The sequence below is a fragment of the Oryza glaberrima genome, chromosome 11 (genome assembly GCF_000147395.1).
Source record: "Oryza glaberrima chromosome 11, OglaRS2, whole genome shotgun sequence".
Lineage (NCBI taxonomy): Eukaryota > Viridiplantae > Streptophyta > Magnoliopsida > Poales > Poaceae > Oryza > Oryza glaberrima.
Window position 1 is genome coordinate 3,039,546 of NC_068336.1, and position 69,406 is coordinate 3,108,951.

Sequence of the window (69,406 nt, forward strand, 5' to 3'; positions counted from 1 at the left end):
ATGAGATCATGACATATGCAGTTTATTTGTAGACGAATGGTAGTCAAGATAAATTGATATCATATTTATTTTTTGCTAGAGAAAAATTTTTTTTCCTATATAGTAAAAAGAGGCATTGTTGCTAAAACTCGAATGGTTCTTTCACTGCATTAGAAATTTAGAATACCATATTGCATATAGACTCGATATCTTGTAGTTACAATGCCTTATAGACTTGGATCCGGTGCATATACAATAGGACAAATTTCTTATGTGCCCATGAGCGCTCGCTCAATTCCTTTTATGTTTTTGAATTTTGTTTGATCCACTACATGCCCATGAGTTTTTATTTTGACCTCTATACCAATTAATTTCATCAGTTGACTGTTAGTTGTAGGAACCGTAACATAAATATCAATGTGAAAAAAATATTTATAATAACATTAAATATGATAGACTTATTTAACGGAAAAAAAGAATTTAGGTTTTCATACTGAATTATTTTTTTAATACATACATGAGTTTCACCCATGAACTGAAAATCAAAATTAGTTTTTACTCAGGTTTAAATTTTGGTGAAAATATTGTATAAATTCCATCAAATTTAATTTTAATTTTAATTAAAACTTTTAAATTCTAGTTTCCAAATTTGTGGTCAAATAATTTATCCCGTTCATTTTTCTTACAAATGAATATTTTCATACTAGGAATTTTTTTTATCAGCAAGCTAGCACATGAGTATAAGAGAGGGCAATATAGTTATTTTAAAGAAAAAGTTAACGATCAACTAGCAGAATGTGTATAGAAAAGATCAAAATGAAAACTCAGGGACATGTAAGGGATGGGACAAAACTCAGGGATATAGAAAGAATTGAGGGGAAATTTATGGTCATATGAGGAATTTTCTCTATACAATAGATAGTGTGACCAGTCAAACTAACTTAGTTCACTGATTCATTTGAAAAAAAAGAGTTTTGTTAGTGCTCATCTTAATTTCATTCAGAGGTAATAGCCAATGAAAAAAAATCTTAGCTATTGATTTTTATTTTTCATCTATTGATAAATATAATTTTCAAGTCCTTATTGGTAAATCACATGAAAACAAAGAATTAATTTGCCAGAAATATAAGCATAAACTTATATTAATTAGTTGCTCCAAAAAAGGTGACCAGAAATGACTTTTCTTAATTTGCCATTGATTCTCTGTTCCATCCATGTTAGTATTCTGTTTTTGGGGAAACTCAATTCATTCCTTAAGGGAATATCCCATTATTATTTTTCATGCCGCTTAAAAAGTAAAAAAAAAATTGAATAGATTTAGTAACATAGATCAATATATGATATATATGTTATTCCGCCAATATGCATGTTCAAATTCGACTTATAAAATTCGAAATAAAAATAATAAATTTGACCGAGAATTACATTGTTCTATTCATAGTTAAATTTGCTATTTTTGTTTCTACTTGTATTTTTTTTATTTGTATAACTTATATGTTTGTGGAAAGATATATCATATATTAATCTATCTTGACTTATTTTTTAAAATTTTTTGATGATATTTTAAATGTATGCACGAAACGAGGAATGCCCTCTCAGGTAAAAAAATATAATTTCCCTTTTTGCAGTGTGCTCCACAGGAAATGGAATTTTGGGAGGGATGCATCGTCATAAAGAGACGGATGTGATGGTTGTGTAATTGAATAACTGATAATTAGAAAATCATATCATGTATGAACGGGACCAATGTACCATGCGATGCAACTAAACAGCCACATGCAGTGTCGATAGTTGATTAGGGAAATACACGAGCCTTGTTTGCTAAAGCAAACATAGAGTATTTAATTAGGGCCACATGCATGATGCATCCACATTTGCAAGTTTTGTGAGCACGGGATATGGATCATGAGTTAATTTACACTATATTTATTCTAACAGGACATATATCAAGTAAAAAAAAAGATAAAAGTCTCAAAAAAGATAAAATACATATACTTGTTTGATAATGGGATAGGAAAATAAATAAATGGCCAGAATATTTCTCCCCTTATAGAGAAAGAGAAGCACCGGTGCTGTAGAAGTGTAGTTATAGGCGTATAACTTCACTCACTAAAGTTTAAATCATGATGACAGAATGTTAATTACGTACATACTAATGCACTTTTATTTAAAAAAAATAGTGAGATTAGGAAGTTGCCGATAGCCTCCGCTTCTTTGAGTGGATATATATGTAAGTGCGCATGTGTCTTATCGAAAAATAAATCTTTTTTTTCCTTTCCTATAATCCATTTGACCACCAAGAAGATAACTAGATAAATACTCTCGGGAGACCTCTTTTCAGAATCCGCCGCTTCAAGCCTAAGCTAGGTGTCCCATGTATTCTTGCTAATGACTACTCCTTCCACTCCCGAATACAAGCACTTTTACGATTCAAACTTTAAATATACATTATAAGTATTTTTAGGAATTTGGGCTCATCGGTATTGCTAGCTATAGTAGCGCGGCAGCAGCCAACCAACTCTAATACATACTTCCTCCATTTCATAATATAAGGCACAATCATTTTTCTTAAATGTTTCATAATATAAGACATGCATATAAGCATGTAATTAACTATGACATCTTCTCCATTAAATTATTATCTTTTTTAAATTCTCCACTCTCATGTTATCTAATCCTATTGGATGCATGCATTATATTTATTAGGATGATCCAAACTACAAGATAATAATAATTATTTATTGGTTTTTGGGTTAAGAGTGGTTGTGCCTTATACTCCCTCCATTCCATAATATAAGGCACAACCACATTTTTTAGATGTTCCATAATATAAGGCATGCATGCATATAGGCCATTAACTATGATCTCTTCTCCATTAAATTATTACTTTTTTAAAACCTCCACTCTCATGTTCTCTAATTCTATTGGATGCATGTATTATATTTATTAGGATGATCCAAACTACAAGATAATAATTATTATTTTCTTGGTCTTTGGGTTAGGGGTGGTTATGCCTTATATTTTGGAATGGAGGGAGTATTTTGGAATGAAGGGAGTATTAAACTAGCTGGGTGGCCCGCGCAATTGCGCAGCTAGTATCCATACAAAACTACCTTCTTTTACATATGAGTTTACTTAAATTTTGTTAAATAGCTATCTCGTCATCTTAGGCCTTTAAAAGACCAAACCTTATCATTTTCATGTTTCTAATTTTATAGTTTTTAAAAGTCACGACAATCGCTACCTCTTACTCCTTTGTCACCCTTTTTTTGCTTGCTTGATCTACTACTGCTTCTATTCATCCTCATTTGAACTTTAAAATTGACCTTATAAGTTAATTATCTCGTTGGCTTTCATTTTTATAATTTTTAGAAGTAACACCAAACGCTGCCGCTCTACTCCTCTGCGGGCCATCCGCTACCTCATCTTTATTGTCATTGGGATTTTAAAAAGTTATCGTCAGTGTTCATTTTTAACTTTCTAAAAGTCCCGCCAAACCGTCAGCGGCATCGCTATTATACTTCTCTACGGCACACTTGATGCCTTTCCTTTTAATTATCATTGAGATTTTAAAAATCGAACATGGTTTCCATTATGGATTTTTTTTTACTTTCTATAAGTCTTGCCAACCATCGTGATTGTGCAGCTTAATGGATTGCCCGTCATCTCTCCTCTTAATTTTTGTTTATAGTTTTTATGCCCGCTGCCTTCCCTCTTTATTATCGTTGAGATTTTACAAATCGAACATAATTATCGATGGTTTTCATTTTTATAATTTTTAGAAGTCACGCCAAACACTGCCACTCTACTTCTCCACGGCTCGTCCGCTGCCTACTCTCTTTATTGTCATTGGGATTTTAAAAATCGAACGTAGTTATCATCAGTGTTCATTTTTAACTTTCTAGAAGTCCCGCCAAACCGTCAGCGGCATCACCATTATACTACTCTACGGCCCGCTTGATGCCTTTCCTTTTAATTATCATTGAGATTTTAAAAATCGAATGTGATTACATTTGTGGTTTATTTTTTTACTTTCTAGAAGTCTTGCCAACCATTGTGATTGTGCAGCTTAACGGGTTGCCCGTCATCTCTCCTCTTAATTGTCATTGGGATTCTATTTGTGGTTTGTTTATAGTTTTTATGCCCGCTATTTTCCCTGTTTATTATCGTTGAGATTTTACAAATCGAACGTGATTATCGTTGGAGTTTATTTTTTTACTTTCTAGAAGTCCCGCTAACCACTGTGATCATGATGTTTCAATGGCCTGTCCGTCGTCCCTTCTCTGAATCATAAACACATTGTTTTTAATATATACTCAATTAATTGTATGTTCAGCACTGAGAAAAAAAATGATCCAGTGACATGCCTTACTACTGTACTTCTTTAATTGGTATGTTGATTTTCTGTGTGCACGTATGCTGCATGCATGAGACTATACTAGAACTTACGGCGCGCTTCGCGGCGCCCTAGCGTTCGCTTTGAAAGAAGAAAATAACTAAGGAGAATGGTGGGAGCATATTTTAGTTGAGCTGATAGTGTAGGGTTTGTTTCAGAAGACAGGTTGACAATAAAATGCATATTGGAGCTATAACAGGCAGAGAAACATTAATCAATTGTTCACATATTCGGTAAGCATTGAAAGAATATAGTTGGAAAGACTTAAGTGTCACAACATTTACATCATTTACACCGTTTATATTACATATAGTTCTTCTGAAGGTCTTCGTTCCAACATAGGCTAATACAACTTGAATTCTGAAGTTTGTGACCATCACAGAACCTGAAATCTTACATCTATGTGACGATAAAAAAAAAAGTGGTTGAATTCTGCGAGATAAAATCAGCTAAGTGTAAATCCAGAAGCCATGAGAACTTATTATGCTTCATAGAGCAATTAACAGCATATATATATAGAAAGAAACTAAATGATCAGCCAAGATACAGGTGTAGAGAAAGAAACATCCCTGCTATTTGCCCGGCTACCATATAGAAGTTCAATTCTTTGATGAACTATAAAATGTCATTGAAATTGGTAAACCACCTGTGATTTCTTCCTCCTGTCAATTAATTTATAGGGAAAGCCTGACAATAAACAAAATAAAAGGATGAGATAATCTAATTCGTGCACCAAGTTCTTATGTCAGTTGATTTGTTATTATGTTGGCAACTATGTAGCGATACCCGCACTATATTTACAAACATGCATTTGTCATGGAATTCAAAGAAAACTTAAAGCTAACTGGCAATTCTCACATTTCCAAAGATTGATTAACCTCACTTGTCAACGCACAACACTAAAGCATTACTTCATATCAACCAACTACATGCTCTCCTTCTTGCTAGAATAGTTCATATGAAATCACATATAATTTAGCTAGGTTACTGTAGACGTGTTTGTTAGGACTGTACTTCATATCAATAAGTTAGATGGAGAAAGGAGTAAGTTTCTTTCAACCATCACACATAAAACATAATCTCATTTTATGTTGATTCAACTGGATAAGCATACTTCACCATTATCTAGGTCACAAAGATTTGAATCTGGGAAACATACACCTATATTTATATAGACTGAATCGCTACCCTGATTTAGTTTGCAGGTGGTGCGATGGCAGCATCATTTTTTCACTAAATAAGAACATGATTAGATAGTATTGGAGTAATCACCAACAAACAGTGGAAAATGAAACTTTGCCAAACCCAGATCCAACAGTGCTAGAAAATTAGAATAGGAGTTTCCATCATTTGACAAAATTATAGAAGGGCACAAATTTTAATTGCTAGCTAGATAACCTAACAAAATAGCAAGGAATAAATGGTAGAATGATTGAGGACAGAAAACCTGAAGAGATCAAATAGTGTTGCTTGGGCAACGAAGTGAATTCGTCAACCCAAAATCCAATATCTCCTGTTCTCTGCACAAACAGAGTTGCAAAATTTCCCTTATGCAGAACTTAGCACGCCACAACCAGTGTCTAACTCTCAAAGCTGCTCAACCAGGCTAGCACCTTGTGAGCTGGGTTTTCAAGCACAACCTAGTACTCAATGCAGCCATTTATTCATGAGATTGAATGAAATGACCAGCATAATTCCAAAGCACTTAGCAAGATAGCAGTTCAGTAGTGTCCAAAAATCAGGGATGAAATGATCCACTAAATGAAGTGGCGATTAATCCAAAGCACCTTACAGTCCAGTAAGGTCCAAGAAGTCCTAATACCAGTTCTGAAAGATAGCTTTTAGATAATGAGTTCTGAAACATAGTTGATCGCTTTAATAATGCAGATACTGCAACTTCAAATGTTGTCTATCAGAAAATGGTCGGTACCAAAAAATAAATTCAGTTGTGCACCTCCCGCGGCACAGCCGTGGTGCAGTCTTTGGTCGAATTAGAATGAATTATCAAGTTAGTCAAATCAATTCAAGAACATTTATTCTAGAAAGGTTCATCCAGAAAATGGGCTTAGATAAGCGGTAAAATTTTCTATTCCAAAATTGCGTCAGAAAAGTTGGAAGATTAACAGACAGATATATGAGTAGGGAAAACCAAATCGAAGAGAAGGAAGGGTAAATACCTGCACGACTGCACAATGGACACCATATGCTCGCATCCATCGATCACTCTTATCGATCATGGCATGACTGCTCGGGAAGTGGCTCCTTCGCAGCCGCTGTGGCGGTCATCCCAAGCCTCCTCGCATTGCAGGCAGAACATGCGTGACAGCATAGGAATACAGGGGAAAAGGAGATCTAGCAGCTTAGGCTCAAGAACTGATGGCTTACATGGGATTCTTCGTAATCAGCATTGGAGCTTAGCACTGATGGCTCATGCCCTTCCAATGGAAGCGTCGGCGGTCCATGGGTACCAGAGCTCGACGGTCGTAGGCGTCGCCGCCGCAGGTCCATGAACCATCTCCCGCCTCCATCGCCACTCCAGCTAGGCTATCACCACCAACTACGGCGGCGCAATGGTAGAGTCACCTCCCCAGGTAGAGAGAAATAGGGGAAAAAGAGAAAACAATAAGAACGGAGGCGGCGACTGGTTCGTGAGTCTATGAGGCGTGGGTTCTCTCTCCTCTGCTTGACTCGGAAGAGGGTGAAGGGGAGAGGGGTGGGCAGGAGATGGGGGACGGTAGGGAGACCGCGAGGGGAAGCCGTCGGCGGCGAGGAGAAGTAGGGGAAGGGATGACGATGCGGCGCCGTCGCGCAAGGGAGGGGAGAGAGCGAGAGAACGGTGGGGAACAGTGGCGGCTAGGGTTTTTGGGAAGGGAGGGGATAGTAGTGGTTTCTTTTTCATAAAACCCCCTTACTTTCTCTTTTTCAGAGCGCGCTCCTATATTTAGAATTTCACCTCCTTCACATAGAATATATCAGGATGTCGAGGGCCTTTACGTAAGAATACACAACACACAGCCTATATAATGAGGATCTAACAGCTATTACCAAATAAATGGAGGACTTTTTTGCAAAAACGCCACTTCCAGCGCCAGGTGACGTGGACATCACGGGAAGCGAACACGCCAGCCAAAAAACCGCAGAATCGCTGTGGTGCGAGCATTCTGCGGTCCTCTTTAATCTCTACGATACGATGAGTCAGGACAACACATAGCAGCTAGCACCTACTACTGAATTACAATAGCACCTACTATATGAGTCTAGCATGGATTGTTTCACTCGGGAGGCAGGATTCCGATTCCTCTTTTTTTTTTCTTTTCTAGCCAAAATTGACCGGTCTATTTCCTATTAGATTCTTTCTCTATCTCTAAATACTTTTATGTCTCGTATGATTTATGATATCAATCTACACCGTTGTAATTTTGACCAATCATGATCTAGCGGTTTATATTTTTCTTCTTTTCTTCAATTAATGTGGGAATTTCTAGTTCCCACAGTGAACGTGGTGCCTCCTTTTAAGACTGTTTTAATAATATAATAGATAGATGTAGTTGCAACTGCAATGCGAGCTGTAGCCAGCACAACCGATCAAGGCCATTGATTCTAATGCTTAGTTTCAACCAATTATTAGTTAGAGAATCTAAGCAATTCAAAATTCAAATTCTCATAAGGTGAGTTGAAAAAACAACTTTTCCCTTAACTTAATACCAAATAATTATTGCTAGGGGGAGAGGGAGCACATGGTTAGCCGGAGAGGCTTGGTTGCCGATGCTGTCAGACTTGTGAGAGACAAGTGATCTCCTGATGATGACACACACTATGCAAAAAAATGGCATCTCTCCGGTGCCTGTGCGACAAAGAAATGCATACGTGCAGCCAAAGGCTCGTCCGTACACACCATAGGTGCCGCTGTCTCCCTCGTCGTCTTCCTCAATTTCCACTTCTATATATAGTACATATACGCGCGCACATCTGACACCGCCCGCGCCGCCGTCTCTAGTTCTGCATTCTGCAATGAGGTGGTGGCTGCGGCGGCGGCCGTGGAGCGCGGCGACGAGGTCCGGCGACGGCGACGGCCACGACCACCACCTCGACGTCGAGCAGCACCAGCACGTGGACGACGTCGAGACCGGGTCGGCGTCGTCGGAGCACCACTGGTGGGCGCCGGGGCTGCCCGTGGAGGAGCCGGTCCACGTCGAGGATTCCGCGGCGGAAATGGCGGTGGCGCAGCATCATCCTGTTGTGTCGTCGTCGTCGGAGGAGGAGAAGGAGCTAGGTAGCGGCAGCAGCGGGAGTGATGGTAGCGCCGCCGAGACAGCCGACGGCGGCAGGAGGAGGTCGCGGCAGGGGAGGAGGAGACGGCCGCCGCGGCGGCGGCGACGGGGAAGCCGGCCGTGGCCGTCGCCGTTCATGGTCCTCGCTCCCGCCGTGATCCTGCTCGCTGTCATGGCGCTCGTGTGGCGCCGTGGAAGCAGAAGCCGCCGCTCCGGCGGCGGCGCCGGCGGCGCCGGGAGCTTGGCGGATGACGACGCCGCACGCGCGCTGCCGCCGGGGGCTTCGCCGCAGTAACAATATTTTTGTATACGTATACGTACGTATGCCTAGGAATGTACCAGTTGTGTGTATAAATATACGTATGAATCCTTATCCCAAACTGTGTACGCCTCGCGCCTACACGTACGCTTGCCAATAATGGGCCGGCTTCACTTCAGGCCCATCTACCCTCCAGAAAAAAAAAGAGAAAAGAAAAAGAAAAGAAAATAAAGAGAACGAATGCTAAGCCGCCGCCGCCGCCTCATCGGCGTTGCCTCGCCGGCGGCGACCGAGCTACGGCGAGCCTTCCGCTCGGAGGCGGCCCTCGAGGCCATCCGCGCGCACTCCAAGGACGCCGACGGCCCCGCGCACCTCGCGCTCTACAACTACCCCACCTTCGCCGGCGGCTACGCCGCGCTCGCCGCCGACCTCTTCCACCGCCGCCTCCGCCGACGCCTCCTCGTGCTCCCCTTCTCCTTCGTCGAGCCCTTCAGGTTTCCCCCCTCGCTTGTTCTTCCCCCCATTTTAATCGGCTCTTGCATACGTCTTTCCTTTCTTGATGTTGGTGTGTGTGTTCTTGAAATGGAAATTTCAAAATTGATCGATCGATCGATCGAGTAGAGCTGGAGACTTCGAGGGTGCGGGGTTCCAGACGTGCTACCTGTTGGATTTCATTGGGCCAAACAACTTCGCTTTGGAGCTCTCTCGATTCATCCCTAGGTGCGTGGACTAATTCCTTGCAGGAACAAGTTTGTGAGTTACAGAAGAAAACGAGATGATGAACAACTAAACAGTATTTTCTTTGATTTTCAGTGGTTGATGAAACATAAATAATCTGTTTTAGATTTTTGTTTGCCGACAAATATGCTTTATGGGATGATTCGAGTATGAAAAAGCAAGTAGCTTTTGTATGGAGGAAAGAAAAGGAAGGAACAAAATCTAGTGTATCCTTACTACAATCTTTGCACACACAAATGGCACAATGATGAGAACATTTCATGAAGTCTGTTGATTATGTTTTGAGTTTTTTAGTGCCTATGTAACTGAGAAGTTGCTTTAGGCACCCTTTGACCATTATACCTGTGTATGTTAGTAGTAGTATTTACTGGAGTTACTAACTAATTTTACACACCAAAGTTACTTATATATGATAATATTTCCAGTCATGACAATGTCCCCCTGAAATTTCTTTTTTTCTTACACTGAAATTCTTTTGTTGAAGAAACTTTTGATGATCAGAAGTATAATTTATGAGAGCTTATGAACAATCCAGTGCTTGAATATATCCTTCTGACATTGCAATTAATGCAGTGTAATCGCATTTGATCACCGGCGAAGTACACTAGCAAGAATCCCCCATTTGGGTCGTTGCCCAAGTAATCTTGAGCTTAACATTGACACAACAAAGAGCAGTGCTCGAGCTACATTTGATTATTTCTCCAGGAACCTTGCAGAGATAAAATCCGATTCTGTGAGTTGGGAATATTTTATATTCCAGTTCATTATCTGGTGTCATTTGAGGGAAAAAGGAAAATGGGTCTGTTCTCTTTTCCACAGGATATGTGTGAGAAGCTGTTGGACCAAGAAGATGAGGAGAGGGTTTTTAATGTTCTCAAATACATAGAAGATGCTGACCTGCGCCAGTGGAAGCTGCCCAATGCTAAGGAATTTCAGACAGCACTCAGGGATGAGCGCGCTAAGTTGAACTGTATCACAAATCCTCTTGTATTTGAACAGGTAAAGATCTAAACGTTGCTGTCATACTTACCATTCCTTAACTTTACCCCTTACATGGTGAATGACTGCATTAATGGTACCTCGAACAGCTGCAGCAACTTGATGTTTGCAATCTGCTTTCTAGGGGGAAGTCACTTGCTCACGATCACTTCGAAGCTGCAGGGAAGTTAATACACAAGCCATTTAGGATTCATCTCGGAAGAGGATTGCACGGTGAATGCCTTGTAAGTTAACAGGATGCTCTTGCACTCATACTGCTTTCAATCATTTGTGTATTATATAACATTTGGTAGCTTCATAGCACCCTCCTTTTTGTTTGCTGAAGCCTTCTGATTGGGCTACTTTAGAAAAAGCATGCAGTCTGCAGCAAGAAATGCTCTTGCAGTAATGATTTTAGTTACTGGACATAAGCATCTGTTGTTCAAAGTCGAATGCTGTAACTCATTCTTTTCTTCTTTGTTTAGTTGACTGCAGCACCTATCAATAGTTCAAATGGACTGATGAACAGCCTATTTTCCTAGCTGATATCAGTCATGAATCCTGAGTAGCCATTCTATGTTCAAATTACATATGTTCATGCTTAAATGGTTAACAATATGTGTTAATGGATTCTCATGTTCCTGAAGTATTATTGTAACCTTGTTTTGATTCTTGAACACGACCAAGCATCAGTCTTGCTCTAAATCATTTGGCTAGTAAAGCAATATCCATAGTGTTTTGGTGGCCATGTACAATTTTACTCTGAATGTTATTTTGTGGAACAATATATAATTCGCACAAAAAGATGCATCATTATCTGTATTAAAAAAAATTTCCATGCTATTAGGCGATCAGAGCAGACGGGAATTCAAAATTAAGCCATGAAATTGGCTTGGAGTTGAGCAAGATGAGTACTGCTGCTGGATTAAGGTATAAGCTTTGTTCAAGTTTCAAAGCACATGAACCCATATGCATACTTCACTTTGATCCTTTAATTGTATCGAAGAACTCTCCTTTTCTTTCATAGACCTATCGGAGCAGTGGTCTTCATGCAACGTGGTCTCCTGAAGATCTGCTTGAGGACAACAGACAGTAGTACCAATACGGCAGAGATTGCTAAGGTATGCTGTCTTTAATGATTGTTTGATTATTTCATAATCCTGAATTGCCTTAAAGTTTGATTGTATTTTAATTGTTCATATATTGCTTTCATCATTAAAAAAAATTATGTTAGGCATATGGTGGTGGTGGAAAACCAAGCTCAAGTTCGTTTGCGCTAAGAATGGACGAATTCAACGCTTGGATCTCTGTGAACTCATGACTGGCCTGGAGGCTGGAAGGGAGTTCTAAAAGAGTCATACAGAATTACAGGTAGGCACTGGGCTAGATACAATTCCCTTGGTTGCGAGGAAGAGGCGAAAAGGGAGATGTTGGGAGTATCCCAGGATGGCCAGAGAATGGTCCAGAGCTAAAATGCTTGAGCTTTTGAGGGTGCTCTGGTTGCTTGGTTTGTGCTGCCATTATGAACCTTTGGTAATACCTAGGGGATTCTGGCGATGTCAAATTTAAACACTCTATTTGGCATCAAGTAAGCATCCCGTTTTATCAAAAAAAAAAAAGTACTCTTGCTTTGCCCAGTAGATACTCTCTCCGTCCTAAAATATAATAATTTTTGTTATATTTTGGGACGGAGGTAGTACAAAGTCAAGTGTCCTTTCAAAAATTTCTTTTGAAAGGAACCGTCTTTTAAATTTGACTCGATGTGATATGTGCATTCTGTTCTGTAGTTAGTTTCAAAGATTTGGTACCAGTTTCTTGTTTCTAGCCGATCACTGCATGCCAGTATAAACAGAATTCGTTTTATTTTTCTTTTTCTTTTTGAAATCTGAGAAAGTGGCATCACCAGATGGAGACAAGCAAGACAATTAGATGTGTATTCCAAAGGGAATACTGCGATCTGGCACTCAAAGTTTTGTTTTGTTTTTATTCGAGACAGTTCCACAAATGCTACTTCCATTTTCAGCAATTTGTGAAACATAACCTCAAAGGCCCAGATATCAACCAAATCTGTTCGCATGCAAGCGGACCTAAAGAGTCTCACTTTTTTGTTAGAATAGCTCAAACATTTGACGTGTTCGTCTCTCTAGGTACAGAAAAACAATTACAGAAGCACATATCTAACGGTAGGCAAAGTCAGATCGACATATACCCTAATACCCCTACCAATTTCCGGTAATTAAGGATGCCCAGTACTAATTAACTACACCAGCACAAACCTTAGCATCTCAAAAGAATATGAGGATTCCTCTCCAACAAAATAAAAAATAAACAGAACATTCTACTGTAACGTGATCTTCATAAATCTAACTGAGCTTGGAAGATGTTTCTAAAGCATCCTCAAGCTGCTCCACGCCTCCACCTAGCCCAGAATGGCAGAAAGATCAAATTATCACATGATGGTATGGAACCAAATTGATTACAGAAGAGTTCATGGGGTTAGTATGACTGCATACATCATTTCAACCGGGCAAACTTGAGTTCTTTGCATTCTGCAGACTGCCCAAGACACTGTTGAATAACTTCTCTTCATCTGAATCTGAGGTCATATAAGAATGTTTTGATAAGCTTGTAGCCTTTTCTGCATTTTCTGTGATCGAATTGTCACCACCATTACCTCTGTTGATTCTAGAGCAGTCCACTATACCACCAATGCCGTGCTGTTTCTTGCTAGAACAAATAGTCTTACTAGTGTTCCACGAATCAATAATTTTGAAGAGTGAACTTTGTGCTGCATCTCTCCCAGCCTCTTGGACCACCTCATGATTTTCATCATCAGAAAATTCATCATCTGAACAGGTAGGAGGATGATGCCGGACTGCTTTATCATTTTGTCGATATGGTTTACCACTGTCAGATACTGGACCAAGCTCTTTCTCCAAAAAGTCATCACTCTTACTTTGATTCTCATTGCTCTTGCAGCTGGCCTGACCCTTCCCATTTTTTGTAGGTAAAACATGGACCGACGTTCTAGACAGAGTTGGGCTTCTGTCATCGACATGTTTACGCTGGTCTGATGGCCTTCCATTCGTAAAAAATGATAGTGGAGAACAAGCTCTTCTCTGGGGGAGGGCAAGTCGAAAAGGAGACGTTTGTGATGAAGATTCTTTGATCCATTGCTTTTCTGAGATAAGCAAATCTACTAATTGGTGGTGGTGTTTCCCACCAAGGCATTTTAGAGGCCAATGGCCTTGCTTCTGTAGTCCATGCGCTAACTCCTCCCTGGCAAAAACAAGCAGCTAGGTTGAGTGAAGCTTTACTCAGACATGATTCTAGTTATATTTGAGGTGAGACATTTGGGTCCATGTCCACCTAAGAACAAGAATTATAAAAGATGAAATTATTTGAGTCATCATTTATTTTAAGACTGCATTTATTTCGTATCTTCTGTGATAAGATTTGCATTGGTAACAAAATATAGAATTAAATCAGGAACTTGAAGAGGAAAGTGCAATTATAAAGTAAAATATAAGAACTACAATTATTGAATATGATCACAGCCAGCAGCCATTATCACCCCGCATGCTTGCATATTCAGTTCTTACCATTTTGATTATCTCTTGGTGTGCTGCAAGAGATTAGTTTCTGCTTGCTGTTAGCATAGTAAAAGAGCAGCTTGCAATCAGAACCATGGACTTGTAGTTAGGATATGGCATTTTTGTTCAATGTCAACTACAGTTACTATCTGTGCATGTTGGAATCTGCTAAAGATAGAATTGCAGGCAAAGTAGAAACATTTATATATGTAGATAAAAGTAATTTGAGAAGCAGAATACCTTGTCTTTGCTTTTGAAACAAGATCTGATCCATGAGGGGTAGACAAATATTGCTGTAGTGCATCCCAGAAGTAAGGTTTCATGAACAGTTCAACTCCTACTTGCTGTTCACTTGCAGTAGCAGCTGTCTTTACAAATGCAGATTCTTTTTCTGATTCTTCCCTTGTTCCATCATTGATATGTACTGAACTTAAATTGTCATCTGTGTCTGGTTTTCCAGACGCCCACCACTTTGCAGCCCAGCTAAATATTCCTTTGCTTTTTTCTATAAACCCAACTTTATGTTCAGCGTTGCTCGTGTCAACTGATCTACTAGAATGGATGATCGTATTCCCTACATTCTCCTTGACATTTAATTTGTCAGAATGGTCATTGGCAGACATATTTGAGAAACTGCTGCTAATTGCTGAAGTGCTGTCAACATTGTCTCCATCTGAATTGTCAGTTGTGGAAAAGATCTTCAAGGTCCTTGTCAAAAGACTGTTATGTTCGTTACTATTGGCATACTGAGTTAGTAAATCATTGGAGCCTTTAGAATGGGTATCATCTTGAGACGGAGAAAGCATAGGCTTAACAGGCTCTGTATCATTCCATAGTACACAAATCCTTTCAAATAGCCCCTTTTTGTCAACAGTAATTTGCTCTCCTGTAAAGGCAGAAGCTCCAGCAACACTCTCCACATCAGCTTCCATACAGCTTGCAGGTGTTTCAGGTTGTGTAGTCAAATCAACAGGGGGAGCTTTCTCTTGGCTCCTAGATAACAAGTCAGATTGGGAAGATGGGGCATCAACTGCTAGAACTTTCTTGCGGTCCGCAGATAAAATATCTGATGAAGAAGATGGGACATGTGATGATGGTGGTTTCTCATTAAGAGTCTGAACGAGGCGTTTGAACTCACCACTGCTTTGAGCAGAACTCTTTCCCTTGTAAATTTGCTCAGCAGGCTCCATTGATCTCTTGGAAACCCCAACCACAGCAGGCTGGTTTCTTTCACCTGGTAGAGGATCTATAAACTTCACAACATCAGGCATGGCTTGGAGAAGAGAAGAGAAGTTTTTGAAGCCAAATAATCCTTTATCCATGAACACATGATTCTTTCTAAGCTCTGCTCGAAGATTTGGAAGACTGATACCTTCAGGAAAGGAGTACAGTACTTGCCTAACCCCATTGGCCACAGATTTGGGTAAAATAGGTGGTTTCACTGACTTGGTATGTGGTTGAAAAGCCTTGGAGTCCCTTGACTCTGCCAGGGAGTCCTCTGACTCTGCCATAGAGTCATCTGACTCTGAGTTCAAGAACAAGTCATCAAGGGGTCCCCTATAGTGACCGTACCAAGAAAAGGATATACCATCAGGTGGTTGGTTAAAATGTTTTGGTGAGAAATCCAACCCTTTAACTAAAGCATCCCATGGCCACATAATCGTTGCTGCACTGCACAATACACTAGAGTCAGCACTGGGGCAGGCAAGCAGTACATTATAATTGCTCATCCGGAGGCGATGCAGGATGTTTGCAAGGCCTTTGTTGCCAGATATAAGGAAGAAATGGGCCGGTGGAGGATTCTGAGCAATCCAATAGGTCAGATCAGCCATGAACAATTGGTCGGGACCGCCCTTTCCACCTACAATATCAAACTATTTATTAATATCATGCAACGAAGTAGCAGCATCAGATAAGTGAAATATAAGCTGCTCTAAATTTCCTCGTTAAACATGAAAGTCACAACATTTAAAGCATGCCAGTGGTTAATTTGCAAGTTTCAACAATCCAAAGCACTGCAAATTTGTCTGAAAATGAAAAATTATGATTCATTGCTAACAGTTGGAGAAATACTTACACATTTAGCACAAACTCAATACCATATTGGAAATCATATAGAGCAGAGTATCATTAAGAAGAATTCAGGATGTTTCTTCCAATCCCACCCCACAAACCCAATCCAACACCGGATATAACCCCAACGCAATCAATTAGAATCAGTAAAAAGGGTGACCATTTTGACATATATAGCCTAATCAGTGTCAGTCATAAATTGAAAAGCATTAAAACTAGTGTTCTTCTATGATATGTACTCTCTACATCATGAAGTAATATCACTCCTTAATTCCATTAACACAAGAGATATTAATTAATTCCACAATGGCACTTCGATGAGTAACGAAATTGGGATGGGTTTGGAAGACGAAACTGGAAGGGACGTGCGAGAAGGCGACGCCGGTGGCGGCGAGAGCCTCCTGGACGGCGCGGGGGAGCATGTAGGCGTCGCCGAAGGCGGTGATGTCGACGGGGCCGCGGATGCCGGCGTCCCGCAGCGCCGCCGTGACGCGCGTGGCGACGCGGCACGGGTTGGCGCCCTGCGGGAGGTGGCAGCTCTGGAAGTCCCACCACACCGACACCTTCACCGCCCTGCTCCTCCCCTCCCCCTCCCCCTGCCGGAGTTGCCCCCGCCACGTCTCGCCGCCGTCAACTGCCGCCGCCGCCCCAATCGCGAAGCATCGGTGGGGTGTGGACGGGACTCGCGGTCGAAGGACGAGTAGAATGCTGCTGCGCGGGAGGAGAGACCGCGACATGGCTGCGGCGCTCGCCGCCGTGGGCTCGCCGCTCCGGCGATCGAGGGGAAGGCGGTGGCGGCGACGGCGCCGGTGGAGGGGGTTCTCGAGGGTTTATTATGGCCTCCAGTGTTGGGCCCCCAAGCGCGGCCCATTACGCGGATGGTTTGGTTTACGGTTGGGAGAATGTTCATTTTACCTCCCTCAAAGATAGCTACAGTTTGATTGTAATACAGGGAGGAAGGGGAAACGAGGAGTTTCACTGATGTGTGGAGTTCACTGCATTTATTAATTTTATTTTACTGTAATTTAATACCATATAAGCGTCACATCGGACCGAACCACTCTGAAAACCTCCTGGGAAGTTGAATTGGACAGTTTTAAGGGTTGAGGGGAGTCTTCATATCTGGTCTTGACAACAATCAAACTAGGGTATTGACTGTGTAAATCCAATTATGGATATAGAGATCGGATTTCTACCCGTTATATCTCTATCTCTATTATTATAAAATATGAAAATGTTTTTTCGGTATTTTGGTACATTATCCGTGTTTGAGTCGGTTTTAAGTTCATTTGCTTTTGGAAATATAGATCCATGTTTGAGTTGCATTTTAAGCTCGTGTGCTTTTGGAAATACAAAAGAAGTCATATAAGAAATCTCTTTAAAAAAAACTCGAATGCTAACATGAGATGAAATGTGACCTCCTAATTACAACTTATGATTTTTCTTAAAAAAAATATCCAAACGAATTCCCATAATAAATTTTACCCTAACTAAACCGTATAATAATAATTAAATTAAAATAGCATCCACGGGTATTTTTTTAGTCTTAAAAAATCAAACTAGGGTATAGTTCAAGAGAACCAAAAGAAAAAAGTACACTGAAGGTCCCTCAACTTGTCATCGGGATAAAAAATATCCTCAAAATGCAAAACCAAATATGCGGGGTCCCTTAACTATACAAAACTGGTCACCCGAGGTCATTCGGTGGTTTTGACCTCGGTTTTGATCTATGTGGCGGCTGAGTCAGCAAGAGACCCACGTGGAACCCACATATCAGGTGTCCACGTCACCCTCTCTCTTTCCCCTTTCTTTTTTTTTTTCTGTTCTTTTTCTTCTCCTCTTTGCGGGGCTGAGCGGCGGCCGGCGAGGCGGCTTGCGAGCGGAGAGCGGAGAAGGAGGCGGGAAAGGAGGAGGACGGCGCCGCGACGGCGGCCGCCAGCGGCGGCGGCAGTGGGGAGGCGGTCGTGCGGGCAGCGCTGTTGTCGTCCCCCTCGTCTCCTCTCCTCTTCGTTGGCGTCGTTGTCCCTCTCGTCCCCGCCGGATCACGCCGCGGCGCGGTGGCCGGCGTCCTCCTCCTCTTCTACGTGGCGGCGGCCGTTCCATGGAGGCCGACGCTCCAGTCTAAGCCGGCCCGGCCTTCTCCTCGGCTTCGCCGGAGTCGAGCTCTACCGGCAAGGCGCTAGCCCGGTGGCCGTCTTTCGGTCGGCCCTGGTGGGCCCTCGCCACGACCGCCTCCAGATCCGAGCCATCCAAGCGAAGCACGGCCTCCATGCGCTCTTCGCCTTCAAGCCCGAGGCCTCCTCCGGCGGTCTGCGCTCCTTACCTTGAACCTCCCGTCGCTGTTCCCCCTGCGCCGAGCAGCCTCGCCGACTGCACGACGGCGACCATCGGCGCGCCCAACGCCTCGTAGCGCCGCGACGGGTCACGCACGTGGATGGCCGCTACCAATGTGATGCAGGCGCCGCCCTCCTCCACGCCTCTGCTCGCAAGCCGCCTCTTGCACTAAGCACACGCTGACACGCATAAGTTAACAGTTTAGGACTTGGCAACATCAGCTAGCAATAGAGCACACGATCAGATGGCAATCACAAGCAGATTAAGCATATACATGGACGAACGACTTAATCATTACAGTTTTTTTGGTTGTCACATACCACGAAGCATACCATATATACTAATACATGATGATGCCATTTTCTTTCTTACCATGATTTTCTAGCTAGCTAGCTAATCGATCAGCTGCTTGATTTATCAGTAGGCAGCAGCTGCGGCGGCGGCGCACTCGATGTCGCCGGCCTTGTCGTCGACGACCTTGCCGCCGGCCATGACGGTCTTGTACGAGTATCTGGTGGCGACGACCACGTAGAAGACGAGGTTGGCGATGCCGATGCATGCGAGAAGCCAGTAGAAGAGGTCCAGCCTGCTGTTGTTCAGGTCCTTGCCGAACCAGCCGGCGGCGCGGTCGCCGTGCGAGGTGACGCGGACGAGCGGCGTGAGTGGGCTGCCCTCGGGGACCCTGTACCGGTAGTGGCGCCAGCCGGCGAGGAAGACGGCGAGGGAGACGGCCACGACGGCGGCAGCGCCCCAGCCGACCTTCTCCTGGAGGTAGACGATGACGGTGACGCCGAGCAGGATGCCGGCGCAGAGCCCTCCTCCTTTCCCGCCTCCTCCTCCGCGCCTCCGCTCGCAAGCCACCTCGCCAGCCGCCACGCGCTCGCAAGCCGGCCGCCGCTCAGCCCAGCAAAGAGGAGAGGAAAAAGAAGAGAAAAAAAAAAGAAAGGGAAAGAGAGAGAGGGTGACGTGGACAACTGATTTGTGGGTCCCCCGCTGACTCAGCCGTCACGTAGACTAAAACCGGGGTCAAAACCACCAAAGGACTTTGGGTGACCGATTTTGTATAGTTAAGGGACCCCGTATATCTGGTTTTACGGTTCGATGACGTTTTTTTATCCCGATGACAAGTTGAGGGACCTTTGGTGTTCTTTTTCCGAACCAAAATGGACTTCTTCCTTACGGTTACGGACTCCAGTATTGGGCCTTCGGGCGCGGCCCAATACGCGAATGGGTTGTTGGGCCTTGACGCGCGCGGTGCGGCCCATTGTTGGAAGACAAGAATAGGGAGAGGGGAAGGTGGTAAATGGGTGGCCGCGCGGAGGCGCGGAGGCGCGGCAGGGAGAGGTGGGAGGTGGCCGATCTCGCCGGCGTTGGTGGAGCGGAGCGGGGTAGGCGAAGCTTCTCCGGCCGCGGGTCGCCGGCGGGGTGGGTGGGAGGCCGTGATGGAGACGGCGCACGAGGTGGCCATTTACATCGACCGCTTCCACAACCTCGACCTGTTCCAGCAAGGGTAAGGAACGAACGGCAGAAATTTTACCTTTCTTGCTGATGATTCTACCAGGATGAATTTGGGCTTTGGAAATTTAGACTTGAACCTAATTATTCTGTACGATTTTGATTGTTCTGTCTGTTTATGAATCTGATAAAAATCTATCTCTGAATTGCAATTTTGATTCAGTTTCATCGAGGTGTATGTGATTGTGTTTGCTATTTGGGTGCAGATGGTACCGGCTGAAGATTAGTGCGGCGTGGGAGGAGGATGAGTATAGGGCGCCCGTATCTCCTGCCAGGGTCGTGCAATATGAAGGTTTGTGCATTTCTTGCACCTATTCTGTGATGGCAATATGTGATATGTGTTATATAGTTTGCACGTTTGCTCATCAATCATGTACTTGTACCTATAATTTAAGATCTGTTGTTGATTAGTTTGGTTTGAACTAAAACCAATTCAAGATGCATCAGAGCTGTCTTGTTGGCAATTACAATCAATTGTGTTAGGTTGGATTTTTCATGTTCTTGTTTTTCTTTCTTTTTCTGTTGTATAGTATCATCTTGAACCGTCAATCTTTGGCTAATACATAATGACATGCTAGGTGGATTGTGCAGTTCCTGATATTGGTTCGAAGGGAGCATTTGGCCTTTGGAAAATAGATGACGTTGACAATAGCTTCTATACACAACCATTCCAGATTAAATATTCTAGACAAGATATTTATCTATCAGTTATGGTGTCTTTCTACATACCCAACACCGAAGATGAGGTTAGCTTAACTTTATTTTCCTAACTGAATTATGTTTACAATGGCTGGTCTGAACTTCTGCTTTCTCCATTCCAGGGCCCAGCAACCTCGTCTGTAATATTAAAATTTGAGCTCATCTATGTTCCAACATTGGAAGACAGGTATGTTCTTTGCTTTCCCTTTCCATCTTATTTTGGTGTTCACATTATATTGTTCGTTTTGGGGAGTACTTGTGTGCCTACAAAATCAACATCCATTCATCAGTACTGAAGCTGCTTCCATTTTTTTAAAAAAAATTATTGTAGGACTGAGATTGAAGATCCAAGTGACATATATGTCCCAGTGCATGAATTTAGAATCCCATACAAAGCACTCCTGGGTTTACACGCATATTTTCCTGTCCATTTTGATGCTTTCCACCCTGTGCTTGTTGATCTAACAATGCATATCGTGTACCTAAAAGCTGGTGTGACCAAATCATCTCAGAAGGTACACAGGTTTGTGATACTTTAGCTTTAATATTCTTTTAGACACTGCCATACTGGTGACCTTACAAAAAAGCTTGTCTGAGAGACTGAGATTGCTAGAACATTTGATAAATTTGGCAACATTATAGGGTGCTGAGCATATACTACCTCCTTTTTTAATATATGATGCCGTTGACTTTTTGGCAAATATTTGACCATTCGTCTTATTCAATTTTTTTGTGCGAATATGAAAAAAAAAGTCATCCTTAAAGAACATTTGATAATAAATAAAATCACAATAAAATATATGATAATTACATAAATTTTTTGAATAAGACGAATGGTCAAACTTATCTAAAAAGTCAACGACTTCATATATTAAAAAATAATGACCTGAACATGTTGCCTTCATTTATTATCCCTAAAAGCTGCCAATATGCAGGCATCTGAGCAAGGTTTATGCTCAAAATCATGTTATATTATAAAAGCACTATTAAGTTCTAGAGAAATTTTGCTTGAGGAAGTGATGAAGATGAGTGCTGGCATTGGTAAAACTCTTGAAGATTTAGATGATGCTGATTTAACTCTTGGTAAACATGAGCCGATCGATTCATCAAAAGCAGGCTTGCCTAAATATAGCAAAGGGCTCTATATACCCACGAAGTGCATTGGCCATCTTACTGGTGTTTTACATGATCTAATAGAGGTACACTTGATTTGGTCTCTCAAAAGTGACAATTTTTGTCGCATATGATACTTTTACTAACTGTTTACGATTCTTTTTACAACTAATTCCAGAGATCTGATAATGTGGTTCGGAGCACTAATGACATTCTGCTGTACACCCTTTCCAAGGAAGATTTGTTAGAATTATTTCAAGCTGTGAGCGATCAAGTTTCATTTTTATGGAATGCATTCTTGAAATTTCATAGGTGAGGTTATCTGTGGTTTTTTGATTTTGTCTTAGAATCAAGATAGCCATTGGCTACTTCTCTAATGTGTTGGTGTAATGATTTGTTAATTACTGTTCTTATTCTTTCATTTTATTTTCTGTCCGACCAAAGTCTTGAGATTTACTGCAGGGCAAACAAAATCAAGATATTGGATCACTTGCGCAATATTTGGGATGCTGACCGAAAATCAGAATGGTCAATATGGATTGTTCATTCAAAAGTTGACATGCCACATCGTTATTTGTGCAGTTTGAGTGGCAAGTCTTCTCCTCGCCATTCACTTCTGAGGAGTTCCAGTTCAAGAAAGTTGCATCCTGATGTAATTGTCTTTTCTTGATGCTTACAGTGAACTATCTGCCCTTTTCTTACCATCTCTTTTATTAATTAGTAGCATTTTCCTGTCAAGTTTTGATGGTTCCATATATTTGTAGCCTGTACAGAATTCTTCTTCACGGGCAGAACTCCATAGGAGAAGTATTGCACAAATGAAGGTCGGTAGTCAGTCAATGTTGAAAACTGAAACAATTTGCATTACTCCAAAGAAAAGGATACTGACACAAATCATTCTGCAGATTAATGCACGGTTCATTCAAGATATGCAAATTTATGCTAATCCTTCAGAAATTCCTGTTGTTCACATAGAACAACATGTCATGGTTGTTCCACAACATGGTTCTAGCAAGCGTTTGGTGAGAAGTGCTTCAGAGGCAAACAGTACTACTCTACAGCATAAGCTAAATGGTAAACATGTGGCAAGAATGCCTAGCTGTGATGGAAATATTGGGCATATATTACGAGCAGTCGTTTTTGTGCATGGATTTCAGGCAAGTGTCTTCAGACTTGTAGCGATGGTTTTCATCTCATATATTATGTTGATGAAACACTGAAAACTTCTTCTATTGACTCGAATGAAAGCAGGGACATCATCTGGATTTACGGCTTATTAGAAACCAATGGATACTGCGTGATCCTGGAGCTGAGTGCCTACTGTCTCAGACAAATGAAGACAGAACATGTGGAGATTTTAAGGAAATGGGCAGAAGGCTATCAAATGAGGTAGTTGCATTCCTCAAAAGGAAAATTGATAGGTATTCAAGAAATGGAGGCTGCAAAGATTTGAAGCTTAGCTTTGTTGGTCATTCCATTGGAAACATTATTATCAGAAGTGCCCTAGCAGGTAGTTTTTCCAACTTTACTTCCAAATATGTAGCTGGCTCTGTCTGACTAACTAACCAGTTCTTTTCCATTCAACAGACCCCAAGATGCAACCATTTCTGAAGAACCTCTACACATACATGTCAATATCTGGACCTCACTTAGGTTACTGGTACAGCTCAAATTCTCTGTTCAACTCTGGTCTGTGGCTTATGAAAAGGCTCAAGGGAGTCCAATGCATGCACCAGCTCACTTTCAGCGATGAACAAGATCCCCAGAACACATTTTTTTACAAGCTATGCAAGGTAGATCTACTCTATGTCCCTTCAGTAACAAAACTCAACTATAAGAATTAATTTCCCCAAAATTAGAGCTGAACTAGGAATCACAGAGTAATTAACCTGTATGAACTCAATTTCTTATATATATTTTTTAATCTTCGCAGCTGAATACATTAGATAACTTCAAAAACATCATCTTGGTATCATCGCCACAGGTACCTTCTTGCTCAAAATATTCCTTTCAAATGTATGCTGATTATCTGACATGTATATTTTCCTAATCAAATAACTCTGCTTAACTAACTGTAGGATGGGTATGTTCCATATCATTCAGCAAGAATCGATTCCTGCCCTGCCTCATCGTCGGATAACTCGAAGAAAGGGCAGGTGTTCACCGAGATGCTCAACAACTGCCTGGACCAGCTCCGAGCCCCATCGTCGGAGACGCGGGTGTTCATGCGCTGCGACGTGAGCTTCGACCAGTCCTCCCATGGCCGTCGCCGGAGCCTCAACACCATGATCGGGAGAGCTGCTCACATCGAGTTCCTGGAGAATGATTTGTACGCCAGGTTCATCATGTGGTCCTTCCCTGATTTCTTCAGATGATTCATGGAGGCATGGAGCTACGTATGATACATTATATATGTATGTATGTATATATATAACACACACACACACGGAAACCTCCCCGACCCAATTCAGTGAACAAGATAAAAGTAAAGCCCTGGCATGCAGCCGTTTCAGACTAGTGAAGATGTGGTCATGCAAATTCGTTGTATTATGTGTATGCATTGTGTAATTTGACCCATATATCAAGTCAATTACTCAAGAGTGGTTTCGCAGTCTTTAAGAAAATATTAAGAGATGTTAGATGCCATTGAGAAATGTTGGTTGATTTCAGGCAAATTAGGAAGTAAGCTGAGAGGAAATTCATGAAATGCGAGCAGTCTAGCTGCTTGTTTTCTCCGGAAAAAGCACATCATATAGTTCTGGAGGACTTAAATTTTATTCATCATGTGTTTGCTTGTATTGAATAATGTGGGTCGTATGACGAAAAATATTTTTACTATGGTTATTTGGTCTATTTATTGTATAGAGGTTTAAAGCCAACCTTGACCAATACAGTGAGGATCTGGTATTACGCTAAGTAAAAGGCCGAGATTTGGCACACGGGCATTGCATGAAAGAATTAATGTGATGGGTACGTAAATCCATATATGTATAAGTGCTAAAAATCACAAAAAAAAAAGAAGTGGAGAGAACATCCAATCGAAATCATAGATGATACCGTGAAAATTTTTTTTTTTGGTCACACACGCATGATGAAGTTGCATGATTCAGGGCAATAGTCCCATCCAGCGAAGCTGCGAAGGTGGCCCCGTAGACATGACGAGCGAGACAATCGGTGCCTAACTGAATGAAGACACGTGGACAGGGGCAGATTCACAATGGGGGCGGGGTCTTGAGACCCCACTACCGCCTCCGGGACAGTGGAGACCTAAGCCCCCACTAAATTTTTTTTCTATAGATTCATAGGATGTGGGGACTGGAGGTTCAATTTATACTGATGTAGTTTATTCAGCATCCACTACTAACTTTTTTTTCTAGATCCGCCCCCTGCATGTGAACAATATGTGAGGAGGCAGGTGGACGCGTAAAGCGTGTGCATCTTCATGCGACCGTGTAGGGTATGAGACCGACTCGATCACGGAGGCGATAGACAAAAAAATGATAGAAATATACCGAAGAAAAATAGTACGTATCAAAAACTGAGCGATGTAAAAAAGAATTCAATAGAAACATTTTCAATCTATTAACTTAATAAAGTAACAGAAAAAAAAGCCTCCACGTTCACTCTTACGGTCTAGAAAATCCCACGTTAATCGAAAGAAAATAAGAAAAAATAAAAATAGAAGGGTATTAGGATTAGGTTTTGTGTAAACGGACAAAAAAAAAAAAGAAGGGTATTAGATTGGGTGTAGTGTAAACGGATAAAAAAATTGAAACGGACAAAAAAAATGGAAACGGACAATAAAGATAGAAAAAAAAGTGAAAACGGACAAGAAAAATAGAAATTCCAATGTTAATCAAGACAAAGAGAAAAAATTAAATAACCATCGCGTCATAGTAGATCCAGATTATAACAGTTTAGATTTAATATAATAGTTATATAACTAATAGAAATTTTTTTTTTACGGAAGCTTAAAGAAAGGTATAGGAATCGGAGTAAAAAAGTTTGAGATGGAAACGACCAAACAAACCACATGCACAAAGTTTATTTCTAATTCAACCAATGCAGAGCAAGTGTAATTGGATTAAGAACTAATCCATTAACTTATTTAAGTAATAGGAAAATTAAACTCCACGTTCGCTCTCATGGGCTACAAATTCATATTAATCAAAGTCCATATAGAAAAACAATTTAAAATAGATGAATTTGTAATTAAAAATAATGAATATTGGAAGAGAAGACTAGAGTTCATACTGGTATATAATTTATAACTAATTGAAATATGTAATCAGAGAAAAAGAAATAATAGAGTCCATATAGAAATACAATTTTAAATAGTTGAAATTCGAAATTAAATATGGAATTAAAAACTAGAATATTAAATTGCTAGAAGATTCATGCAGTTTTTTAAGTACATACTCGATATTCTCTGCTATATATCTTGTCTTCTAGAAAATATTTTTCAGAAACAATTGAGCACTCGAGTAGGATATGGTCGAGTACACTCCATTATCGAGAACGCTCTCAAAAAATGCTGAGTTGTCGCACCCAACCTACCAACGAAGGCCGACGACTTATCTCATGTACAACGCCGGCTACGGCTGGACTATTTGAGAAAAGGTTGTTAACAGATAATTCCTCGTGGACGTTGTCGGCTTGATCACCCAACATGATGAAATTTAAAAAAACAGAGGAAGAAGAGTCTAAAGTCAATATAGAAATACAATTTAGAAGTAACTGAAATTTGAAATTAAAAATTAAAGAAGTTCACATAAAAATACAATTAGAAATAATAAAAATTCAGAATTAAAAATAAATAATATTGGATGAAGAACCTAGAGTCTATATATAAATACAATTTACAGATAACGAAAATTCGGAATTAAAAAATAAGAAATATTAAAAGACGAGTCTAGAGTCCATATAGGAATATAATTTAGAAATAACTAAAATTTGATATTAAAAATAATTAATAACTAACATGTATATAAAATACAATATGAATATTACACATTAGTAGTTTCGTAAAGTTAGTATAAAATTTGAAATTGTGAGAGTTGTGATTGGATGAGTAGTGGAGGTAGGTGGAAAAAATGAATGGTGGAGGGTTGTGATTGGTTGGGAAGAGAATGTTGATGGAGAAGTTATATTTTGGGACAAATACTTAGGGTTAAAATTGTTATATTTTAGGACGGAGGGAGTATCTTCAAGGAATCCTGGGATCCACCCCTGAGAAAACCTGCTGCTCAATTGTTGTGATCATGCATACATGCAGTGCAATCTCACTGAACACAAGTGAGATGTTGACAGGCTAGGAGACTATTCTAAACTTTCAAGGGGATAACCCCTCCTTGTTTACATGTCACTCACTTAAAATAGTTATAAAATCTCTTTAACAAGATAGATTATTATGTGATAGAATCTAACCGAGATATAGAGATTCCAAAACGTCTTATAATGTAAATAGGGGAGAGTAACTTGTTTCTTTTTTTAAAAAAAATCCATCTCAATTACATTCATTAATTATTAATTTTAGAATTGAATAAATAAAATTTGAAAATGATATTTTAATATGGATACACTTCATATTTAAAACTCTAAGTTTTCTTTTTAAAAAATAAATAGTCTAATTTACAATGACATATTATATTTAACATGAGTTTTAGTATATTCTTGTAGATATAACTATCCATGATCATATTCGTTACTGTTGGTATTTACTTTGTATCTATATTCATTATAATTTCTGTATCTGAGATTTCTTTTCCATTTCCAACAAAAAAAATTAAACAAACATGGTGGAGGTAATTTCCGTCTATTTTCGGGCCGTTTCCTCACTACCAATTACTACCTGATCATGTGTTATACGCCGGATCCATTTCTTTTCACAAATAAATACCAAATTAATTCATTTTCTAATAAATACAACACACTCTATCATGATGAGCGTTTCTGGAAGATTGGATGGGAGTATCTTAAGATTATCAAAGACACTATAGGTGTTTAATTTCGCTTTAAACACAACATGCACGCACCTTACTTGAGAGACCTTACTGATATATCTTAGTACTAACGAAATTACATCTCTCTAACGAAATTACATCTCTCTATCGATGGGTACTTGTTGGTAACTTTTTTGACAAGTCGACAAGTACGATCGCAACACCTAAACATTTTAAGGTGATATGGAGTTGCCAACCACCTCGATCTAGCTAAAAAGCTAAAAAGTTAAATCAAGATAGGTTTTGTAGAAAACGGAGCCGATTTAGAGATTAAAGTCAGCCTCTAGACCGATTTAGATCGATATGAGGATAACTACCCGTCTCGTAGCAAACGGAAGGTTTTCAGGACAAACCTACAAAGAGGTGTCGTACTCTCGCAGCAGCGGCGGACGATTTACGGCGCAAATCGACAAAGATGGACTAAAACTAGGGTAAAATAAAAAATATGGCTAAAAATAAAGATAAAATATAAGGTGATTCAAGTATATTGTGTGTTTGGGGGATTACAATTGAACCGGCCTTGTCCCTTAAATGGGGGTTGGTCCTGCCCTCTACAGGTCCTCCTCCACGTCTAACTTGGGATAGAAACCAAAGGAAACCCGAAACATGCCTTCCTAAGCAAGGAAACTCGAGACCCGACAAAAACAGACTCGAGTTCGAACTCTGACGGTCTGACCGGCCACATACCTGCGGTCAGACCGGAGTTCAGGCCGCGGTCAGACCGCCCACATTCCTGCGGTCTGACCGGCCATGTGAAGGAAACCCAGCACTTTTCAAACTTTGGCAATTTTTCCCTATTTCATCTATAGGTGTTAAATTTGGGTGTAAACAATACTCACTTACCGTTAATAGAATAATTGCACATAAATACGAGCTGACATGTCAATTTAGGAATTGAATCGGGCCGGCATAAAACTAACCATTTCAGTTCGCAGTGCCGAGTTAAATTGAATACAGGAACAAAATTCTGTGGACAACTAATTAATTACATGCAATATCTCCAAACAGTCCTTGAAGTGGACTCATCGTGGGCAGCAATCATCATCACCTCCTCCAAATTAAGCACAAATGATCACCACACACGGTCACACGTTCATTAGCATTTGAATAAATAACGATTTCTTTTTTAAAAAAAATATCACTTCGGTCTAAAAATGTGGCATCCTACTAATGTTCAAATCAATCCAAAAGAAAATATTCATAAGAATTTTGTCAGGAGACTCACGTTGGCGCCAAAAGTGAGCAACCATGCAACACCTCTGCTTTCTTTAGCAAAGTCTGCATAGCTCGAGGAAGAAGACGACGACGACTCCTTCAAAATCATGGCGTCCCTCAACTTCCGCGCCCCACCCCTACTCTCTCTCTCTAACCTCTCCATTCTCTCTCTCTCTCTCCTCTCGATCTCTCGCTTTGCATGCATCGCGACCCGTCCCGCCATTGACCGTTGCACCGATCGATCGATCGATCAACTCCGGCGGCAAGAATGGATAGGATCCCGCCGCAGAAGTCGAGCAGCTTCTCGCCGGCGACGTTCCGGGAGGAGAGGCTCGGCCGGAACCTCTCCCTCGGCGCCATCAAGATCAGCGAGCATGCCCCCGCTGTGCGCGTCAAGGAGGAGGCCGAGGAAGGTCGCGGCGGCGTCGACAATGCCGGCGCCGGCGAGGGCGAGGGTGCTGCCGGAGAGGAGGCGGCGCCGCCCGAGGAGGCCGCGGAACCGGACCTAGCCATGCTGTCGGCGGAGGTGGACGCGTTCCTCGCCGGGAGGGAGGGCGACGCGCCGACGAGCATCTCGGAGGTGACGCTCGACAAGTTCGCGTCCGCCGTCGAGCAGGAGATGGCGCAGTCGGAAGGCGACGACGATAAGTGGGCGGTGGGCGAGAATGGCCAGGCGGCGCCGCTCCTCGCCGCTATCAGGCGCATCTCCGCGCTGGCGGCGGCGCTCACCGCGGTCCCCGAGGGGAGCAAGTTCACCATCGGGGTGCACCGCGTCACCGGCGTGCTCCACCGCGCCATGGCGTTCGTCGAGGACGAGTTCCACACGATGCTCGAGGACCCCCGCGTCGCCAAGGCGGCGCAGAACGGCGACACGGGGAGCGCCACCGGCAAGTCCATGAGGCGTGGCCCGTCGTTCAACCACGCGGGTGGCGATCCCGCGTCGGACGGCGGCGGCGGCGGCGGAGACACCCCCCCGCCGTTCCCACCCGAGACCGTGGACCGGCTCCGAGCCATGGCGGACGCCATGATCGCCGTGGGGTACATGACGGAGTGCACCCAGGTGTTCCTGGTGGCTCGCCGGAACGCGCTGGACGCGTCGCTGCAGAGCCTCGGGTACGAGAAGGCGAGCATCGACGACGTGGTGAGGATGGCGTGGGAGTCGCTGGAGTCGGACGTGGCGACGTGGATCAAGGCGTTCCACCACACCATCAACGTCGGCCTCTCCGCCGAGCACGACCTCTGCGCCCGCGTGTTCGCCGGCTGCGACGCCGCCGTCGGCCGCGCCATCTTCGTCGACCTCGCCCGCTGCGCCATGCTCCAGATGCTCAACTTCACCGAGGCCGTCGCCATGACGAAGCGCGCCGCCGAGAAGCTCTTCAAGGTGCTCGACATGTACGAGGCCGTCCGCGACGCCGCCCCCGTCATCGACGCCTTCATCGCCGCCTGCTCCACCACCGACGCCGCCGCCGACGAACCCGACACCACCACCGACGCCCTCACCGACATAAAAACCGAGCTCGCCTCCGTCCGTTCCCGCCTCGGCGAGTCCGCCGCCGCCATCTTCTGCGACCTGGAGAGCTCCATCCGCGCCGACGCCGGCAAGCAACCGGTCCCGGGCGGCGCGGTGCACCCACTCACCCGCTACCTAATGAACTACCTCAAGTACGCATGCGAGTACAAGAACACCCTAGAGCAAGTCTTCCATGAGCACCACCGCACCGACATCGACGCCGACGACGAGGGCAGCGACCCGTTCGCGGCGCAGCTGATGGAGGTGATGGAGCTCCTCCACGACAATCTAGAAGCCAAATCCCGACTCTACAAGGACCCGGCGCTCTGCAGCATCTTCCTGATGAACAACGGCCGGTACATGCTGCAGAAGATCCGGGGATCGCCGGAGATCAACGCGGTGGTCGGCGAGGCGTGGTCGAGGAAGCGGTCGACGGACCTGAGGCAGTACCACAAGAACTACCAGCGGGAGACGTGGAGCCGCGTGCTGACGCTGCTCCGCGACGACGGGGTGATCACGGTGAAGGGGTCGGTGCAGAAGCCGGTGCTCAAGGAGAGGTTCAAGCAATTCAACGCAGCCATGGACGAGATCCAGAGGACGCAGGGCGCGTGGGTGGTGAGCGACGAGCAGCTGCAGTCGGAGCTGAGGGTGTCGATCGCCGCCGTCGTCGTGCCGGCGTACAGGTCGTTCCTGGGGAGGTTCTCGCAGAGCTTCAGCGCCGGGAGGCAGGCGGAGAAGTACATCAAGCTCTCCGCCGAGGACCTCGAGGCCATCATCGACGAGCTCTTCGACGGCAACGCCGTATCCATGCCAAGAAGGAGAAATTGAAATTGATTTGATTTGATTGGTTAAGCTAGCCATAAATCCTGATATGATGATTAATTGACACACGCTGTTGCATCCATCCATCCATCGAGTGAGGAAAAAAAAACTCGCTCGTTAATTCTTGCAGTTGAATATTTGAGCAATATATGAACTTGTATTATTATTATTTCTTGTTGATTAATTTTTTGTTTGGTATATTACTTATAGATTGTTGTGAATCGATACATGTCTATTTGGGCCTGTTCACTTTGATGCTAAAAAAACCTTACCAAATTTTAGCAATGTCAAAATTTTGGTATACTTACCAAAATTTTAGCAGGATTTCTTATATAGTTACCAAAATTTGACAGCAAATTAAATGTAGCTATTTTTTTACAACTTTACCAAAACTTGGTAAGATTGAAAATGACATCAAAGTGAACAGGCCCTTCGTTAAGGGACCAACTATATATTTGTCGATAAATTTTCTCTTAAAAATTTGACAGATGTAATTATAATACAATCGTAGTGTAATTACACTGTAACTTGCATGTAACTACAGTGTAACTTGTATATAAGTTTCACGTAATTTTGAATCGTTAAGTCTATTACAATATTTGTTTTGGTGAGGAAGAAAAAAAAATCACAGCACACACATATGTGTAAGGATTTGTTCCCACAACCTCCATTTTACCGAAATAACATATTACAAAGAGATTTTTGAACGTTACATACAAGTTACACTATAGTTACAGTGTAATTACATGCAAGTTACAGTGTAATTACACTACGATTGTACTGTAATTACATCTGTCAAATTTTTGGGAGAAAATTTGTCGACAAATATATAGCAAAATCGTTCGTTAATTTAATTGATCCATGACTGCGAATTGACTACTACATGTTTGTATAATATTAAGGGAAGGCATTGATCGTGCTGTGTTTGTGCTCTCTGTCCAGTGTCCAATTAACCATGCATGTTTCTCCTCATCATGCGTGCGTGCGAGCACGTCCTCCGGCCATGGCCATCACGTCGGCAAGTTGGCCGTGCCGCGGAAACAACGATCGAGGTGTTTGCAGCGGCGGAGCAAGCTCCGGCGACCGGCGGCGGGCGACGGCCACTGGGGAATGGGCTTGTAGTGTTCCTCTATGTCGTCCGATGAAAGCGATCGGCCCACCACAGCTTGCCTAACAGAAAGCGCGGCCCAATTAGATAGCTAATAACAAGGAAAAAGTCCACTTTTACTCGCTTAGATATGTTGTGAAACAAATCTCTAGGAGATAAGTTTCTTGTGGGCCAATCCAAACCGGAGTAGAGATAAGATCTATCTTCTCCTAAGACCCCTATATATACAGGGGTAGAGTGTAACATCTATGTCTAATAGTTGGCTTGTACTCTAGATAAGATCTTCATTAGAGAGAGCTCCACCCTATATCTGTGTTCATTGTCTACTTCTACAATGTTCTTGATGGTAAAGGGATGGGTGCGGGTGTTCTACATTATCTAACGTCTCTACTGCTGTGGGAGGGACAGGAAACGGATTCGGTGATCCGCTAATAGGCGCGTTGGTTTATAACACGTTATCAGCAGCTCTTCGTTCACCGGTTTGTTGTTCCAATCTGTTGATTTTGTTAGATTAATTTCGGTCAACATATTGATCTATTGTTTTGTCCTGGTTTTCTTTGCGAGATCACGCGACTGCGGAGACATCGCAAAGGGAAACCGAGCAGGTAGCCGGGAAACCGTGGAGACGCCGCGAGCAGCGTGCACTACTCCTGTCGTCCGATGTCCGCCGGCCCGCCTCCCTCGCACGATCGAGCGCGCCCGTAGAGAGTGTCGGTGCTCGATCTCCTAGTGCACCGGCCCGTTCTTCGTCGGTTCGTCCCCACGCGATCCGCCACGCGGCTGCGGCTACACTGGACGCCGCACCTCCACGCGATGGCCTGTGCTGGCCACACGCAAGCATGGATGGACCTGGCTCCTGGCGTCCATGCACAAGATTGATGGCAAATCAACCAATATGCATGCTGCATGCATGCATGCATCGACACATGCACTTACATCAGTAGATTGATTTCTGATTACAAATTAATTAATTAATGGTTGATGGTTGTTTTGCTTGCATGCATGTCGCCGCCGGTCGACGAGATCTGAATCATCGTCGCGTCGCCTTGCGAGACGAGCCTCAGGTGCTGTGCGTGCTAAGCAGCGTATCCGTGATCGGAGCCGTCGACCTGTCGTCATCGTTGTCATACACATGCACGTACAGATGCGTGCGATATACCGATCGACGCCGTTCCTGAGGCGACCTGCGACGCAGCAGGAGGCAGCATGCGCGTGAAAGATTTTTGTGAGCATGCGAACCAGGGTAATTAGTAAGATTGGTTTCTAAACTAATTTACTAATCTATAGATACATCCAGGCATGTTTCTATTAGGTATGCGGTCTATATATGTTTTTATAGATTGATATTATTTTCTCGTTTTTATCATATTATGGATGCTTTGCTTGTAGTAGATTTGATCCTGCTCTTGATCAAGCGGTAGATTAATTTCCTGCTTTTGATTTATATGCATCTATTTTATTTGATGAAAACTGGAGAAAACCGTGTGAGAGAAATCATTAAAATTGATGGGAAACCCTGGACTGGAGACGTGCCTAATTCGGCTGGGCGGAATTGACCGACTCGCCCGCCTCCCTCGCATCTCTCTGTTTCTCTCTTTCTCTGATGACGCCACGCCGGGAACGCGGTGACATATTCTCAGTCTGTGTAGTCGGACTTAGAGACATGTTGGTCATCGTTCGCCGTCGCTGTTAGGTACGCCGTCGGCCTTGCGTCGATGCCGTCGTGGGAAACCGCCGTCTCAGAAAAAGCCCTAAACCCATGTCGCCATTGCCGCCGGAGTTAATGCCGAAGCGAGGCGCCGCCGCCATTGACCTCCCATCGACGCTGTCGTCAAGCTGTGGCGGGAGGATGATGGGTCGTCGGCTGCCTGCTACCGGATTAACCTCCGCCGAGACGATATGGCCAGATGCAATTTGGTTGCTGTTGTTGGGGTCTCAGTTGCCGTCGTTGAGTTCGCCTCGCTGCCGTCATGAGGATGCGCAGGTCGACACGGAGCTCCATCGTGTGCCATCGAGCCGTCGCCACACCAAATTGCCATAAGGGAGTGATGTCGTCGCCACCGTCTTGCCAATCGGGGTAGTGGATGGGTCGTCGATGACCTCCTCGCCGTGTGCTGCCCTAACTCCCTTCAAAGTCGACAATTGACGGCCTCCAACGCCGCCGCCGTGCCCGAGGGGCCGGTGTGCCGAGCGGTGGACGCCGTTGCGGACAATGAATGGGAAAGGGGAAACCCTAATTCCCCTTCCTCTTTCTCGGTCATTTAGGCGAACCGGCTGGACCGGTCTGCCTCCGCCCGACCGAATAAAGCCCAACAGTAACGAGACAGCCCAAACAAATTAATAAAAATAATAAACCTGGAAATCCTCATGGGTCTAGAGTTTCGGAAATTCGACCTATTAGGCATTTTGGGCTACACTGTGCTTGATAGCCCAAATAAGATCGTACTCGGAACGGTAATTCGGCCCGATTAATTTCGGTTTATTGACAACTTGTGTTTAAGCCCCCGGAGTATTGGGTTTTTACGCTATAGTTCACTGTTTAATGCAATTTTACAGTTTGAACCTTGTAATTAACAAGAGATTATATTAATTTTGTTTGTGTGGCTATGTCTTGTTGCTTAGGCCCTGTATAGTTTGGTTTTGCATGTGGGTCTCCGGACTCATAAATAACCATGTAATGGTGTTTTTTAAGCATTGCTTTGCTTTTAAAATTGATGCAATTCCAACTACATAATCTAGAGATGGTTTTCTAGGTTATGATGCTTCCATAAATTGTGTTCACATAGTGTAGAATCCCCCCCTTAGAAGCATTATGATGGGTTTATTTTCCTGCATTTATGTGTGATGGTTTTCTGTGTGGCATAAATATTGGGAATATAATGCCAAATAAGACCAAGTAAATAACAAAAAATCACATAACGCATGGAAATTCTGGGAAATTAAATATCCATGGCTATGGATAAGACCACTCTTTACTGATACACTCCTCCATACATAAATGGTGATATCGATGTGTCTACAAGATGGAGTCACGTATACTTGTTGTACGAGATCCATGCTTTTGCCGAATTCACTGCACATATCGTCCATTTGCGTGTTGCGTTCTCTGAGAACCGTATGAAACGATTCGGATGATAGTGTGGGTGATTTCACGTAAAGTCCTTCAATGACTATTGTATGGCTTTGGGCATTAATGTAGATCACTCTATCCCTATGATCACACTCAAGAATGGGATTCTGAGTTGTTGAAATGTGTGGAATTAGACAATGTGTTTGGGATTCATTGTGCCTTTCCCCTAGTGGCTTAATATCTCAATCAGAGTATGGTCAGACTACGGTCGTCATTTTGCTTTCCCAATGGTTGAGAGCATGCTTTTCTGATTTGGAGATAAATGATTATATCTCAATTTTCTAGCAACATGGAGTTGCGAGGTTCAATAATTTGAGATATTTTTCACTCGGTCCGGTGAAAGATGTGAAGTGTTTTCCATGTGGTGGAACGGCACTGTTCATATGGTTGCCCCTGGTGTGCACATATCTTCTCAATATTATTTGGAACCTGATGTCTTGCGAGGACGCCGGAAAATTGGAGGCAAATCTAGCGGAATAAGCCTGAGGGTAGATGCTGTGAATAGGCACGATTCCCACTTCACTACAACGCCAATAGCTTGACTAGGGTGTTGACCCGGTCTAGGTCCTCGTCTCCTCGGATGGATCCAGTGCTAAATGGCGACCTTTGGTTGATGACCAATGGTTTGTAGTGTCTGTCTAATAAGTTGCTTTGACAACGGGAGTTGTATGGCTAGTTTAGAGCATGTCTTAGAAGGACATTGGTCGGCTATACTGTTGCCAAGCAGTTTATCTTTTGCTTAGTTTGGAACTTTGCATTAAATCGATATTTCCTAGATAGATAAAGTTCTTGGTCTTTCCTGTTCTATTATAAAGCTTATCTTCATGCTGGAATTGATAAAAATGCTTTAGTTTAATAGAACAATTAGTGTTTGATCCGAGGAGTTACAACCACTCACACAGTTCGACGTAACTGTATTTCAGAAAAATGTTGGCTATGCACTATTGCGTTTTATCGCGCTCTCGTAGTCGATGACTACTCCCTGGTTGTGTTGGTTGATCACCCATGGGTTGATGACCATGCTAGTCGCACACTGGCGTTTTTCGTGTGTGGACGTGTGCAAGCCATGCAAAGGTTTGTCGTGTTGCATGCGTTGAGCTCGTTATGCCAACGACAGTTGCACCGACACATTCCACTATTTTTGTGGATATGTCTGAATATAATGGTTTTATTGTGAATATTACCATTGTCGGAGGTATTGATTATCTCCTGATGGCTATGTCCAGGGGACATTAGTAAATGTGGTTTCATAATTCGCTCGTGGATCGTACCTAAAACATGCTGCTTAACTATGACCCAATTCTAGAGTTTGGTATGAGTAATTGGAGTCAAACTTGGGCATTAGACGAGTTGGACTTTAACACAACTCTGCACCACAAAAATCTGCTTGGCAGCGCAGGCTAGTGGCCGCGCACTTTGCTATCGTACTCCTTGTTGAGCACATTGGAATGCGTTTTGCCACCATAGGTTGCCTTCTTAAGCATATAACATGCAATGTCTAATGCACGTCGATCCGGAATCGATTATGAGTTTGAATGGCACTAGGTGAGCATTAATCCATGGAGAGTGCATTTGGCTAAAGTATTTGCATGTTGGTTGCATATACATTTGGTAGCAATGGTGGTTTTTGCAGACCTGTATATCCTAACTAGGAGGTTGAGGATAACCCTTCGAAGGAAGGAAGAATACAGTATTCATGGCACTGTATTGGTATATGTCCAGGCTCACTGCATATAATGGAAAAATCTTTCCTATTAAAGTGCGTAAATATTTCCCAAATATATCACCACCGTAGCATACATTCGTGGGAGAACATTTGTGATCGAGGTGAAATTCCTTAATCCTATGCCACGATATGGGGATTGGTAGTATGCTATTGTAAGATATCTCGGCATTAGGGGGAGAGAATTGCCCATTTTGGAATGCCTGGAGATTTCTTTGAGTGAACGCACTAAATGAGCTGAACTTGTATGTTTAGTTCATACTCCTATTGCTTGGTGCACGGAGTTTTTGCCAACAAAATCATATGAGGAACAACTAGATAGTTGTTAAAAAGAGTAATGCTCCCAATTGTGGTAAATGTGGATAGACCCGGGAATAATATCGTATCCACATAAGACTTATGGCATTTGATCATGTTGTGCGGGGACGCCTGCTAACACGATCCGTAGGCCTTAGTCAGAGCATAAGAGTTCTCACTGGATGTGAGTATACTCCTCTGATTCTCCTAGTGGAGAATTCACCTTTTGAAGGTGATATACCTCATAATGATGTTCGTCGTGGAGACGACATTCCTAGCAATGCGCACATATTATGGTGCTAGGAATACGGAACAACCATGGATCGATCGTTTTGGGAAATGATGAAGATTTGGTTAAATGTGTAAGTGGGAATAAATGTGTTGACACTATGTCGCCTCTTGCTAATGATTCTCTTAGAGAGAACCCGGATCCGGAAAAAGTCCATGGCATGAGCATGCGATGCTCAAATCGGGTCAAATGGAAATGCAATTGAGGCTGAACCGAATCGCTAAGTAAAAGTCGCGAATGTTGTTCGGATTTTTATGGGTCATTATTGAGATAATGAGGTGGTGATGTGCGATGGTTCAAGTAGGTCCTAGATGAGACCTCTTCCACATGAGTTGAACGTTCCGCTAAATAAAGGTATTGGCAAAATGGCATGAAATTAAATATGCAGTTAATAGATTTGGGAAATCCATATGGATGTCTTGAATAGACTCCATAGTGAAATCGCAGCATGCAAATCTCGTACCAATAGGTATGCCGGTAAGAGTACCATCTCCTGTTGGGAGAAAATCTCATTGATGGAATTTTCTCTGAGGGGGAGACCTCATTGATGAAATTTCCTTTGAGATACAAAATAATTAGTAAGTCTGAGCACACCAATAATTGTGTAATCCCTTGGAGGAATGATGACCCAATTGTGACCTGATAAGATTGCAATGAGGAACCTGATGAGATCAAACAGACAGAGTCTGTAGGCACATGTGCATCTCACGATTATCACTGGAGTGTGTACACTCGTGATATCTGTTCTACCCGATGGTAGGAACGGTGGTGTCCTCTAATACCTGCTAAGGTATACTTGGTGTTGTTGGCTATGTGTTATCCCCCACAGTGCTTGAATTTTCAGACTAGCTAGTTACTCTGATCATTACAACATGTCTTTGGAAGGCTTGTGGTTGATCTTGTGGATCCCCAATTGTTGTTGACATTGTCAGAGAAAGTTGCAATGATCAAGACCTAGTTCTTGATGGAGTCATGCCCAGGAGGTGCGTGCCGTTGTGACTTATTTATCCCCATAATCCTTCTGAAGGATGAAACAGATTGCGTTGCACAACAATATGGTATTGTGGTATATGATAGTGATGGAATGCATTACTCTCTATGTTCCCTATTCTCATTTTAGCGGTGAAATAAGACAAGTCTTTAAGACTAATGGTTTGAGGATCTGAAGGATTCTTGCCTACGCATACATCTGAGAGATGTTTAATGCTATGGGAACATAGTCTATGACAAAGGTTGTCATCAGGGGGAGTATGTGCTATGTGTTGATTGTCATTTGCGAGACATTGAAATGTCTTAGAGTATGCTCGGGGCATTGACTCGATGATGATCACTTAGACCTATTTTTAAGGTCCTATCATATAAAGATTGGTTTGGTAAACCAACACCACTAATACAAGTGGGCTACCTCAGACTCCTGAGGCGAGATGAGGTGAGTAGCAATTCAAATTGAATGATAATCTAGAGGATTGATCACCTAGTCTCTCCCAACTGTTAGTTCTCGGAAGATTTTCCGGAGAATTGGGATGAGAAGACTTTGATGTTTGCTAGGTTCAACGGGAGAGCACCCTAGAACATGACCCACAATATGGACCGGTTAGTCCATAGTGTTCTACTCTTTTTCCTTGAGTGAGTGGAGCTGTTGTTCCTCACATAAGGTTTTTAACGAGGCAACAACGTGCAATGCATGAGCGATAACTATGTACTCTTTCTCCTAGCCTTTTTCCCACTAGGTTTTGGTAGGAGTTTTGATGAGGCATGAGTTAGTCGCGGATTAGCCCAAGGGGGAGTGTTGTGAAACAAATCTCTAGGAGATAAGTTTCTTGTGGGCCAATCCAAACCGGAGTAGAGATAAGGTCTATCTCCTCCTAAGACCCCTTATATAGAGGGGTAGGGTGTAACATCTATGGCTAATGGTTGGCTTGTACTCCAGATGAGATCTATAATGAAGAGAGCTCCACCCTATATCTGTGTTCATTGTCTACTTCTGCAATGTTCTTGAGCGCAAAGGGATGGGCGCGGGTGTTCTACATTATCTAACGCCTCTACTGCTGTGGGAGGGACAGGGAACGGATCTGGTGATCCGCTAATAGACGCGTTGGTTTACAACAAAATACAGGTCGAATCTGATTTATATCTCTCAATTGGAAAATCGGATATAATCACTCCTCTATCTGTTAAAACCAGTACAAAATCACTCCCACTTTGATCACGGTAGCGGCCTAATTCTGCACACTAAAATTGAGATCACGGATTCGAGCTTGGTCGGACTGCAAAATCCAAGATCTCCTTTGGGCCTCTATTGTGGCCCAATTTACATGTGTCGCTTGAGGTTATTGGGCCCATGCTGTCTATCCTTACAAGTTACTACCATAGGCTGGGCCTTTCCGAGTTCCGTGTTCAACCGTTGGATGGCCTCGATCATGCGTTCACAGCATCCTCTCGTATGGGCTGTGACCACATAGATTTCCGGTACCTTTTTAAAGATAGGTAATATATGCTTATATGTTATAATGTATTAGGTTTATATAATATTAATGTATATAGACGGTCTCTAAATTTATACGGGTGTGTCACGTAGATCCCTAAACTCTCAAAAAATATATTTTTGGTCCTTTAACTTGTCTCGGCTGTCATATAGGTTCAAACGGGCTCCAACCCGCTCCGTATGCTGACGTGGCATGCCATGGTTATATCTACGTGTCAGTAGAACCCATATGTCGGTCACATATAGAAAAATTTAAGAACATATTTTTCTCCACTCTTTTTTCATTTATTTTTCAAAATTAAAAACATCCTTTTCTCCTCTCTCTCTCTCTCCCCCTCTCTTTTTAAATTTTATTTTTTCTATGTGACTGACATATGAATTCCACTAACACTTAAGCATCATGGCGGCATGCCACGTCATCCCACAAAGCAGGTTGGAGCTTGTTTGGATCTATACGACACTCATGACAAGTTCGGAGTCCCAAAAATGCATTTTGGGAGTTTATGGATCTCATAACACTCCGTACAAATCTCTGTACAAAATTTAAGGACCACCCACATATGTACTTCACTCTTTATATAATTAAGGATAAGTGCTAGGAGTAGTGGCAGAATTAGAAAAAATCTTCATGCATAAAGCTGAGCTAATGGGAGTTCAAATATTTTCATATATTACATAACATTTTTCAAGATTATAATGAGAATTATGGAGCTAGGTATTAAGCTCAAGCCCTAACTGCCCCACGCCTATTTCCACCCCCGATTTGGACTAGCGAGGGTGATTGAAAATAAATCATTGCATCTGGTGATTACCCATGCGAAGTAAGCATTGCGCCCCCCGATTTGGACTAGCGAGGGTGATTGAAAATAAATCATTGCATCTGGTGATTACTCATGCGAAGTAAGCATTGCGCGTGTGGAGGAGGGGAAAGAAGGAGGATGAGTCAGTAGAGAAAAAAAGCTGCGACTTTATTTTCCTTAAGAAAAAAATAAATTTAGTGATTTGTTTATGAAGATGACAGCAAGAAAAGTTGATCCCATTTGATATGTGGACATTTTTACCCATGCGCACCCGCTCTTATCTCTTCACTAAAATTTTTTACATTGTGTCTGCTACTCAGCAAAATCTCTACCTGTCGTATGTTGCTGTCCTTAGTCTTTTTTTTTTATTTGCGGGTGTAATACTTGTTGGTTAGCAAAATAGCTTTGGTTGTGGCATTTTACTACTCCAACAGACAAACAATTTTTTTTTAGAAAAAAAAGACAACATTTGTTTTCCAAGGAATTTTTTTTTAGGAAATGCATTCTCCTACATCAGTGTCAACATTGGATCCATGTGGTTTCCAATGCAACCACTTATCACTATCAACTTTAATTTGATTTTTCTTTAAAATCTTTAATTTGAGTGCAAAATTTCAACTACCAACCACTTTAATTGTGAACACCATATGTGTGATATTTTTATTTGTGTTCGTTAAACATGAATTAATCCTGATCTTTCGATGCGCGTTCTTGTTCGATTATCTTGCCTCCTCTTATGGAGAATTGATTGTCCCCAAGAGATGGTTATCTTTCTGATAGATTCCTATAGCACTTCTGTAGTTCTCGATATAATTTAACACACTAAAATCTACTCAACTTTAATGGTTTTTCAAATAGAATGGAGAAAGTCAAGGTTCGATAGATATTGCTTCACTTGTACAAAGTACAGATAAAAATACATTGATACATGACACGGAGAGAGCCATGCACACCACTTATTTGGACACACAGAGGGCAAGGCTGCAGAGAAAATCAAGCAACACAAGCTGAACTCACGGCCCCACCTGTCAGCCTCTCACTGGTCGAGGCCGGAGACTCTTGTGAAAAACAGCAACACCACGCAAGCAGAAGAAGACAAATTATTACACACACAAATCGACGACACGGCGGCCGGCGACGTACGGCGAGGTCGTCGCCGCCGACGACGACGTGGCGATGAGAGAGATCAGCCGAAGAGGTGGTGCTTCTTCTCGCCGGTGGACTCCTCGGCGCTCTTGTGGTCCTTCTTCTTCTCGTGGTGCTCGTGGAAGGCGTAGCCGCCGGCGCCGACCGCCGCCGTGGCCGCGATCTCCTCCGTGATCTTGTGCCTGTGCGCGTTCTCCGGGTCCTTCTTCGCCTCGTGCTTCTCATACTACACACCACGATTAATCAGCTTAATTAATTACTTCTTGATGATTTCTTAGCAAATTAATTGATTAATTAAGGCGGCGTTAGATCAATTAATTAGTGGTTAATTAATTAGTTAATTACCAGGGCGAAGGCGCCGGCGGCGAGGGCGCCGGCCTCGCCGAGGTGCTGCTTGTGCTTGTGCTGCTTCTCCTCCTTCTTGTACCTCTCGTACTCGTCCTGGCCGCCGGCGACCACCTCGGTGGTCACCGTCTCCGACGTGTAGACGCCCTCGCCGTAGGAGTCTACTCCGGTGGCCGGCTCGTCGTCCTTCTTGTGGTGGAACAGGTGGTGGTGGTGCTTCTCCTCCGCCATGGCTAATTAATTAATTAAGCTAGCTAGAAGCTAGTGATGACAATTAGGAGAATGAGATGGAAGTGACAATAAGATGTGGCTTTGCTTGCTTGCTTATTGGCGTCCTACTGGCCTGCTTTTATAGGCGGAGGCCACCGTTAAAGAGCTAAAGTAACCGTAGGCGTAAAGCTAGCTTACTGTAGTAGTAACTAATCCGGTGTTAACTTGGATTAATTAATAATCTCTTCGTACCAAAATATAATCATTTTTAGATTTTCACGTAGTCTTTGAGATGCTACTTTAACTAACCATATCTGTAAAAATAAAATGTTTTATATAAAAAGAATTGCATATTATAATAGTTTGATTAATGATAAAATCTAATAATATTAATTTTACATGGTTGATCTTTTTTAATTTTTTTCTATTAATAATTAATGTTAAAAATGATTGATTTGGTACTATACTAAAAATGCTTATATTTTAGAACGGAGGGAACAATATATATAATCATGAAAGGAAATGGCCATCTGCATTATTATTATTGATTAATTCGTCCTGAGAGAGAGAGATGGGCATTGGGCAAAAATAAAAAATATATCGATGGAGACGCAGTACCACCGATCCACGTACACGTACGCCGCGAGCGGACAATGGACGGTGTGCAGGCCCACCGACCACTACACTACTTGGGTTGATGTGGACCCCACATGGGGTTTTTTGTCTTGTGTCGGCAGATGAGTAGTGTAGTGCAAGTCGCTGAGAGAGCGTGTGCGGATGAACCGGGACGGGATATTTGTTTGCGTGAACGAGGATCGAATCCGCACCGGATAAAGCCGCGCGAAGTCGAAGGTAGCAGCTCAACTAATTAAGCATTTTCTTTCCAATAATGAAAATTGTTTATCTCTACGATCTCTGCCATAGGCATACAATAAATAAGAAACTTAGGACCTCCTTTTGATTTGAAGGAAAAGTATTATTGGAATTTTGTAGCATTCTTATTTTATAGGTTTTTTTTTCTATACAGCCCTTTGAAACCATGGATTGAAAACTTTCTAATAAGAAATGTCTTAATCCATATAAGTTTTGAAGGATTTTTAACATGAGGTCTAACCTCATGGAAAGTTTCCTATGAGTCTATCCCTCTCATCTAATTCCTACATTTTTTCCGTGATTCATCAAACAATTATTTATATATTTTTCCTATATTTTATAATCATCTGTTTTGTAGTAGAATTCATATCAGAATCATGTTTTTCATATTCCTCTGTTTTCTTAAACCTTTGCTTCAAAGGGGCCCTAAGTTTATGGAATAAACCGCATCTCCCTCCTGATAACACCCAATTGAAATATCAACTAGAAAACACATATAATCTATACTAACAATATTATATAGGAGCTATACCATCCAAAGTAGAACAAAAGATCCCTACTTATTCCTATAGTGTAGCTTCACAACATATAGTATCAGTAAGGACTAAGAATGGAACTAACTGGAATATATGAAGATAGCCTGCATGGGGTTAGATAGTTTTTTTTGTTATTGTAAACATATCCATCTTCTCCAACATGCGCCTGTCCCGCACCCTGGATCGGAACACATGAATCACCTTGTGATGAGCAGAGATTTGGCCCGTTCATTTGCATAACACCCTATTCTTGTGTTTGGGACTATCAGGATGCAAGAGTGCAAAATACAAGCTTATCAAATGAACTAGTGTTTCTTACGAACACACGCGCTTATCCTATCCCCTGTGAGCAAATCAAGAAGACTAAATGGACATATCTTGATATTGACAAAGTCCCTGTGAACGTCTCGTTATCGACAAGTTCATCGTCTACCACTGAAAGAATAATTAGTCGTAAATATGTGCACCTATATCTAAGTATAGGACTTGAACTCGGATAGGTTGTTCCATCAAAGAAAACGTGACTAGTTGAGCTACATTCGACTCTAAATTATGGCACTAAGTTTCAAGTAGCATTTTACTACACTCATATGTTTTGGACTGCGGATTATTCCTAATATATATCCACTAACAATGAATTTTATGGTTTTACAAGTGTAATCGGGCAAGAAGGATATTGCAAGTATGTCCTACATATAAGTTGAACAATCAATCAAGATATATAACCTACATACATCATATTTCTTTCTTGTGAGTGTTGAATTGTACAATCATCCATGCATGTAATTCCAATTTCTAAATAATCGTCCGTATTCCAATTAATCGATCGTTTGCCATCATATGCCATCTCTCTCAGCATCGTGCCAGATAGACATATACTCGTCTCGTAGTACTACGTGTGTTATTGAGTGCTAGGGCCGGGCAATAATTCAGTACGCATGTGCCATGGATGCGTGCTGAGATGTATATCCATGTCACCATGTGTATGGCTTATGTTGATCGCCAGGTAGAGATATCAAAAGTGATATGTCGAGAGCTAAATGCAACAAAGTATGGTAGATCTAGCTAGTAAAAGGACACATCATGAATGATTTATATCACGGGATAATCACATACACTGTATGTTCGGTGGTTATAAATTGGAGCCACACGCGGTTTCTTCTTTTATTTTGAAACCAAGAAAGGGCTGGTATATCACAGACATCTCATTATCGATGAGTATATCTTCTACGACTAAAAAGTTACTCCCTCCATCCCATAATATAAGCCAACCACGTATTTCAAGATTCCACCTTCAAAACATTTGACCAACAACTACTACAATATGAATTGAATTTTACTTGATAAAAATTATATCATTGAATTGACATTTAAATTTACTTTCATATGGTTATAATTTTGTTACTACAAACCTTATAATATATGAGAAATTATAAGACAAAAATTAGTTTGGAAGACCGTGTCAAGTTTAACCATGTCTTATATTAGTATTTAAAGTACAACAGTATAAGAATTTCTGTTGTCAGAGATAGTCTGCAGTAGTTGACTTGTGTAAAATTAGGTTGATCCATTTTCTGCAAAATACGTTCTGAAGAGAGTTCCTGTCAAAGAAACAAAAATGAGTTATATACTATGTAATTTTAGTTATAGTTGATCTTAATTAGTGCCGTCCACCCCCAAAAAATGAAAAAGAAAAAAAATAGGAAATGATCGCGGCAGCTATTTCAATGTATACGGCTATATCTTTTGACAAAATTTTCGTTGCCTAGAGTTGAAGTAATAGCCGTCCATTGGTGTGGGAAAAAGGGTCCGGATCTGCTAAAGAAATGATAAAATAAGTAGATTATATGATAATAGAACTTTAATTCGATTGACGAGTACTGAGAATGCGATATATGTCGACTACGAGTGACTTGAAATAATCCCATTGGATTGTTCTTTCCATGGAATATGCTTATGCTTGGTGAGAGTATATCTTACAATTGGACCCAGCAGGGGTCCAGTTGTTATTAATAATGGAGGGTATAGGCCTACAGAATATATCTTTATTTTTGCATCAATAGTATATATATAGTCAGAGTATGTGTGATGATGTGATCATCTTTCTCTTTTGCTTAATTAATTATTTAGACAGATCTTTTGTGGCACAAAAACAGAACTAAAAGGTCAAAACGTCTACAAATTAATTACATCATGCATGCATATAAAAATTTTAGAGAAATTTTATGATCCTTGAGAAAGTACTTGTGGGCACCAAAATTTTGGTATTCTGAGATAGCTAGCATCTGAAGGTATATATAAGTTCTATATAAAAAAATATGGTACATCAAAGGATAAATTACTGTTTTAGAGAAATAGCTAATTAGTTCATTATTTTTTACCATATGTAAAATTGAGGAGGTTTAACCAGTGTAGTTTTATTTCTCATGCACTATTAATCTTCGAGTTTCAACCGATGCTACGAGACAAGTCTGCATGTGAAGTAATTAGGATGTGGTGTATTTTTCTCCTTGAATGTTTTTATGCCTTTTTGCAAAGGTTTATATGATGCAAGATCAGTAGCCAGAAAGTTGTCGGCCACTTGGATAAGCTCAAAAAATATCTTCATTAGGCGATCGGGACGTAGAGATGTGTTATGTGAATTTGACTCTTCTCCAATCATAATCAATTAGTTATACTACCTCTAGCTTAGGCAAAAGCATATATATACGTGGCTGTTCTGGAATAATTCATTCATATATTGCATTATTAATGGAGTCATATATCTCTCCCACAAATAATCAAACAGGTCAGGTATACATACTACATAGTACCTACTCATGTTACCTGTGGTCTAGGTCAGGTTAATATAATTAAAATTGGCAGTCCAAGACACAAATTGTTAATCATGACCAACGTTAACGGTGGTTGCATATAGCTAATTTAACTATTGGTGGGGTTATATGATCTGTATTTTTTTAAAAAAAAATGTACTCAATGATGTCATCATTGACAGTTTACTTGAAATTCAATTTGAAGGGGGCTGAATGATTTTCCCTTGCTATACACGGGAAGAAACGGACGAACAGATGAAGATTCACAGGATAGGACTGCAATAGCTGACTACTTTTAGATATATATAGTTACCTAGCTAAGAGGTCATTACTGTGCACAAGTTGATAGCTAAAAGTCAAAGATAGCTAGCAGGGTGTGCATCAATAATATGGTATCTTTATTTTGTATATTTCAATAAAAATTCTGGTGGAATCATGTGTAGCCATGCATACATAGCCTGTTGTCCCTCATGAAAATGAAACATATCAATCTAATTAATTAGCACGTTGAAATTGTTTGGCTTAATTTCCTTTAACTTTGTAGCAAAAATAATCTGGTGTACAGTAAAGCAGTGGCCTGTCAATCTCAATGTACTAATCCCCCGTCTTAAAATATAAGGGACTTTGAATGAATGAGACGGATGTTGTTTTAAGACAAAGGGAGTACTATGTGAGCTCAAATAAATCTACATGATCAAAAAATATATATTAAAAACATGTTGGTCGATCAGACAAACCAATTAATTATGTCCACATGAATTTTTCACTAATACTCCCTCCATCTACTTTTGATAGTCATATTTCCAAATCTGAAAATTTTATTTTTGATAGGCATATTTCAATTCAACAACCTATCATCTTAATGACTTTCTCGGATTTAATGCATGACTCTCCATTCTTTCACACATGATTGGCTACATGGGCATTGAGAAATGTAAATATTAATGAATCGCTTATTTACGAGGAATGACTAGTAGCATGTTTAAATGGATGATAAGTAGAATTACTTATCCTTGGTCTATGTGCCAAAATGAAATATGACTATCAAAAATAGATAGAGGGAGTAATATTTTTAATCTCTATTTAAAAGAGATGTGTACTACCTCTATGTTGATTTTATAAAAAGTACTACAGTGTAATACGCGCCTGCACATGTGAGGCTAAAAAAACTCGAGGCTTGTGAGCGTCTCCAGCTAGCTTCAGCTCGGCTCAGATTTGATTCGAGCTCGTCTCAAACTTTTAATGTGCCGAGCTCGAGCTTTATCACAAGCCTAGTCATATGTGTAGTTTTTATCTTTTATTTATGAGCTAGCTAGTATATTAGGTATAAATTAGTATACATTCGTGTGACGAGCTACGTAGCCTAGCTAGCTCGAGCTCGACTCATTCACAACCCTATGGACATGTATAGTATGTACTCAATCCCTCTGTTATCGAGTAACCGAGCCGCTGCTATTCGAATTTAAACTTTGAATACTTGTCTTTTCAGCAAAAAAATTTATATATACTTAAAATATGCTATATATTATTGAAATATATACCCTTATAAATATAACTATGCAACTTTTATTCATCGTAACGAAATTATGTAAAAAAATTGGTCAAAGTAATACTGCCGTAGTCAATAGTGGGTTCGAGAACGGAAAGAGCTTCTCTCTCGCGATGAATAACTTATAATTATATGGTGTCTCATCTGGGGTTGATAACTTCTCAACCGATGATAGCGTCGATTCAACATATTATACTCTACTCTGAATCTGGTAATTTAATTAGGCAGAATAATGACACTGGAAGGACGAAAGCAACGGATTAACAAAGGCACGATCGATCACAGAACATGTGCATGCCTTTTATCCGAAGCAAATCAAGCAAGCTGGGAGTATATATGCATAGGGTAACTTTAATGTTTTTTAAATATATATCGGGAGAAATTCTCCAGGTATTTAGGTATCTCGAGTTATCAAAAGTTTTTAGTGTAAAATCCTAATAACTATAACTCCATTTATTTTCTCAAATTTCCCATATGCATATAGGAGTATTTGCAACCACTAGCTCCAGTAATTATTGTCGACAGATCAGCTTAATTGCTTAATTTTAGCCCTACAATATGATGCGTCTTGATTGTCGTGCAGCAGCACAAACCTATCTGGAGGAGTGATGAGTGCGTGGGACACATTTATATCTGTCTTGCACCAAGTCTGCCTGACCTGCACATGGCCGTGTACTTGGCCTGATCGATTCTAAGAGCAAGTTTAAGTATAGCCAATTCCTTGCTTCAAATTATCTATAGCTAATCTAATAGTCTATTTATACAACAGTTAAGTATAAAAATATACTACAACATTTATCACACATAACGTCTTGGAATCCGTGTTTTGCAGCTGATCAGTATCTGCTTTCTTCTCTCTCTTCTCTTTTCTTCTTAATACGTGATTATAGATGTCTTATAGCCTGCTATTGTACCAGCTCTAACTAACATCTCTTTGCAAAATGATGCAGCATAAACCGATTTGAAAGGGACATGTACATGTAGATTGCCCGAGTCAAATTAAATTAATGGACCCTTTAAAAAATCAATTAACGGCACATTGGTTCTAACTTGTATTAAAAAAAAAAGGTATTGCTAGTTAAAGGTAACATAAATTATGGGAAATTTAAGTCACCTTCTCTCTGGCCAGTGGGTCTCAATCCAATGGCCAAAGAGTCGACTTTTACTCTTGGACCTCCAGACCAGACTGTAAGAGCTTAAAGAAAATGATGGGGAGGCGAATTTTCCAATTATAGTGTTGGTGGAGCTCCAACACCAGTCTAATGACTACGATAGTGGTTAAACAATTTAAGTTTTAGGGGTAAGATGAGGGAGATGGAGGAGGATGAGTTGGTGAAAGTAGTGGAAGGTTGAGGTTTCCTCAGGCTTAGAGAGCTAGCCTTGGTCAACGGCTGAACCAGCTATCGATAGGCAACAAGGTGATGGGGGGCATCGCGTGGAGCTGTGAGGATGGAAGCTGGTGGTGGGTGGGGTTGTCGGTAGAGGCAAGGGAGGCCATGTGGTTAGGAGGCGGCGGTCAGTAGCACGAGAAAGATGGTGATGCGGGGCAATTGCGCCGCTGCCGACTTATGAAGAAAGAGGAGGGAGTCCGAACAGCTTCTAGCCAATTGGCGAGGTCGGGAGCCAGCAGCGCTGGGGCCTATAGGGCAGTGACAGCGGAGGAGACGGGCCTAGGACAGTGACAGCGGAGGAGGCAGGGAAATCAGTTGGGAGAGATGAAGCCACGATGACACGAGTTAGGACTAGGAGAAGAAGAAAGGATAATGCTAGGGTTTGTATGAATCTTAAAAACATTTTAGCCGTCGTACGTCCAAACTTAACTAATTTTTTCAAAGTCAACTGAAGAAAAGACAGTAAAGAAAAGACCGAGAATTGACACAATCAAGCATACTGAGTGATATAGTGTTTACTAACAAACAAGTCACGTAGTGAGTAGACGGAGTAGATCGTCCTGATGGGCTTCAAGCGTGGGAAGCGCCAAAAGGAAAGAAAGGAAAACATGAATAGAGCTTAGCACTGGGCCCGAAACAATGCACGGGCCCGATATGCGCAATCCAGAATTTCAGATACGAGGGTTATACAAAGTAGATGCATTTAGATTAGAGGTCCAATTTATATTTCATAACTGTTCCTAGCATCACTGAGAGATTATATATAATCCTTACCTACATATCTCCAAGAGAAAGTCTAAATTTTATAAAAAAAATAAAAGTGTGCCCTTCTGTTGAACTAACAACAGAATTGGTTTTCCTGTTTTCTCCGTGCGCGTGAAATACCTTGCAGGAATAGATAGCTCTGCTCACTAGCACGGGAGAGACACGATTGGAATGGGAGTCGGAGGGGAGCGCTTCTCTCCCTCAAATCAACTGAGCGAGAAATACAGGGAAGGAAATCCAAAATGTATGTAGGATTATAAGGAATCTGTTGGATCCCATTTTTCACATAAAATTCCTCAAAATCAATTTTGAGAAAAAAATATAGGAGGACTGTTGTGATGCTCTAACTTACTGCATATATTGACTCTGTATCGATGACACAGGGTGTTTATTTTCTCATTCATCTCTTTCGCCTCCAATAACTTAGCTGGAGCAGTTGCTTGTTCTTCTCGGTTCCGTGTTCAATGATAATCATAGCCGCTTCAAAGAGTCATGTTTCATAATGACGATACATCTTCAACCCCAGGGGTTTCTAAGATAACATCCATAGTAAGTGAGAAATATTTTGACAAACTACACAAAGACGCACATGCAATGAATTCTTAGTAATTATCTTCAGCTTATACGTTCTGTCATGCTTTGTGTACATGTGCCCCCTTGATATTGCATTACAGTTTTTGTTTTTTTTTAACTCAGCGACGACGAACACCGATGACTATGAAAACAGGAAAGAATCAAGGGCAGGCAGCAAACAGCCGGCCAAGAGAGAAGTTCCAGTTGATCATGGATAACTAAACTACCTGTTATGTTATTTCCAATCTCTAAACTACCCTTTAATGAATCAACGGTTGATGTTTAATAGGCTCTCTTTTTTACGATGTATAGTAATGTATATACATGCACATTTCACAATAAATATGATATCAATTTCCCATTACCAAAACAAACTAGCAGAAAAAAGCAGTCGATCGACCCCGACCATTTCAGCTTAACATTAGCCCAAAAACAAATTGCCGGCCCCTCTGTTTCTAGAGGATGATTTTGGCTGTAAATTGAACTTCTCATTTTGTTCAGTTTATTTATCTAATTATCCAGTCAGTTAATTTAATTTACCCATTATCTCATTCATGTAAGGTAAAACAATTTGGAATCAACTGGAATGCTCAGACAGTTCTCTAAACCTTAAAAACCTGATAGGAGTACTTGCCAATGCAAATCACTGACAAATTCAAGCAAAACAGCGGCTGCAAACTGGCTATAATCAATTTATTTCCAAGTTTATTTTATTACATTAAGAGCGTGTTCAACGCGCCACCGGCCGGCGCTAAGCGGACGCCGGCGCCGGCGCGGGGGCGGCGGAGGAGGCGTTGGTGGAGGGCGGGGGCGGGGCGGCGAGCTCGGCGTCGCAGAAGCCGCGGAGGATGTCGGCCTCCTGGGCGGTGAAGCCGATGGAGGCGAGCATGGCCGGCCAGCAGCGGCGGGTGACGGTGCGGATGGCGACGCAGCAATCCGGGCCGAGGTAGGACTCGCCGTTGACGAAGAAGAGCACGATCTCGTTCGTGCACGACCCCAGCTTCGTCACCGCGCTCCAGCACTCCATCATCCACCCTCCCCCTCCTCCTCCCTCCGCCGCCGCCGCCATCCCGTCGAACGCCGCGCCCAGCCTCTCCTCCAGCGGCGGCACGGTCGTCGTGCTGCTTCCTCCAGCTGCTGCCGCGGCAAGTAGCAGGAGGACGGCGAGCTTCACGGCGAGCGCCATTGGTGAGCTTGGTGGCAATTAAACTTGGTTAGCTGGGTTTGTGGGAGCTGATGGTGCAGTGATCGATCGCCGGCGAGCTGTGGTTATATAGGGCGCGAGGAAGGGGAAGGGGATGGGATCTCTGCCATTGTTGATGGTAGTGGCGTCCATTGCCATTACACTGCACTAGCTTAGTGATCAATGGCGGCGACTGATCATATTCTTAGTGATCAATTATTATTATTACAGAGTTTCTTCAGTTCTGTAACTTGCAGGCTTATTTATTAATCATGAGTTAATTTAGCTATGGTGGGGTAAAATTCATTGTTTGCAACAGGATCAGTTAATGACAAATATTTTAGCTTTATATTGTGGCAAAGAAAAAAATAAGTTTCTTTTTTTAAAAAAAAACTTTAAATCAGCACATGGACGTGGTAACAAAATTGCTCACCTAGTGTGTCAATGGCAAAAATAAATTTTTTGGTATTTTGCTTCAAACTATTGCAAAGTAATCGGTTTGGCTTCCTCACCTATTTTGCTTCAATCCTATTTACCCAGCAAAATGCTGCCCTATAGCGTTTCTGCAGCGACTGATAATATATCCTTACCGCACAAAATTACTATATTACAGAGTTTCTTACAGGCTTAATAAACAAATAGTATTATTTTCTCTTCATATTATGGCAAACGAAAACAAATCCTATATTTATATATATCTATCAAGTTCATCCCCACTACGTATAGTTAATGCTAATTCTCTCTTCTGTCGTGAAGCCACATCAACTCAATTCTTTTAAGACTTTGGATGATTCATCAAAAGTGCAAATTGCATCTCTTTCCACCAAAAGATACACCATACAACCCAATTATTTATAACATTTGGATAATTAATAAAGGTAAAAAATATACAAACACATGAAAAGAAATCATATAGTTGGTTTGAAAGAAAATTTTAGAACTCATATCTACTATATTATTACATAATTCTTCCGCAGCAACGCGCGGGGTACACATCTAGTTTTACTACACACCAACCCACACGTATAGGAAAAACACATTGTAAACTTATTTTTGGTGCAAACTAGTACTCCCTCCATACTCGTAAAGGAAGTCGTTTTGGACAGCAACACGGTCTCCAAAACATAATTTTGACTTCTTATTTCTATAAAAATATTTATTGAAAAGTGATATATGTATACTTTTATGAAAGTATTTTTCAAGACAAATCTATTCATATATTTTTTACATTTTCAAACTCAACAACTTGAGAGTTATTTATGATTTGTATTCCCAAGGTTTGACTTAAACATTATCCTAAACGACTTTCTTTACGAGTACAGAGGGAGTATAGAGTAAAGTCTCTGCTTATAGCCTAGTACGTATTTACTCCCTCCATTCCAAAATATAAAGCATAACCACCCTTAACCCAAAGACCAAGAAATAATTAATATCTCATCGTTATCATGAATCACCCCAATTAATACAATACATGCAACCAATAGAATTGAAGATCTTGTGAGTATAGGATTTAAAATAATAATGATTTAGGGGAGAGAATGTGCTAATTAATTGCATGCATGCACGCACGCCTTATATTATGAAACCACTTTAAAAAGTAGTTGTACCCTATATTTTGGAATAGAGGGAGTATTATTTACCCAGCGAAATACAAATTTACTCAAAATAATGCGCAATAAAAGGATTATTTACGGCCCAATAGATCACATGGGCCTAAAGCCCAGCAAGGAGGATCGGAGGCCAGCCCACGAATTGGTGTGTGTAGACATCTCCCCGATCTTCGTCTCCGCCCTTTTCGTCCGCGACGCCACACCGGAGTGGGCGGAGCCGGAGGAGGTGGCCGCGTCACTCCCCGCTCCGGCGATCCGGCCGAGCTCTCCCTCTCCAGGTTCCCTTCGCGAGCTTGGGGGAACAGGATGGCCTCCGCGCAGGATCCCTTCTACATCGTCAAGGACGAGATCCAGGAGTCGGTGAGCTCCTCTCCCCGTCGCTCATTCGTTCACTTGCTCGCTCGCTCGCTCGATCCGTTTACCGGGTTGTCCATGCCCTATAAAGCAGCGGGGTCTCTTGTGTCGTGGCGTGTAAATGCGAATCTCGGGCGCTAGACTCCATCGCGGTGAACCAGTGATTTCTGGTGGTCACTCACTGGTGTGTGGTCGGTCTTGATTTGCCGTGTTCTTCGCTGTGTAGATTCTCATTCAAGCGGTTTGATCTTCTCTGGGTTGCACACAATTGCAGCTCTGGATCCGTTTCCTGGGCTCTTCGGTTTCGGTTAACTCCCTGTAGGAGAATTGCAGGAAATTAATGCGTCTTAGTGAGTCTCACCAATTCATGGATCTGAGAGATTGATAGAGCTGCTCCCTCTTGGGTGTGTGGTAGATGAATGTAGCTACTATGTGTGATGTTGTGCAGAGTTGTTATGCCATCTGTTAGTATATGTGAATGTGATATCTTTTTTTTTCTCTTGTGAGTATATATGATATCTGGTTTCCTCATTTACAATTTGGCATTATACCGTCTTTTTTTTTTTTTACCGAAGGATTTTCCCTTTAATGATGTATTCTGTTACTACAAGGTCTGAAGACAATTGTGTTATATTCTTTCCAACAATTATTTCGATGCAAATAATAACACCGCAAATGATACTATAAGTAGTGCATTTCTTTACTTTCATGATGCATATAACAACTTCTCTTCTGTTGCCCCATTGTTGTCCAGATAGAAAAAATTCAAGATACTTTGCATCAGTGGAAGCAAACACCGGAAAACACTGGAGAACATGTGCATCTGACCAAAGAAATAATAGCAAGCTGCGAAAGTATCCAGTGGCAGGTATATGGGATTGCCACCATATTTTTAGTGTCATACTAATTTTAGGCTCATGATGCCTGTAGTTATTCTGCCTCAGGACTCTTTTGTACTTTTACTTTTTTTATAAATATTTTGGCCAATGCAACCACTCACAACCCATAAGGTTCAGAATGGTTTGATGTATTTATAAACTGTCGTTAACCCTCCATTTCTTTTTCATGTTCTTACTTCATCTCTGACTTATATATGCCTTCGACCTTTCATCCAGGTGGTTGAACTGGAGAAAGCTATTTCAGTTGCTGAGAGAGATCCAGCTTACTATGGACTTAACGAGGTTGAAATAGGAAAAAGGAGGAACTGGACTAGCACTGCTCGTAACCAGGTAGTCTTGCAGTATGATAGTCTACAACCTGATTTTCTGCTATAAAATGAGTTTGATGTGGCAAATAACAATATTTGAAATAACCTAGGTGGTCTCCATAAGGCGGTGTGTTGAAGCTGGAAAGCAAAAGAGTGCCTTTGGCCATTCAGTCAATCCTTCTGAATTAGTGAGGTCCAAGCAGCACATTGCTCAAGATAACGATGACTTCATTGCTTCAGAATCAGATCAGCAGATGCTCCTGATTAAGTAAGCGCTTACCAAAATGATCTAATTTCCTGAGATTCATGTTGTTCGAATATCAAATTAGAACTTGTAGCTCAAAGAAACAAAGAATCAAAGTTCTGCTCCATGGAATCATATAATTTCCTAAACAAGAGATTTGAAATTGCCTTCCATAAGTTTGTTCTATTTTTTTTCCTCTCTCTATGAACTGTGGACCAAACGATCACTGATAAATGCATTGCACTTCTTCTGTAGGCGACAGGATGAGGAATTGGATGAGCTTAGTGCTAGTGTCCAGCGAATTGGAGGTGTTGGTCTCACCATACATGATGAACTTGTTGGACAGGTAAAGTTATGATAATCTAATTTCCTTACTTGCTTTCGTACAAATAGTTTTTTGTGTACTCTCTTTCCTTGTATAAATGTTGTACAGTACTTAATTTGACTACTGTATATTGTGTTATTGAAATGCTATTGTCCTTTGTGATGCCAATGTTTGTTTTCTCGTCTATCTTGCGCAGGAAAGACTTTTGGGGGAGCTAAGCCTTGACATGGAAACTACGACCAATAGGCTCGACTTTGTGCAGGCATGCGTTATATCTCTCTCTATCCCAATACAAAAGGAATACTTCCTTCGTTTCACAATGTAAGTCATTCTAGCATTTCCCACATTCATATTGATATTAATGAATCTAGACATATATCTATCTATATTCATTAATATCAATATGAATGTGAGAAATGCTAGAATGACTTACATTCTGAAACGGAGGGAGTATCATATTTTCCACCTAGTCTGTTTTGACTCCAGATTCCAACAGCCTGAAAATTCTTCCCCTCTTTTGATTTCGTGCAGAAAAGGGTGGCCATGGTCCTGAAGAAGGCCAGCTTGAAAGGCCAGATTATGATGATAGCATTCTTGGTGGTTCTTTTCATCATTCTTTTCGTTTTGGTGTTCTTGACTTGAGAAATTTGGTGTGAGTTAACATTCTTGTTGTGTTCAGAACTATACGAGAGTGCAGAGTTTTGAGTCATTGTGTATTCTTATCGGGTGCATAGAGCAGACAGCTTAAGTACATTGCATGTAATTGTGTCGGTAGTTTGTTCCTTCTGAAATTGGCTCTGCCAAGTGATATATCATTCTTTTCCCCTGCATTTCCATCTCTTCTGCCACAAGTGATTCGAGACTCAAGAGGCAGAAAAAAATGTACTACCTTTATTATTAAATATTTTTTTAATAGATGATACCATTGGCTTTTGGAATAACTCTTGATTATTCATTTTATTCGAAAAGAATCAGCGTAAACATCTTAAGTATAAGCCATACTTAATATTTTATTTATTTTTTTTTGGAATACAACGAGTGGTCAAAGACCATGTCAAAAAGTTATCCTACATATCATTGACATCTTTCCGCTTGAATGAAGTGAAAAGCACATAAATTAACACAAGAAAATTTGAAACAGAGAGCAACATTTTGCAAGTGCTATTTGATTTAACCCCATATATGAGCATGGGAGAAAAAAAGGAAGTGAAGAAGAAAAGAAAAAAGATATTTCTTAGAAGAATAATAAAAAAAAACAGAGAAAATGATTAGCAAACGAAGAGGTCAAGTGGAGGTATTGTGGGCCAGAGCCCATCCCATCCCAGCCCAGCCCAGAGAAGCAAGAAAGCCCTAGAAGCATTCATCGCGGAGGGGCATTTCCGTCCGACCCATCAAAACCCTCGTCGTGGCGCCCCCCTTTATAAGCGCTGTCCTAGGGTTTACCCTGCTCCGCCTCCACACACACCCCACCGCCACTCGGCGCCGCCACCCCGCACCAGGTAACCATCTCATCCTTCGCCTCCCCTCGATTCGCTGCTCGCCTGCGGCGGCGGCGCGGCTAGGCCATTTCGTTGCCGGCGTCGGCCTGCGGGTTCACCGGTGGGTGCTTTGCCCCGTTTGCTTTTGTCGTGGATCTGATGGAGTTTGCGTTTTCTCGCGGGATTTTGTAGGTAAGGGAGGAGGAGTAAGAAGATGTCGCACAGGAAGTTCGAGCACCCGAGGCACGGATCCCTCGGCTTCCTCCCGAGGAAGCGCTCCTCCCGCCACCGCGGCAAGGGTATGCTCTCTCACCTACTCTCTCTCTCTCTCTTTTGCTTGTGCGGTGCTGTATTTGTAGAGCTTGCGCCTTGTATGGTAGAGTAGAAACTTGTTGGATCCTCTTGGTAGAAAATAGGATGTAGTCGTGGACGAGATGCTGTTGCTGTATGGATCTATAGGCCTAGTTCTGTGTGCCTGGCTAGATTGTTGTGCGCCCCAGTGTTCTTAGCAAAATGGACTTTGATTCTGGTGCTCTGTATATATGACCTGAAAGCCTATGCTCTATTTGTCCCCATAATTTCTTTTTGTTAGTGTAATGGTCCCCATAATTTCTTTTTGTTAGTGTAATGGGGGAAAATAGTAAAAATGAGGTAATAATTCTATGTTGATCTGATCAATCCATGTGCTTCCATCATTGATTGTTGAATTCCTACTAAGAGCATACCTCTACGGTGATGCATTTCCCCATATATCTGCATATCTGACATGAGTGTACTCTGCCTATTTTTCAAAATGCTGAAATTTATTGTTTTTCTTGCCAATAGTATCCAAGTTTGGGAATTCTTTCTAGCAGTCTCTAAGGCTTAGCTTCAACTTTTAGTTTTTTCTTGTTCCAGTCGTGTTCTCGGTGCCATTTTGCACTGCCAGTTGTTTATGTTGTGATTACACTACCAATCTGATATTTTGTTCTCTGTTATTGCAGTGAAGTCATTCCCCAAGGATGACGTCAACAAACCATGCCACCTCACCTCCTTTGTCGGTTACAAGGCTGGAATGACCCACATTGTGCGTGAGGTTGAGAAGCCTGGTTCCAGTATGTGTCTAATCCTTTTGCCTTTTGCCAATGCTATTTTGTTCAACCTGGAAATAGATGACCATGTATTATGACTATGCGGAAGAAGCAACTACGTTAGTTTCATCTGTTGGTGTTCTTAATTTTACTTGGAAGAACATAATATTCTGAATTAATGGCAACAAGTCCTAACATAGTTGAGTACTGGCCTTTAGCCAAGATAATACTAAGACTTTTGTATTCATCTGAATATGCATACTACTGAAGAGATTTAACCTTGTCATTTTTCTAATGCTTTTCAGAACTCCACAAGAAGGAGACCTGTGAGGCTGTTACCATTATTGAGACACCTCCTATTGTTGTTGTTGGACTTGTGGCCTATGTGAAGACTCCACGTGGCTTACGCAGTCTCAACTCTGTCTGGGCTCAGCATCTAAGTGAAGAAGTAAGGAGAAGGTTCTACAAGAACTGGTGCAAGAGCAAGAAGAAGGCTTTCACCAAGTATGCTCTCAAGTATGATAGCGATGCCGGCAAGAAGGAAATCCAAATGCAGCTTGAGAAGATGAAGAAGTATGCTTCTGTTGTCCGTGTGATCGTGCACACTCAGGTCAGTAACCTACTGTTATTTTACTATCTTGTATTTTGAGCCCTTCTATTCAGTTAATTGGCTGGGAACCATGTGCTGTAAATTGTTTGTTCATTCTCATTCTAAATCTTTATGTGCTTCAGATTAGGAAAATGAAGGGCTTGAAGCAGAAGAAGGCTCACCTCATGGAGATCCAGATCAATGGTGGTACCATTGCCGATAAGGTGGACTATGGATACAAGTTCTTTGAGAAGGAGATCCCAGTTGATGCTGTGTTCCAGAAGGACGAGATGATTGACATCATTGGTGTCACCAAGGGTAAGGGTTATGAAGGTGTTGTCACACGTTGGGGTGTCACTCGCCTTCCCCGCAAGACCCACAGGGGTCTCCGCAAGGTCGCCTGTATTGGTGCCTGGCATCCTGCTAGGGTTTCCTATACTGTTGCCCGCGCTGGTCAGAATGGGTACCACCACCGCACTGAGATGAATAAGAAGGTTTACAAGATTGGCAAGTCTGGCCAGGAAAGCCATGCTGCCTGCACTGAATTTGACAGGTACCAATTCGTCTACCAGATATTACACCAGCACTCCATGATTGCAAATCTGTCTTCTGTTTGATATGCTATTGCATCTGTTTGCGAGCGAAACTCAAACGATATTGTGCTTGCTCTTGCGCTCAGGACTGAGAAGGACATCACTCCCATGGGTGGCTTCCCTCACTACGGTGTTGTGAAGGGCGACTACCTCATGATCAAGGGTTGCTGTGTTGGCCCCAAGAAGAGGGTCGTCACCCTCCGCCAGTCCCTGCTCAAGCAGACCTCTCGTTTGGCGCTCGAGGAGATCAAGCTCAAGTTCATCGACACCTCGTCCAAGTTCGGGCACGGTCGCTTCCAGACCACCGACGAGAAGCAGAGGTTCTTCGGCAAGCTCAAGGCTTAGTTTGTGCGGTTCCTCAGCAAAGTCAGAATTTGTCAAAACGATCATCACTACTCTATACTTGGTTCTCTTCTCTTGATATTTTCTGGGGTATTAAGTTTTGTAGCAGATGTTTCAGGACCTGTTGATCTATGAATTTGTGCTCCCTTCTGCTGTCCCTACCTTAACTCTGTTGAACCCTATGGATTAAATCTCGTAATGCGGTTTTGCTAGTTGCTTGTTGTCGATTTTGGCGTCATTGCTGTTTTGTTCCAAGAAAGCACTGTACTTAATGTTATGTAGGTCAGTAGGTGTATTTTTGCGTAAGGAAATTTGCGCACCATCAGATGTGCCTCTAAAAACTGTATTTAGGCTGAGTTTAGTTTTAAACTTTTTCTTCAAACTTTTAATTTTTTCATCACATTAAAATTTCTTACACACACAAACTTCTGAATTTTTCATCACAATGTTTCAATTTTAACCAAACTTTCAACTTTTCCATCACATCAAAATTTTCTTACACACAAACTAACTTTTGACGTGAACTAAACGCACCCTTAGTCATCGGTTTCATCGTTCCCATATTTTCTGATATTGGAAAATAATAATAATTTATATTCAAAATTCTTAGCGATTTAGAAGACAATTTTATAAAAATAAAATATCTTAAAGTTAACTGTAAAATTTAAATCTAAACCTTAGAATTTTTAATCTCACTCCAAGTAAAAACAGTGAAAAATCTGATGTGACCACTGCACAGTGGAACACTCCAAGTGGCAAAATTACCTCGACACGTGTCGCGCAGTAGCACGGCACAAGAGTACAAGAAAACACAACCAGGCTCACTGACAACTGTGGCCCACAGTCTACCCACGGCGGCAGTGAAAAACCGGGGCCCCTTATCCTCGAACCAGGCGCCCTATCCCACCCGCTGCCACCAAAACCCTCCCCGCGCCCGGTCCATGGACCAACCCCAATCCGCACCACCCATCCCCCCAAACCAACGCGCAGGATCTCCCCACGTGGCGCGGCCCACGTGCGCCGCGCCCAGGTGGGAGCCCCACGCGGAGAGCCGTAACCCCACGCCACGTACGGGATACGGGAACGCGCCCCGGTCTCCTCTGCATTGCAACCACCTGAAAACTCCTCTCCTTTTTTTCTTTTTTTTTCTCTTCTCTCTCCGCCTCGCAGAGTCGCAGCGGAGGAGTTGCATAGACGAAGCGGAGGAGGAGGCGGCGAGGCGAGGCGAGGCGAGCCCAATCGGAAGGTGCGATTCGTTCCTCTCGTCCTCGATTTGGTAGGGCTCGCGTCGCTGACTCGGCGGCGGCGGCGGTGGAGGTGGTGGTGGTGGATTTGGGAGGTGGGGGGAGTTGACGGTTTAGGGCTCGATTTGGTGGTTTTGTGGTTGTGGTCCCCCTTCCCGTGGTTTCGTGCGTGTCGGCGGTGCTGGACTCGCCGGTGCTTTGGTCGGTGGTGGCGGGACTGCGAGGTGTAGGGGGGGTTTGGGTGGGTTTTCGGTTGCTCTGCGCGTTGCCGCGGCATGTAGCTGTGTTTGGGTGCTGCTCTTCGTGGGGGTGGGGATTGGTTCGGCGGCGCGGTTGGAGTTCTGTTCCCTTGTGTTGGAATCACTCTGTCTTAGGATTAAATCAAACGACTAAGGCTTGGGAGTAGCAGTCGAGTTATATTTTTAGTTCTAGGTGTACCGGTAGTAGCCGGTGTTCGCACTCTTGTGATTGACTACTCTGAACGGTTGGTTGTCGATTTCGGAGGCGCAAAATGGTTCTGTACGTGCTACGTGTTGGGTTTCTGAATTATCACACTAACGTTCTGCTCTAATGAACTTTGCTGTGTTTTAGGTCCTCAGTGTTTGAGTGTCACTTGCAAACATCACTGTGACTGTGATTTGTCACTAAGGTCCTAAGTAGATTCACTAATGTGTGAGAGGGAGCTTCATCTTGACCTGCCAGATTTCTGTACTTAGTGCCTCAGTTTGTCCACGTTTCATCTCCTTTGTGTGTATTTCATGGTACTAGCAGAATGTCCGTGCTTTGTTACAGAATCAAAAAGAGTGATGAGTGAAAAAGAGAACCTTATTGCATTTTCCTAGGCGAAAATTAATCATTTTCTTGCAAGTCGATGAAGGGGTGGTCTTACCTGTCAGATTGCAGTAATAGATTTAATCTCTAGTTTCAAAAGATATTCATCTTGGTTGGGGACTTTGATGGTTTTCATTTTTAACTTACTCTTAGGTTTTGTATAAATTTCACTGGTCGTTGGAATCTCACTCAGTCTATATATGATCGAGTGAAAATTAATTATGATGCTATCTTATATTCGTATACGGTTTGCTCTCTCCCTATCTTATTTCTGCATAATTTATGATCCTATCTTGAAGTAATTCTACATTGTGGCTTGTATATATTGTCGTACTGAAATATCAATGTATCAATTCATAGGCATGGATAGATACCAAAGGGTGGAGAAGCCTCGCAATGAGACACCAATTAGTGAGAATGAGATCAGGATCACTGCACAGGGGAGGATGAGGAACTATATCAGCTATGGGATGTCGTTGCTTGAGGTGACCCTACTACTATTACTTTCCTTTGGCTATGTTGTTATTTGAGGTAGAACATGCAGCAACCTTTTTTGTGCCATGTTTTAACAATTAACAGGACACGCTTGCAAATTGACATTGTGGACAGTGAAGATATTTTTAGGGATACCCTGTATGTACTGCACTCATGCATATGCCTTTATTTATCACTAAGTGTTTCCTACCAATAGTAAGCTGTTCGGTTATCTTAAATTCTGCATCTGCTTGTACCCAGTTTTTATTGCTGCATAAGTCTAAAAAAGTACATGGCTCAAAAGGCCCCAAAATCTCTGTTATCTGCATTTTGTAAGCTTGTCTTATTCACACCTCTGCACAGCTCAATCAGAGGTATCTTTGGATTTTTAAGTTCGAAATCTGCTCTTATGATTAGTGGCTGTGCCAGGAATTCTATGAAGCCTGGGAAAACCTAACTAAAGCATATCCATATTCTCATATGTCGCCATCAAAATTGGCATCCCAATTTTTTTTATATAGAAACATGCCCAAAATGCATGTAAATATTTATAGATGAAAAAAAAATGATAATCAGTATAATCAATTCAAGGTGCTAAATTCAATATTACTGCTGCCTCAACAATTCGCTAACACACCCAAGCACCTCACGAAACAAAAAAATAATTATATCCATGCAACATATAAGAAAATAATACATATTCATATTTAGAGTGAAACATTTTGCTAATACATCCTACAAGGCGAATGCATTTTCTACATGTGGTGGTGAACCTTGGTCTGTCATGCTAAATTTATACATCGAAAAATTTCAAGACTTGTCTTATATATGAACTAAGTATTACTCCCTCCGTTTCAGGTTATAAGACTTTTTATCATTGCTCACATTCATATAGATGTTAATGAATCTTGGTATACATATATGTCTAGATTCATTAACATATATATGAATGTAGGCAATGCTAGAAAGTCTTATAATATGAAATGGAGGAAGTATTATAGCTTGTCCCTGAAACTATAGCACCGATTATTCAGTCTAATTCAAGACCGTGGTAAAGAATTGAAATTTAGTTGGTCAGTGTTTTTTATATTGTTTGATGCCTTGAATGTACATCTAAAATGATGCCTAGAGATGCATGGGAGATTGGGAGTTCGATGTACAAGTTCATGCATATGATACGAGAATGAGGCGTTAAGTTGGGACTGTGACTGTGAGACAGGCCATATAGGAAGCCGAGGATGGCAACAACCTGCTAGCTGCAGCCTGCAGGATCGCTGTTTGCTGGACACCCACCTTTGGCATTTACACATTGCCCGGGAACTACTCTATTTCAGGGAAAAATTAGCGTCGACCTCCAGGGATGTTACCATGAAGTCCGGGCAGCCACCTGTGCTGCCCGGAGGTGAATCTGCCTCTGCTTATGATTTAGGTTGGCATAGTACATCGTCAGTTGCCACTGTAGTACCGCAGAGGACCTCCTGGTCCTTCCAGTATTTCCTTGTGCTTCTTAATGTCTGTTACTGCTCCTGAACTTTCTGAATATTATCGCTTGTCGTTGTATCCATTACGTAGCATTTGATCCTGACTCCTGAAATATGTGTAGTTTGTCAGCCTGACAAATGTGCAAACATTCGTCCCATTCACTTGATTGTGTAGAAGATACCTTTGCTGTTTTCATATGCTATTTCTTCAGCTTGTTATGTACAGTGTTCCTTATTCTATAAGATGCCATCGTCAAAATGTTTGCATATGTCCCCTTATGCCAAAAAGTTTATTGGGTCGTCAGTGGTCAACAATGCTATATTTCCTCTTGTGGATCCTTATGCAGTCTCATGTTTTTTATTTAATCCTGGATAATGTGACTATATGTTCAATATGTTCATCCCCATATCTTCTTTTTCAGGAAAATGGGCATGATGAGATTGTCATCAAAGCTATGGGAAGAGCCATCAATAAGACAGTCATGGTTGTTGAATTGATCAAGGTTAGTGCTAATTATCACTTCCACCTAGTAATATCTAATACCAAAGTTATTCTTTGTTTTTTCAACTTACTCTAAATTTTTTGTTCAGAGAAGGATCGGTGGTCTTCATCAGATTACATCTACTGAATCAATTGACATCACGGACACTTGGGAACCTTTGGAAGAAGGCCTTCTCCCGTAAGTATTTTTTCAGAAGAAAAAAGAAAAGGAAAGACTTATCGTGAGCCATGACACTAGTGTACTGCTTACCACAGCCTAGAGACCACCCGGCATGTATCAATGATCGCCATAACATTATCCAAGAAAGCACTGGATATGTTATCTCCAGGGTAAGTTGAACCCTGTCCAGAGCTAATATGTTTTATCCACTTATTATTCACTTATTTGGTGCTGTTTATTAATTTGAAACTGATAGTGAATATGTCTGATCATTGTCTGTTGATTAAATCCTTAGGTACCAGCCACCTATCCCAGCTGAAGAAGTGAGACCCGCTTTTGACTATGAACACGAAGGTATTGTTCTCGCATGATTCTGACTTCCTGCTTTAAATATGACTAGCACAACCATTTGATGACAAATTCCTTCATGGCAATTTAGAATCTTTTCCCGCTAATCGTGGAAGAGGCCGTGGTGGTGGCAGAAGAGGCAGGGGCAGAGGTATCCTCTTTCTTATGTCTTCTATGAGCACAAAACTACCAGACTACAACACACATGGTTATTACCAGTATCTGTTACCATTGTAGGTAGCATGCCATACTGCTTGCAATCTTATGAACTGGCTTTGCAGCTTCTACCATCCTGTTGCTCTTAAATAAATAAATAAAAGATCTAGTTTCTAACACTTCCTACATTGTGCCTTGTTTAAAAATGTGCTAGTTGCATTTGTAGATTCAATTATGCGTCTTTTTCCATCTGCAAGTCTAAAAAAAGTGTATGTTATTTGTTGAATGTCTTGCCGACTGGATAATATTATGTTTGCTAATTCTTTCATAGCAAATGTGCAGCCATGAGCAATGGTCCCCCCGCTTATGATTATGGCGAGGAGTGGGAAGAGGAAGGAGATTATTACAACTACAGAGGCAGAGGGAGAGGCCGATTTAGAGGACGAGGACGTGGAAGAGGCCGTGGTGGCTACTACGGAGGTGGTCGACGTGGTGGATATGGCTATGATTACGGTTATGGCGGCAGGGGGGACTATTATGAAGATCAGGGTGAATACTTTGAAGAACCAGAGGACTACCCCCCTCCAGGCCGTGGTAAGCTCAGTCTAACATAACCAACAATGTTTCCAGGTTTCGCCATCTCACTTCTCATGGCTCCTCTCATCCTCGGTCGGCTTCACAGGACGTGGCAGGGGAAGAAGGGGCGGAGGACCGGGACCATTCCGTGGTCGCGGCCGTGGGCGTGGTCGATTCTAAGATGAAATCAGGAGGAGGTGCCCTTGAAGCTTGAGAACTCGTGTGCTTAAATTATCTGATAATGCTGTTCTGTATGGGGGTTTCGACATGAATCCGTATGCCCCATCAGTATGTTTTTACTTCCCGTGGCGGTGTGACTGATTGGGCAAATTTTGTGGCTGGATCTTGGTTTTGTAGCTAGGCCTGTCCTGTCAGCAAAAGCAACAACAAACAAACAAACACCCTGTGCTGCTGTTTATTTATCAACAACCTAGGTTTCCTTCCTGCGTGTGCTCTGAATGCCATGAATTCTGTTTCGTCCATTCTTCCTGTTGCTGATGATTCCAGCCAGCCCTGAGCCCCTGCCTAACCAGGCAAGTCATATTGGATGCTGACGTGTACATGTTTGTACACGCTGGAGTCAAGGTCGAAGGCCACATGCTGGAGCTGACGTGGCGGCAGCAGATTGGCACGTGCGCAGTGGCCACACGTGGGTGGTACAGTTGACTAATTGTCCTCCGGGTCTGTTTAGTTCCGAAAATTTTTCGCAAAAACATAACGTCAAATCTTTAGACACATGTAGCATCTTAACTAATTAAAAGATTACTAATTTTCCAATCGTCGCATTAGAATTTTTGTATGTGTTTTTTTTCCGATTGATTCATGGCCTTGAGTACGTATCAAATACAAGCTGTAATTTTGTTTTGTCCGTTTCGTCCGTTGCTCACGTCACATAAAATCGTCGCTCGCGTCATCATGCCTGCAATGCCGCGTCATCGCGCGATCATGAAAAAAAAACGCGGCAACGGTAAGAAAATAGCAAATCGAGGTAGAAAAAAAAAAGAGCTCCCCTCCCTATTTCTTTTTTTTTCTTTTTATTTCTAAAAAATAAATAAACAATCTAAATTCCTAATCACAAAAAGAAAAGATCTAATCTCTATCTCTATCTCTAATCTCTAACTAATTAAAAAATTAAAAAAGTTTCCGTCGTCCGTATATAAAATAAACCCATTATCTTAACTAATTATTCATAATTTTCCTTTCGTCACCTATTTTCCTTTCGTCACCTAATTTTCATCCATACGACCATGTGATCCGTCCCTCCCAAAATTTAGGTTCGTTCATTTGAGTCCGAGTCTATCTTCAAAAAACATCCCCAAGCTAGATCCCCAAATCAATCAATCAATTAGACAACCAAAAACAACAAGAAAATACCAAATTTAATCTTTGACCTCATGAATTTGACCCCCACAAGAAACCCATGTATTATCATAAATCCAACAACAAAGGCAGAAGGAGGCATGTCGGGTGTCAAGGTAACCGGCGTATTCGGTGGTGGCGCGGAGGATGGTAAGGCGGCGCGGCTCCGGAGCCCTTCCTCCCGCCGGATCTGGCGGAGGGAGGGCGCCTCCGAGCGGCCGCTGCTCCTCCCGCTGCACGTCACCGATGCCGCCGCTCGCCACTGACGAGGAGGGGAGGGCGCAGCCATCGCCACCGATGCCGCCTCCCGCTGCTGGCTGCACCGTCTCCACCCGCCGCCGCCACCCAGCGCCCACCGCCTCCCCTCTTGCGCCGCCGCCTGCCGCCTCGGCTCTGAGAGAGAGGAAAGCGAGAGAGAAGACCGAGAGAGAGGAGAGGAAAACGAGAGACCGAGAAAAAATAATGCGAGATCTCGGCCTTATCTCCTCGATGGCCCCACTGGCTCGGCTCTGCTCAGCCTTATCTCCACTGTGGATGGATGGATAAGACTCGGCTCAGTTTTTGCAGGTGCCCTTTTTTTAAAAAAAACGGTGTTATAGGTGTCGGTTTTAAATTAACCTACACCTATAATATTTTATAAGTGTTGGTCTTTTTAAAAAAACCAACACCTCTTAACTAACTAAAAGATTCGTAACTTTCCGATCGTCACCTCGTCCGTCAACACGTTACTTTTTCATCCGTCCCCTCCAAAAAAAAATCCCTCGTCCGGAACGTCCGAGATGAGAGTCCAAGACAAAGAGAAAATCATCTAGAATCCGGATCAACAACCAAATGCACGAGTGATTCAGCGAAAATTCATCACAAACATAGATACAAAATCCAATAAGACAATCAAGTGAAAGAGGAAAAAAAATAAAACATCACCGGAAGCCGCCGCCACCGTCGTAGCCGTCGGATCCGGCGCGGGAAGCCGCCGCCACACGTGTAGCTGTCGGGGCCGCCGGATCCACCGTGGGAACTGCTACCACTGTCGTCGCCATCGGATCCACCGCGGGAAGCAACCGGCGCCATTGGTGCCACCGGATCTACCCGCGGGGAAGCCGCCGCACTGAGAGACACCGCTAAGAGGGGAGGGGAGGGGGAGAGGGAGTGGCAGAGAGGGGGCGGCGGAGGAGGAGTGGTGCCGCTGGTCGGGTGAGGGGAGGGGATGGGACGAGGCGCCACCGGTTGGGGAGGAGCCGAGCGGAAGGAGGAGCTTGCAGTCCGGGAAGGTGTGATTCGGGATAGGGTTTTGATGGATTTAGAATCGATTCGAGCCGTCCATCAAAACAAAATGGCTCAGATCGAGCCAGCGTCCATATCGGGCCGTAGCACCACGCGTATTTCATGGGTTGGGCACACAATAGCATGCCGATAAGGTCTAATGGGACTTTTTCTTACAACTTTTTCTATTTCTAAGGTTTAATGGGGCTCATATCATAAAATCTAAATCCTAATCATATAATATTTTTATATTTATTATATTTTTAGTTTATCCGCTGCAATGCACGGGCATCTCATTATTAAAAATGTTTAAACAATTAAAAATATCTTGACCTGTTCCCTCTGCTCTTTTTTTTTCTTTGTCCCTATCCGCTCTTTTTTTATTTTTTTCCCTCCCTTTATAATCTTCTTTCATTTTTTTTATATCTACTTATTAATATTTGACCTCAAATACAATTTGTAAATAAAAAAACAATACTTACTCTCA

At 42.1% G+C, this 69,406-nt stretch overlaps 8 protein-coding genes across 11 annotated transcripts; 5 read left to right on the top strand and 3 right to left on the bottom strand.

Annotated features, from left to right (window-relative positions):
* Window positions 1-9,077: 9,077 nt before the first annotated feature.
* LOC127754763 (uncharacterized) lies at window positions 9,078-13,755 on the top strand. 3 transcript variants are annotated; one of them, XR_008012894.1, is made up of 9 exons: window positions 9,079-9,399; window positions 9,527-9,625; window positions 10,217-10,376; window positions 10,463-10,642; window positions 10,732-10,866; window positions 11,469-11,551; window positions 11,649-11,742; window positions 11,856-11,992; window positions 13,629-13,755. XR_008012894.1 is itself a non-coding variant. In XM_052280333.1 (8 exons), the coding sequence occupies exons 1-8, from the start codon at window positions 9,146-9,148 to the stop codon at window positions 11,940-11,942; spliced, it is 1,092 nt and encodes a 363-aa protein (XP_052136293.1). In that variant the 5' UTR covers window positions 9,079-9,145; the 3' UTR covers window positions 11,943-12,679. The 3 variants fall into 3 exon arrangements, 2 of the variants coding, with proteins under 2 accessions (XP_052136295.1, XP_052136293.1); XM_052280333.1 differs by lacking the exon at window positions 13,629-13,755 and having other exon boundaries at window positions 11,856-12,679; XM_052280335.1 differs by lacking the exons at window positions 9,527-9,625; window positions 13,629-13,755 and having other exon boundaries at window positions 9,078-9,399; window positions 11,856-12,679.
* Window positions 12,709-17,119, bottom strand: LOC127754762 (uncharacterized). The gene is made up of 3 exons (XM_052280332.1): window positions 16,643-17,119; window positions 14,455-16,075; window positions 12,709-13,900 (listed from the first exon to the last, which is right to left on the bottom strand). Exons 1-3 carry the CDS (start codon window positions 17,022-17,024, stop codon window positions 13,141-13,143), a joined length of 2,763 nt encoding a protein of 920 aa, XP_052136292.1. The 5' UTR covers window positions 17,025-17,119; the 3' UTR covers window positions 12,709-13,140.
* Window positions 17,120-19,939: 2,820 nt separating this feature from the next.
* On the top strand, window positions 19,940-24,593 carry LOC127753861 (uncharacterized). 2 transcript variants are annotated; one of them, XM_052279312.1, is made up of 14 exons: window positions 19,940-20,131; window positions 20,343-20,428; window positions 20,728-20,882; window positions 20,958-21,022; window positions 21,167-21,350; window positions 21,771-22,034; window positions 22,127-22,260; window positions 22,411-22,600; window positions 22,713-22,772; window positions 22,854-23,105; window positions 23,200-23,458; window positions 23,536-23,741; window positions 23,882-23,932; window positions 24,027-24,593. In XM_052279312.1, exons 1-14 carry the CDS (start codon window positions 20,064-20,066, stop codon window positions 24,321-24,323), a joined length of 2,271 nt encoding a protein of 756 aa, XP_052135272.1. In that variant the 5' UTR covers window positions 19,940-20,063; the 3' UTR covers window positions 24,324-24,593. The 2 variants fall into 2 exon arrangements, with proteins under 2 accessions (XP_052135272.1, XP_052135273.1); XM_052279313.1 differs by lacking the exon at window positions 19,940-20,131 and having other exon boundaries at window positions 20,715-20,882.
* A 4,702-nt stretch (window positions 24,594-29,295) lies between these two features.
* Window positions 29,296-31,733, top strand: LOC127754257 (exocyst complex component EXO70B1-like). Its single transcript, XM_052279739.1, has one exon. It carries the CDS (start codon window positions 29,434-29,436, stop codon window positions 31,501-31,503), a length of 2,070 nt encoding a protein of 689 aa, XP_052135699.1. The 5' UTR covers window positions 29,296-29,433; the 3' UTR covers window positions 31,504-31,733.
* A 10,456-nt stretch (window positions 31,734-42,189) lies between these two features.
* LOC127755259 (abscisic stress-ripening protein 5) lies at window positions 42,190-43,149 on the bottom strand. The gene is made up of 2 exons (XM_052280916.1): window positions 42,821-43,149; window positions 42,190-42,701 (listed from the first exon to the last, which is right to left on the bottom strand). The coding sequence occupies exons 1-2, from the start codon at window positions 43,049-43,051 to the stop codon at window positions 42,516-42,518; spliced, it is 417 nt and encodes a 138-aa protein (XP_052136876.1). The 5' UTR covers window positions 43,052-43,149; the 3' UTR covers window positions 42,190-42,515.
* Window positions 43,150-52,281: 9,132 nt separating this feature from the next.
* On the bottom strand, window positions 52,282-52,716 carry LOC127753890 (egg cell-secreted protein 1.2-like). The gene has a single exon (XM_052279339.1). It carries the CDS (start codon window positions 52,714-52,716, stop codon window positions 52,282-52,284), a length of 435 nt encoding a protein of 144 aa, XP_052135299.1.
* A 1,800-nt stretch (window positions 52,717-54,516) lies between these two features.
* LOC127753891 (60S ribosomal protein L3-like) lies at window positions 54,517-60,750 on the top strand. The gene is made up of 12 exons (XM_052279340.1): window positions 54,517-54,683; window positions 55,432-55,545; window positions 55,793-55,906; window positions 55,995-56,152; window positions 56,384-56,474; window positions 56,650-56,715; window positions 56,985-57,082; window positions 58,133-58,230; window positions 58,915-59,025; window positions 59,307-59,611; window positions 59,734-60,143; window positions 60,270-60,750. The coding sequence occupies exons 1-12, from the start codon at window positions 54,630-54,632 to the stop codon at window positions 60,526-60,528; spliced, it is 1,878 nt and encodes a 625-aa protein (XP_052135300.1). The 5' UTR covers window positions 54,517-54,629; the 3' UTR covers window positions 60,529-60,750.
* Window positions 60,751-61,629: 879 nt separating this feature from the next.
* LOC127753889 (uncharacterized) lies at window positions 61,630-66,741 on the top strand. Its single transcript, XM_052279338.1, has 9 exons — window positions 61,630-61,771; window positions 62,961-63,085; window positions 64,978-65,058; window positions 65,147-65,235; window positions 65,313-65,387; window positions 65,513-65,571; window positions 65,657-65,716; window positions 66,064-66,315; window positions 66,404-66,741. Exons 2-9 carry the CDS (start codon window positions 62,963-62,965, stop codon window positions 66,475-66,477), a joined length of 813 nt encoding a protein of 270 aa, XP_052135298.1. The 5' UTR covers window positions 61,630-61,771; window positions 62,961-62,962; the 3' UTR covers window positions 66,478-66,741.
* The last annotated feature ends 2,665 nt before the right edge of the window (window positions 66,742-69,406 follow it).

Excerpts from the sequence above, each read along its gene's own strand:
- LOC127754763 (XM_052280333.1), top strand. The coding sequence starts at position 9,146 with ATGCTAAGCCGCCGCCGCCGCCTCATCGGCGTTGCCTCGCCGGCGGCG. Across the intron at positions 10,377-10,462 it reads CAGAGATAAAATCCGATTCT|GATATGTGTGAGAAGCTGTT; the intron begins GTGAGTTGGGAA and ends TCTTTTCCACAG. Across the intron at positions 11,552-11,648 it reads AGTACTGCTGCTGGATTAAG|ACCTATCGGAGCAGTGGTCT; the intron begins GTATAAGCTTTG and ends TTTCTTTCATAG.
- LOC127754762 (XM_052280332.1), bottom strand. The coding sequence starts at position 17,024 with ATGTCGCGGTCTCTCCTCCCGCGCAGCAGCATTCTACTCGTCCTTCGA. Across the intron at positions 16,076-16,642 it reads CTTCTCGCACGTCCCTTCCA|GTGGAAAGGGCGGTCCCGAC; the intron begins GTTTCGTCTTCC and ends TTGATATTGTAG. Across the intron at positions 13,901-14,454 it reads GTTTCAAAAGCAAAGACAAG|GGAGGAGTTAGCGCATGGAC; the intron begins GTATTCTGCTTC and ends TGTTTTTGCCAG.
- LOC127753861 (XM_052279312.1), top strand. The coding sequence starts at position 20,064 with ATGGAGACGGCGCACGAGGTGGCCATTTACATCGACCGCTTCCACAAC. Across the intron at positions 22,035-22,126 it reads TTTTACATGATCTAATAGAG|AGATCTGATAATGTGGTTCG; the intron begins GTACACTTGATT and ends AACTAATTCCAG. Across the intron at positions 23,106-23,199 it reads TTTTTGTGCATGGATTTCAG|GGACATCATCTGGATTTACG; the intron begins GCAAGTGTCTTC and ends GAATGAAAGCAG.
- LOC127754257 (XM_052279739.1), top strand. The coding sequence starts at position 29,434 with ATGGATAGGATCCCGCCGCAGAAGTCGAGCAGCTTCTCGCCGGCGACG.
- LOC127755259 (XM_052280916.1), bottom strand. The coding sequence starts at position 43,051 with ATGGCGGAGGAGAAGCACCACCACCACCTGTTCCACCACAAGAAGGAC. Across the intron at positions 42,702-42,820 it reads CCGCCGGCGCCTTCGCCCTG|TATGAGAAGCACGAGGCGAA; the intron begins GTAATTAACTAA and ends CGTGGTGTGTAG.
- LOC127753890 (XM_052279339.1), bottom strand. The coding sequence starts at position 52,716 with ATGGCGCTCGCCGTGAAGCTCGCCGTCCTCCTGCTACTTGCCGCGGCA.
- LOC127753891 (XM_052279340.1), top strand. The coding sequence starts at position 54,630 with ATGGCCTCCGCGCAGGATCCCTTCTACATCGTCAAGGACGAGATCCAG. Across the intron at positions 57,083-58,132 it reads ATCATTCTTTTCGTTTTGGT|GAGGAGTAAGAAGATGTCGC; the intron begins GTTCTTGACTTG and ends TAGGTAAGGGAG. Across the intron at positions 59,026-59,306 it reads GGTTGAGAAGCCTGGTTCCA|AACTCCACAAGAAGGAGACC; the intron begins GTATGTGTCTAA and ends AATGCTTTTCAG.
- LOC127753889 (XM_052279338.1), top strand. The coding sequence starts at position 62,963 with ATGGATAGATACCAAAGGGTGGAGAAGCCTCGCAATGAGACACCAATT. Across the intron at positions 63,086-64,977 it reads ATGGGATGTCGTTGCTTGAG|GAAAATGGGCATGATGAGAT; the intron begins GTGACCCTACTA and ends CTTCTTTTTCAG. Across the intron at positions 65,388-65,512 it reads CTGGATATGTTATCTCCAGG|GTACCAGCCACCTATCCCAG; the intron begins GTAAGTTGAACC and ends TTAAATCCTTAG.